At 34.6% G+C, this 72,089-nt stretch overlaps 1 long non-coding RNA gene across 1 annotated transcript; it reads left to right on the top strand.

The window, feature by feature from the left end:
• The first annotated feature begins 34,421 nt into the window (after positions 1-34,421).
• LOC134475900 (uncharacterized) lies at positions 34,422-59,375 on the top strand. Its single transcript, XR_010047226.1, has 3 exons — positions 34,422-34,591; positions 55,991-56,083; positions 59,021-59,375. It is a non-coding gene; the product is annotated as an uncharacterized LOC134475900 (long non-coding RNA).
• Positions 59,376-72,089: the final 12,714 nt, after the last annotated feature.

Below are 72,089 nucleotides of genomic sequence, written 5' to 3'. Positions count from 1 at the left end.
TGATAATCAAGACTAATGACAGTTTTTCCAATTCTTCACTTGAAATTGAAGTTTTGTGTTAGCATAACAGTTCTGTGATAAAATTATTTAAATGTCTAAAACACATGCAGAATAACTTCATCATCTTTAAAAATCAAATTCATGTGATCCCTGGTATCAAAAAAAAAAGATAGAAAAATCAAATTCATGAAAGTTACAGATTTTTAAATGCATTTCTACTACATAAAACATTTTATTCTTAGAAAATACTTTCAGGAAGCAATTATGCATTCCATATAGTTTAGACCAATAATAAATATCAATTTTCATGTTATTATTTCTATGATTTTGGGGGTAACTAGTGTTATTCCATCAATATCTGGTTCCAATGTTCAATAGTGTATGTACCACAACTGTAATGCCTGAGCTATTATAAGCTAATATATGGGTTAAACTAAATAACCTCATTATCTCATATTTTATGTAACCCAAACCTAATGCATCTGTTCACAATTATTTCCTACACATAAATCCCAGTAAAGCCTTTTCTTTGTGGAAGTCAAAAATTTAGAATCCCTTTTCCTTTTTGTTTTGCCTTTGGCTTCACTCTGGAATGCCTTACTTTCTCTTCTTTGTCATGCAAATCCTATGCACCTACCTCTGAAAAGTCTATCTTACTAAACTAAGAGGCTTAATATGTCTAGCATGTATTAGAAGCTAATTTTGCCTATTAGTAATAAATGACTACCAGTTACATTCTTACCAGTTACAAGAACCTGAAACAAATCTTGTTGCCTAATCATCAAAAGTACATAACTACTATTCCAGCATTCCTAACTACTATCCAGCATTGCTCCATGTAAATATGAAAAACTCACATCCAGAATATTGTTTCAGTCAAGCAACCATTAAGGAGCAAAGCCAAGATTCAATTCCAGATATCTATGTCTTACAAAATACGTACATATAATCAACCACGTTGAATTGCATAGGGACCTGCTAATTATCAATGTTTTTACTATTTTAGTGTACAAAACTACTTATAATTACTTGTGCTTTTTTACAGACAGCTGAGTTATATAGAAATATTTGAGGAAGCCAGATAGGGCTAGGCTCTCAAGGGAGCCAGTGCGGAAGGATCTTGTAACCTTGGAGGAGACAGACACCTCCTGTTGCGGGCCAGACCTCAAGACAAAAGACAAGACACATGCAACTACACCCTAAATATAAGTATCAGGAGTTGATATTCTAAATAGGTATGGATCACCTTGTGGAAGCCAGGAGTCCCATCCCAACCACCTACAGAAGGAGTTACAGCTCTTTAAGCATGCCTGCTTGCTACCTGACTCTCCTCCCCATTTATCCCCAATTTAATCAATTTTACCCGAGTAATTCATCTTGTTGTTTGACCACAGTTCTGTCCCAACTCATGTCTGCCTGCCTTGCCAGTTTCCATGCTTTCCCTATCTTGGGCCCACCTTACCTTGTGGTTTTGTTTTATAAAAGCCCTGGGAAAAGGCAGTCTTTGGCAACACACTCGGGTCCCCTTCTCAGGTAGAAGCTTTCGCAGGCAGAAGCTTTCTTTCCCTCAATAAATATATTTTGCTCTTAAGCTCTGTTGTTCCTAAAATTTGTTCTTCAGTTTTAGAGAATATGAACTCATACCAGGGAATTTCATCCCCCTGTATCATTTTCATTGGAATTAAGTTCATTAAAGTTACATACTTAAAAGAGGTACCTAATTTTTCTTATGCCTTAAAACAAATCACTAAGTCTCTTACTCTGTTTATGAATCTCAAAATTTGGTGTTTAAATTTTAAAATCTACTTTTATCTTAATAAATGCCCAATTATTTAATTAGACATTAAATTTCAATAGATATTAGAAACATTTATAATTAAGATTAATTTAATTACCTTAGCTCTTTCCATGATGATCCTAGATTAATTTGCTTTTCACAATGCCTTTTGATAATTGGCAAGATATGTAAATCTATATATTACATCTTTGTAAGCATGAAAACAAATGTAACGGACTTTGAAATTCAGTAAATTATATTCCTCTGATTATATCCAACAAGTTTAAAAGAATAAAACATTCTTAAAATAAAACATTGCTACATAAACTTAACTTCCACCAAATATTCATTATACTTCTTACTCAGTTTTTAGCATTATTAATTTTCACATTTATGAAGGTAGCAATATTATTTAGGTCTAATGTATTAACAAATTGAGAATAGAAAGAAGAAATTACTATCTTGGTATGACTCAGAGCACTTGTTCAGAAATACAGGACAATGAAAATTTCTTTGTCCTTTGTAAATTAGGACACAGATATGGTGGAATCTTTCAGGAATATTTCATTTGAGCTAGCATTTTATTGAGCAAAGCATCTTTTAAAAAAGAATTTCCAATCTTCCTCCATGTTTTGCCATTGTGTTTACTATCATGAATCTAACCAATTCTTTTAAGCAACATATTATTCACATATTTTGATTTTATAATTTGAGCTGAAGAGCCTCCTTATCACCAAATTACACTGCAATACTCTTCATCAATTTAGATGAGATTTTATCTTAATGAATTTTCAATACAGGTATTTTTTCCACACGCTTAGAAAGTCATTTTTGCCTAATCTTTAGCGTATTTCTTAGTATTTGCCATTGCAAAAATCAGTCTTCAAATTTTCACATCTTGGCTAATGAAGATCCCTTTAAAGTTCATATTTGTTTTATGGAAGCAAAATGTCTTTGAAACTATTTTGATTTTTTATTGCATAAAATTAATTTTTCTCCAAAGAGCTCTCATTCTTCTTATTGAAAATGAGCATTAAAGACCAATATTTGGACATTACAGGTGAATTCCAAGTGAAGTCTGATGTTAGATCGGGGACAGATTTTACTACTAACAGCTAAAAAGAATAAATATTTTACTATTTATATGTTCATATCAACTTTCCCAAACTATTCAAATCATGTTCTATATCAGAAGAACATTTTTCTTGTTTAGGAACTAGAATCTTACCTATTTGCTTCTTAATGAACTTCAGTATGCTACTTAAACGTCACGTGAGACCATGTGTTTGGTTAAGTATTGTCTAGCTCCTGTTTGACCAGTTAGATGATAGGCATCCTACCATCCCTGAAATTACTTATTCTGTCTCTTTTATAATTCTTATTTGTCTTTCACACCATTTTTAGGCACTTTACTAACATTATAATTCAAACAAAGAGTTTGTAAGTCAGTTTTTTGTGGTTTATAACCTATTTCCCAGAGACACAATTTATAAGTGATTATTAGGTTTCTAGATAATCTATAAAAGTCTATTTCACCTGCATTGCCATTTAGTTGTCACAGTGCAGCCAAGGGACTGAATTCTTAGCCATTGGGAGAAGAGGAGAAAAGGGAGAGAATTCCTGTATTTTCAGGAAGTGCAATGGTCTTGAACATGCAATCCAATAATCATTTAGGCATTATTAAATCTTCAATTATTTATTTATTCATTTAGAAGATATTGCTTATAAGGAAATGCTACAAATTCCTGGGGACACAAAATGGAGAAGTGTTCTTCATCTACAAACACCCTGAACTGTTTGAGTAATAGATTTCTGGTCAGCCAATATTCACACATAGGTGAGGTGGGTACACATTGGCCTTAGACAGAAGCACGGTGCATCATCTAGAATAATAATTAGGGGGGGGTGCATGCAGAATTCTAGATGTTAATAGATGCTGCAGTAAGTAGTTCTTTTTCAATTGCCTTAGTTACCTGAATAACTGAAGAGACACAGTATTTTTCTATTTTTTAAATAACATCATGCAGTTATCTTCAAACTGAACTATGTCCATTTTGTTTTCTTTTTCTTAAGACAAGGACTAATTTGCCCATGCTGGAATAGAACTTGCAATATTTCTGTCTCAGCCTCCCAGATCGGATACATTTTAGAATTAATATATCAGGAATACATTTTTATCTTCATTATTAAGTATTTGCAACATTATTTTAAGTAGCTACATAGCATTCTGTGATTGGAAATTATCATTATTGGCTTAGTCAATGAAGTTGCTGTTTAAACCTTTTCCACATTTGTTAAGAATGAAATGGTAAGTATTCTCTATCTATTTTGTACAACTGTGTAATTGCTCCCATAAGATAAACTACTTTGACATTAAAGGATTATAACGAAACCTTACATAGAGGTAGCTTAATGGATAGACTTCATCACTTACTAGCTAAATAACTTTGGATAAGATTTTAATCTCTTATACTTTATTTCTCTAATCTCTAAAAGGGAATAGTAATGCTTCACCAAAATATTTCTATGACTGCATTAGCTCACAATTTTGATTCAGACAATAATAATGATAATACACCCTTTAGGGTTATGTTTTGATGATTAGTCTAGCTCATTTAATGTGCTAAAAACAATGCTTTTAAGGGTTTATTTTGGTATCTAGTATTTTATAATAGAAAATTATATATGCTTATGTACACATGAATTTGTATTAGCCCACCAACTTTCTAAATTTTGATTTTGTTCAAATGAAATCTTTCAGTGTAGGTAAAACAAATTCTTTCTCATTTTGGACTTAATGCTTACTTACATGAACAGTGTTAAAATTGGGCATTATTTTTTAGGCTTTTTGTAAAATATCTTTTTCCATTTTTGTTAAATATTTTTTTCCATGCTGGAGGTTGAACCCAGATCCTTCCAAATGAACTACATCTGTAGCTTTTTTTTTTTTTTTTTTAAATTACATTTGGACAAAGTCTTTGTAAATTGTGCAAACTGGGCTTGTACTTGTGATCTTTGGCAGTAATCTCCCAGAGTACTATGTGCCACTATGACCTCCAATATTTCATCTCTTAAGCCTATTTTTCTGCCGGGTAGTTTATATTTTTAAAAAATATATATATAATCTCTTTATACTAATCTTTTAAACGTATTTATATGTTGCAAATATTTTCTCCTATACTTTAGCTTACCTGTTCACTTTTTCTCATCAGTTTGATTAACAAACTCAGATTTTAAAGACATCAAAATAGAAAAGTTTTATATTGTTTAGTGGTTAGTAGCTGATTATCTATATTTTTGTTGTTGTTTTGTTTTGTAGAAGCAAAATTCTGCATCCTGAGATTATTAAACATCCTCCCTTTTTTTTCTGTGCCACAAAGATTTGCTTTTCATCTACCTTCTTTATCCTCCTGAAACTAATATTTTTACATATGATTACAAATAGAAATTTTTATTTAGTTTTTCTATTTTGAGAGCTGTGATAGAAAAACAATATAAAGGAGGAAAGTTTTGTTTTGTCTGCTATTTTAGAGGTCAGAGTCCTATGTTGGCAGTTGATTAGAACAAACAGTGAATTATCCTAGAAAGAGTGAGGTTTCTCAGGCAGGCATTGTAATGGGGGAAGCGGTGTCATCTCAGGGACAAGGCATTGTGATACAAGCTGTGCTGGAGTTTAATCCTCCCTTAGTACAGGACTGCATCATTTGTGTGCTGAAAGTTCTGCACTTTAAAATCTTTGTACTGACTCCTTGCACCCCATTTTTCTTTTGGGGTAATGCTGTGAAGTCATAGATCTGCCTCTATGTAAATTTGCTGGGCTTTTAGGAGAGGAACTACAACTAGGAATCTTCCTGCTAATAATAGGAGCTGCTACAGAGGCTGTTGTTCAGCTGAGAGAAAGGAACTAAATCTTCCTAGGAACGGAAGAAGGTCTGCCTTTTTACAAGGAAAACACATGGCTTTAGGAGAGAAATCTCTGTCTCTCTATAATGCCTCACTATCCTTAATAGTTGAACTATATCTTCTGTTCACTTAATCTTTTATCAGGTTGCCAATTACATTTGCTCACAAAGCCCTAACCACGCAGATGTATGAAAATATTTGTTCTTTTCCAGCAGAAGAACACATCCTCTTTTTGTGTCTGTTGCGTAGTCTGAAATCAGAACAGGATGTAACCACAGATCCAAGTTGCTGGTTATGTCCCTGCCTCTTACTGTTGGTTGATGTTGGGTGGTGATACTATGTTGGAATCTCAGCTGCAATTAGTCTGAAGGGCTAGAGTTCACCTCTCTGGTCCCCAACTACCTCACAGCGTTGCATTCGTTCAGTCTCTATGTTCCTGATAGTAATGGAGGTAGAAGTAAGGGATGTCATCTTGATGTTTTGAAACTGTAAGTCCACCCTTTCCCTAACTACTTCCACTCATCTGAAAAACTGTTTCAAAACTTCAGGTTGTAACAGAACTTTGAAAAGCACAAAGTTCAGTGATTCAAGATTAACTCACTTTATGCAAAGCTAAAAGGAAAAGAACTGCATAAACATTTGAATTGATGAAGCCATATTTTATATTAGCATTTTTATGATGTCTTTTTAATGTATTTTTTCTCTGTGGACAATAATATAATAAACATGAGCTCCATAGAAACTGAACTTAAATGCATAAACTTAAGCAATAAGCACAGAAATATTCACAATGATTAATTATCAAAACAAGGCAACTACAACTCAGTGAATAAAAACGAAATGAATGCAATAATAAGCAACCAACTATAATTTTATTATGTTAAGTCAAAAATGGTACTTCTTTCCAAATCTACATTCATGGTAATAACAATAAAGAGGCAAAAATAATCTAATTTTATGGTATTTCAAGCTACATAGGTATTACTCTAAGCAGCCTTCGAAACTGCGATTTTTAATTACATTCGTATATGTTTTTAAAATAATTAATATTTTACTTTTTTCTATTGTGTATTCACAGGATAAATTTTTAAAATATAGAAACATACTCAAGGTTTTTAGTTTTTTTTTTAAGGGAATCAAAAATGTCCAGGTATGCCTTTAAAAACAGCAACAGATTTCCTCCTAATATGTTGGGAACTATGAATCTGCGTATGTTTTATCTGTTTTTGGTTTTGAAAGTTCTGATTGATAGCTAACAACATAAAAACAGTCAGTTCACTACATATAGGCCAGCTATGTCCAGTGTTTTTTGTTTGAGTTATATCTCTAGACATGATTCTAGATGTGTGTACAATGCACAGATGCTTTCTCAATCATTATAGAACTATAACATTTTTCTCTAAAATTAATAATAATATTTGTAAAAGTTCTTTTTATACATATTAAATTAAATTTAACCTAGGCTCAATAGAGCTAATTAGGTAAATACACATAATAAAACAGAAGCACTAGGCAATAGCTCCTCTTGTCTACATTACTTGATTATGACATTGAGGGAATTTTATAATACCTTAGGTTAGTATTTTATGAAAATTAGTTCTGTAAAATCTGATGTCTAATGAGTTTCTTGTTATCTTTGCCAGCCAATACAGAATATTTTAGATTTCTCTTTTTCCTTTGGCTTTTCAATTATGTTAGGTTAAAAAAATTATCACTGTGGGATATACCTAAAAGGTGGGTTAGAGACTCAAAGGCAGGGGAATGGATGCTACTGCATCCCATTTTTCTTTGCTCAATAATAATATTTTATTAATACAGTACACAGCCATGCCCTCCATGTATATTTAGGATATATATAAATAATTAAGCTATTAAATATTTCAGAGAGTTAATCTACATTAAGCAATGATCCTCAAGCTGTAACCTGCATGATAATCATCCAAAGGTTCGTGTAGATCTGGTGTCCCTGCAGGACACACTTGGACTACATTCGAGGTTATAGAAGAAAAGGTATTTACTGGAAAATATGCACGTATAATACATTAAAATCATCTACGTAAAATTGTGAAAAACTAGATGCTAATTAAAACCTAACACTACACATGCTATGAATCAACATTATTACTTTGTTAGGTTTGCCAGTAGTTTACAAAAATTCAGATAGCTACCTTGTTTTTCCACTGGCGTGTGTGTTTTTATTTATGAAGCATGCACTGTCATTGTTGCTAAACCCTGGTGAGTTTGAGAAATATTTTTCTTTCATTTGATTTTCATAGATTTGGTATCTGTAAGAACATGTAAGAGTGATGGATGTTGATTGTGATGTGATAAACTCTTGCTGTCTCAGTGAACTATTTCCTGATTGATTTCATGGTCTCCACAACCCTTTGCCATGTACTAGTCTGGGGAAGAGAGGCATTTTTTGCATGTATGTGAAAGTAACTTGATTTTTTTTCCCATCTTGTCCTTCTGAGTTTAAAGTATAACACATTAAATATATTGGTGAGTTTATAAAATACCTAAGAAGACAATTTTAAATCATATCAGTATCAACTGTCATTTTATCATTTTAAAGTTAGCTTGATGAAAATATTCCATCTATCACTTGCTCTACATCAGATACAACATTGTGGAAAGAACTGAGCAAAAATAATAAAATGAAAGACTGCAAAATAATGAAGATGCCAAATAAGTAATTTTGCATTGATATGCAAATTTCATCTACATTCTCTTTATACTTCAGTTTGAAGTGACTGTAGTAACCTATGAACAGACCTGTGCCTGGAGAAAGCAATTGAAAAACCAATTAATTAGCAGCGATGTCAACCTGGGAACACTAATCTAAGTGGGAAAATTGTACCTGTCTTTTTATCAGATAACCTGATTCCTCAGAAACAAGATGAGTAGAAGTTATAAGAAATAAAAATAGATAAAAAGAAAACATTTCTTGGAAAGAGGTTTGTTAAACCTTGTTCTAGTAAAACTGTGAAAAATAATGCATCTGGTATTATGAAAAATCAGCAAATTTCCGTCAAAGATACATATGTAATCTTAATCGCCTTGGAAGCAAATGTCAGGGTTTCCCAATTTATGTGCTTTAGCAGACTTAAGCACCTGAATGGTCACTGATATGCCAAGATGTTGATGTCTTCAGTGAAAGCAGGTTTTATAGACCTGGCGAGGCAGGAGATTAGGGCACAGAAAAGCATCTGAACAAGTGAGCACGACCGTCAACTACTGAGATCTAGTTTATGTACATAACAGTTTCTGAGCCCTGCCCCTGGCACCAACCAGAGAATGGTAGCTCAATTCCTCCTGGCAGTAGATCAAGCGGTTTCTGATAGCACAGCCTGGATTTGAGATCAGAATGGGGCTAACTGTTAACATTGAGGCTGCTATGATTCTTTTTGGCAGCCCTCTGCACTCTGCAGTGTATTTCTTTTTCTACTTTAATTGGCCCACAATTTTTTTTTTCCTTCTTGTCTTACCTTTAATAAATACAACATCTTGCTACTTTCTTTTCTGTCCAATTCTTTGTTCAGAACAATAAGATCCTGGAAAGGACCCTAAGAAAGGACCTAGGAATGCACACTCCAGGATAGTACTAACTCTAGGATATCTGAATTCAAAAGACATTTCCTTTAATGTTGAACAGACCCTGATATTTATCTTAAAATAAATAAAAATTATCATTTTTAATTTCATACATTTGAAAAGTAGACGAGATAAATTTTTGAAGTCCCTTTTATTGCTAGTCTATTGTTGCCTTTCACCTTGCCAGCTTCCATTTGTTCAGATTCCATATCTAGAATACTTTTTTTCCAGCACTGTTCAGAGCATTTTATAAGCATGTTTTGTTTCATAATGAGAAAGACTGAAGCACTTTTATTACTTACAACTTCTGTTTAGTGGGAGACAAGATGAACAGCCTGAAAGGTAAGCCTTATGATGGAATATAACCAGAAGATTTTTTAAAAAAAATCTATCTGCTCATTCAGCATATAAATAGATTACTAAATGTTCTAGCTAGGCGTGGTGGCACCACTTGTAATTAGAGTACTCAGGAAGCTGAGGCAGGAGGATCGTTGTGAGTTTAAGGACAACCAGGGCTACATAAGTGAGTTCAAGGCCACCCTGCACCACATAGCAAGACCCTGTCACACAATATAGTAAATGCTCTGTGGCAGTGGTGGTGAACTTTTTAGTTTTCAGTGATGACAAAACAGCCAACTGTGGCATGCATGCCATAGGTTCTCCATCATGCTGTATAGTATTTAAAATGAACGATATATATCCAAGTATACAAGGTAAACATCAAAGTAATGAAAAATGGGACAAAGACAAAAAATATGTGTACTCTGTGATACTATTTATGCAGTTTTGAAACTCTCACAATGTATATTTAGGACTACAAAATATATGCAGGTAAACAATAGTATACATGGGAACACATACCAGTTTTGTGATAGTGTAGAAGGGTAGGAAGGAAGAGACAAGCATTAGCCACAACTGTAACAAGTTTCATTTCTTAAAAAGAAATCTAATGAGAATATGGCAGAAAATTATTATCTATTTGATCTTCTTGATAGGCATAGTATTGATACATTGTATTCTACAATACTGAAGTTTTTCCATAATATTAAAACTTTGTGTAAACATTTTAAATGGATGAAAGGAGTCTAAAACCATCAATAAATATAATCTTAGTTGATTTATATGTCTGCACCACTTTATAATATCCTATATGTAATTAGTATCTGTTAGTTTCAACATTAAATTATACATCTTTTAAAGTATGAATTACTTCCATTTTTTTCTGTCCTCTTTAATGACAAGAGGAGTACTAAGCATTTAGCACACATATATGCAATAAATAATTTTTGATTGATTACATATAATGTGTTTTTTATATTGGAAATCCTCATAGTTTAGATTAGTTACATAGCATTTCAAACCCGCCACTTCTTAAAGGAGAAAATTTATTGATATACAGCAAAGTTTAGTTTTAATTATCCCCCTTAGCCTATTTTTCTTCATTCTCCACCTCCCTGAGCAACTTTCTTTAATTCGAGATAGCATACTTCAAGATCTTTCAAAATCAAGAAAAACAGGGTTTCCTTTCAGATAGTGTTGTTATTTCAGCTGTAAATTTCTGTGTTCTGTTCTGCAGCTTAAGTTAAAGCCCTTGGATTGAAAATAGAGAAAACTCCTAAAAACTTGGTTTTGGTTCCGAGGTATGTTATATCTTGACCATAAGATTTTGCTCAATCTACAGAATGACTATGAAAAATGTCCCACAGTATGTGTCTTATGGTCCACGTATAGAAACTCTATTCCAGGGGCTATCTAAGTACATTTTAAATGACTAAGGATAGTTAAAGGTACCTAGACAAATTAACATCTTGTTAATAGACTTTCAAAATTATCTAATTATAATGCATCAATGTTCTGATAAATTTTATTTTTTTAACTTAATTTTTCTTAAGTAGGATATGATGTCACACACTTGTAACTCCAGCTATCAGGAGGATTGCCAGGGTTCAAGGTCAGCCAGGGTTACGTAGTGAGTTCAAGGCTAGGCTGAACTATATAGCAAGACTCTGATTCAAACAACAACGAAAATTAATTTTTCTTTGTAGTACTTGATTTTATTTTAGTTTTGTTCATTTATACCTTATTATTATTTTAAATGGTTGATTTTTTTTTCAGCTAAAACCAGCCTGAAACTTCTAGGAGACCAAGAATCAGTTTGAAAATCCTATGGTATCTCTGGGTACTATTTTCAGAAAAAATATGTAGGGATGCAAATACATAAGTATTCCTTAATTTGAGGAAGTCCAGAGACTTGCGAAAACTAATCTGTGAATTCTTCATAATTCCATAAATTCTAACTTTACATTCTAAATAACTCCAATTTTTCCATAAATAGTTCTATTGAGTGAATAATAACCTAACAACAACCTAAAAGTATAATGTTATTGCTAGATTAGAACTTATTTATGACATTTAAATTAATTTATATTACAAAGATTAAATGCTACTATTGGTCCTTTCAGATTGGCCAGTAGTTTTAAGCCATACACAAAATACTACAAACTTTAAATGGAGCAGAAGAAACATAGACCCCATTCTACATCTGAGCTTTAAAACTTCATTTGTTTTTACCATCAGAGTAATTTTGCCAAAATAGAAACACAGGCATTGAATTGTTTAGGCTCATTGCCTACTTTTACTTTGATCTGGATACTTGATAATTAACATATTGAAACTTAATGGAGTTGATGTAAAGAAAAGTAACTTCTTAAAATCATAATTCTAGTGTTTCCTTGGCGGAGGTCCCTAATTAATCCAACTATATTATCTACCTTCCTACTGGCAACAAACAGCTCTTCATGGATCAGGCTTAAGTGCTATCAGTTTTCCATCCCTGCTCATCATCTCCTGAAGCACATCTTTTTTACCTTCTGGCTCCTCCCAGCCCCTGATCCCCTAAACTTTTTCCCTAAAGAGAGAGTTCCCCTAAACTTTTTCATTTTCTACTTGCCTTTCAGTTTCTCTTTCACTTGAAGACACATATTTGGCTTCCGAATCTCTTACTCAATTTAGTCAAAGAATCAATTCTCCTAATTTTTTCCTTTTAATCATCTTCAGATCCTTTGACCAGTGAGTGGCTAGGGCAGATACATAATCTTGGATTTGTACACATAATACAGTACCCTTAAATGCCAAATCTTTTTATGCTGTTATAATACATAAAGTAAAAGATAATCAAGAATGTAACACAGGGAGAAATACTGACAATGTGTTTATTGCCAGTAAGTAACTTAGATACACAACATAGAAATCATGGTCAAAGAGAAAAGGAAACCAGCTGTTGTTATAAGTATAAATGTAAACACCTAGCTAACACTTTCTTTTAGTTTCTGAAAATGATTAACATATACTAACCTTGATCTTTCTTAGAAATTGCTCAGTATGCTCGAGGAAGCTGATAATGATGAATAACATTTATTGAGTACTTACATACTAAGTACTTTGTAAGCACATTGTCTTCACCTTTACAATGATTTTGTAAGAACTATGAACATCCCACTTTTACCTATATTTGAGTCGATATATCAATTTGTGCTGAAATTCTGACTTGAATTCATTATAAATATACAATTCATGTTAATGATTAAGATGTATTTTATCCTCCATGGGGATTTGAATTGTATAATTCTGTTTTTCTTTTATATTCCCCATGTTGCCCGAGTTCTAAAGTGATCTCAACCACTTGGAAGGATTTGAATTCTACCTATCCTTTGAAAAATTTATGTTCATGTTGTTCATCCTGTATCTCACCAATGAGCTCCGGGTTTCTATCGAAAACTTGAACTGACTTTCTAACAATCATTTCAAATTGATCATATATAAAACTGAACATCTTGTTTGTTTCTTTAAATCCTCTTCTGCATGTTTGCCTGCCTGATGAAATGGCAAATCTATCTTCTAGTAGTTCAAGCTAAAAATACTACTTATGTCAAATATTTCTCATATACCCTTTCCTTAGTCCCTCAGTGCAATCTAGACTTTGATAACTTTCCCATGTGCATTGCTACCCCATATGTTCTAGCACTATGGGCCCTTGGCTAACTCCAATAGCCTTCTAATCCATCTCTCTGCTATCAGGGTTTTTTTTTTTTTTTTTTTTTTTTTTTTGGTCTTTTTCCTTTTTACCGGTACCAGGGATCGAACTCACGACTGCCTGCTTGCAAGGCAGGTGCTTATGCCGCTGAGCTAAATCCCCAGCCCCTCTGCTATCAGTTTTGCTCAGCTAGTACAGAAGCCAGGGTGTCTTTAAAAAAAAGCCATGTTGGACTTCCTTAAAAATCCCTTTAAAATGAAGGAATCTCCCATTTCACTCAGGCGTGGACCTTAACACTGGCTTCTCTGTCTCCCCTCACTGCATGCAGGTACATCATGTTTCCTGTACTGCAGGGTTATTCCTTCCATATTGATCATTGTTTCCTTAATATCTGCATGTCTCTCTTCTTTCACAATTCTTGTTCTAATGGCAGGTTTTGCCTAACACACTAACATAAGAAAACTCCTTTCCAAACTCTGATACTCTTTACCACTGTCAATCTGCTGCATTTTTATTCATAGCATAAAATACCATCTAATTTACTATATGTCCTTATATGCTTTTATCCAAAATATAAGTTCTGCAAATGCAGGGGTTCGGTTCCATTCACTTCCATATTTTCATGTACAACTATGATTTGCATGTATATGTTGAATGCATTAATTAATTTATACTTTTAATTTATACTTTTGTATACAAGTGTCCATTTCACCAACTCATCCTCATATTATATTACTTTTCTTAACATGAAAACTAATACACTATAAAAACCAATTCTCTATATAAAAGCATTATAGTTAGATAAATATTTCAAATGACTTTTTTGCTATTTTATTTGACCAAACAACTAACAAAGCATCCACATAGAACTCTCATAATCACTTGAAATGTGGAGAAATTAAAGCAGACAGTACTTTTTCAAAATCCAGCAGCATTCTTCTTAATCACTGACAATCTCATTTGCTTCTATTTACACTTCTCTTTTCTGGGATGCAGAGGTTCATATCCTGCTGCCATTGCAACAGTGATACAGATGTTTCAAGCTTGATATGACTTGCAAAGGGGCCGCTTGCTATTTCAGTTTCTCTTAGAGTCTTCCTTTTTGTATAATAAAACAAGATCCTTCATCAGATCATTAAAGGGAGAGAGAAAGCCAAGTACAAATGACACATGGTCCTCCTGCTCAGAAATAGTTCTGCATATCACCAACTCTTTGGTTTGGGAAGACCAGAATAATTTTTCCTGTTTTCCTTTTAAAGCACCCAATCTTCACAATCATGAAACAGGGATCAAGTTTGCAAATCAAAAGTAGATAAATTTAATGTCTGAAAATTAGGCTTTATTAGTAATAATAACTGTAAAATAATGACACCATTGTGATAATATTCATTTTAGAAAGTTCTATTGTCTAATTAATTAAAAATCATGACTCTCTTTTAGGTGTGACACCGTGTATTAAGCAGTTAAACTACACGCAAATCATTCCTTATGAACCTAATAATCTAGCAGGAAAGATAAAGTGAACCAAACATGTATGCTAATTACTAATTCAAATTAAGATAAATCACATTGTGACACAAAGCTTCACCAATAAATTCAATTTTGAAATGATGTATGATGCCAAGTTCTGAAGTAAAGGAGCTTGGATTATGCAATCTGGAACTCATGTTTACGAATTGATAAAGAGCTTCAAGCAGTATGCAAATAAAGTGTAAGTAAATCATTCTACAGGTCTGTAGCAAACTTACAAAACATTAGCACAAGGAGAACACTATACACATTATAGTACTAGAAAACTAAAGCATATTTAGATACATTGGTTTCACAGAGAAATATTTTTTATGTGTCTCTTCCATATTCTTTTTCACAATACTCTGTTTCATTCACACTAAAGACAAATATGTGTATATATATGTATATTTATGTATGTTTTATATATATATGTTACATATATAATGATATATATGTAATATATATAATATATATATTTATATATATATAAAATAAATATATAATGATGTATGTAACATATACAAGAAGATATACATTATGTGTGTGTAAATGTAAAATGTGTCATTTACTGATCATTTTCTTGGTTTATTTGTTGATTTTTCTGTCCCTGTGTTAGAGATTAGAATAAAACTTACAGGCAAAAACAATAAATATTTTATTTTCCTTGTGTCTCCAGCATGAAAAACAGATTTTGGCACGAAGCTGAGGTTAAGAAACATTTTTAATAGGTAAATTCTAATAAAATGTTAACAGAGCTGCTTATTTCAGTTTCTATAGTGTTTATATTTTATTAAATATGTGTGAGACATCATATATGAAAAGAATTCAGAAGCAAAAATAAATTCTTGTCTCCTCTAATGGTACAGATCAATCAGTGCCTCTATAGAAGCTATTGGTAAAAGTAATTCTTTGTTTTTTAAGTAACATAGTAAGAAAAATGAATTTGAAAAACTGTCATTCCCAGATTTTATAAACAGAATTTGTATTTATCAAAATTGTTTCATTGCAAATTATCTTGAAAACAGTAGGCTATATCACCATGCCCCATATAAGAGAAGATACCAAAGTGGGAGAGAGCTTTGAGTCATAACTCTGAGTTACTGCTTTTTATACAGTACATACATACTGGTTGTGAAACACACAATTGGAAAAAGTGATACATATAAAATAATCCATTTGAAATGATTCTCAGGGATATTGGACCTTTTCTCTGGGAGAACAGATTAAACAAGGTCCAGGGCACTCACGACCTTGCATGCTGGTGTAAATGACAGACTCAGGAGGATGAAGCCTCACAGGTGCATTCTTGATAAAGCATTTTCAAGCTGCATGTAGACCCATTCAGCTGATGGACAGCTCAGCATCCAAAATAAATATCAAATGTACATGACTAGGAGAACTGTGACATTGCCTCACAAGGTTCAATAAGGTACAGAGGTACAGAAGTGCAATTATCCTACAAGAAAATACTGATTTTTCTTTTAGTACTTCTGAAATGGCTTCAAATATAGCTTATAAACTCAACTTGGATTATTTATAAAGAATTCTCTTTTTTCAGAAATATTATCTAAATATTTTCTTTCACAAAATTTTCTACTTAAAAAAAAGGATGATTTTAAAATAAGATAGCATTCATGTCAGTTTTCCATTATGTAAAATTTGTTGTAAAAGTAAAATATAGCTGAACTATTTTCAATATTACAGAGCAAGTTACATCCCAAAGCATTTGCTCTAATTTTGCCATTTTCTGAAAGCTTTATATATTAAAAGAGAATGTACTATATGAGTACAGAACTCTTTAAGTAGTGTATTCATGAAATTCAAGAAAACCTCATCTGAAATTGGCCCAAATATTCATCATCTATAGAGTAGATAAATTAAGATATATTTGTATACTGTGATTTGATACTCTACAACAGTAACAATTTGTGAAGCATTACTTATACAAAAATTTTGAAGAGAAAAAATCACAGGACATGATATATTTAAAAACCAGAAACAAAAAACTACCCTATTTCTTAAGGTTAATAATAGGCACAATGGTGTTATTCCATTATCATTTATTGTACAGCATTTCTACGTAACAGTCTAGAAATGAATACTAAACAGTATCTATTTCTTCAAGAGCAAGTATTTTGACTCTGCTGAGTAATTATTTTACATTGTAAATGAAGCACATTTGCTGAATATTAGATTTCTTGTCAGCCTTTTATGTGAACTTTAACATATTTTTAGTTCTTTTTTATGATTTTGAAAACCTTTCTTCGTATTGCTGTTGCCTACTAAAAGGATACTTTATGGGAAAAAATAAAGCCCTGAAAATGAACTTTGAAATTATGGGACAGCTTTTCACGGCATATCTAACATGGAAATTTATATGTGTTATATTCTCAATGAATATTGATGTAGTGAAATGTAGTATATTTGAAATCTACACCTAAAAATGTTTTCTTTTGGAATATACCAGAAAATTTTCAGAAAAGCCTACAGAGCTTGAGGCTGGTTTTGTGCAACAGTTTCTACTGATTTATTTTTTAAATTCAGAGACTATTACAAAAATTTAAAATGAGACTACCACTAATCATATCAGTCACTTTGTCATCCCTGGGATATAATACCTTGGATCTGGAACTTAAAGGTGGACAGGTTCATTTTAGCTTATGGTTTTCAGAGGAATCTTTCATGGTTGGTTGGGTCCAAGGCAGAAACAGAATGGCAGAGAGATATAACAGAGAACTGCTCAACCCACAGCGGGTAGAAAGCAGAGAGAGAAGAGAGGAGCTGGCGACAGGAAAATGCACTTTCAGGTCACTCCTTCAGTGACTCATCTCTAAGCAGGTGCCACCTCCTCACAGCCACTCAGCTTGTGAACTCATTAATGGAAAAGGCCACTGGTGAGTACAGTGTCCTATCATCTAACCATGTTTGAAACACTTAGACTTCTGGGTGGCCTTTCGGATCTAGGCTATCACTAATATCAAAACATATAGAAGTAACACATGTGAAAAATTAAATTTAAGAAAGTATTTAAAATTTTTGAACATTTCCAAGAGATTCTGAAGTTGAAAGGATGTAGATTTTAGTCTGAGCTCTTTGGTTTTCTTGATCTTTCATTTGGAGTAAGATATCATTTTTACTTTCATCAGATAGGGCCAAGAATAAGGAGAGCTGATTTCAAAGTAACTCTGAAGCTACATTAGACTAATTGTATTGTTTTACTTACATTCTTATTGCCGAGACAAAATACCCAATGCTCACAAGCTAAAGGAGGAGAGATTGATTTTTAGCTAACAGTTTGTAGAGGTTTCAGTCTACAGTTGGTTTGACTTGCTCTTCCTTTTCTAGGAGCTTGAGATGTAGCATTAGTTTATTTATTTGTGCTCCTTCCATTTGCTTGATGTGACTATTTATTGCTATATATTTTCCGCTTAGGACTACTTTCATTGTGTCCCATATGTTACAGTATGTTGTGTCTGTATTTTTATTAAATTGTAGGTATTGTTTTATTTCTTCTTTAATTTCATCTGTAACCCACTGGTTGTTTAGAGGGTTTTTATTTAATTTTCATGTATTTATGCAGGTTTTGCAGGTTTTTTTGCCATTGATTTCCAAGTTTAGTGCTCTATGCTCAGATACTATGCATGGGATAATTTCACTCCCTTTGCATTTACTTAAGAGTGTATTATGAGTTAATATATGGTCTATTTTGGAGGATGTTGTATGTGCATCTGAGAAGAATGTATATTCTGATGCAGTTGGGTGGGACACTCTGTAAACAACTACTAGGTCCATTGGTTCACAGGTATGATTCAGTTCTGTTATTTCTTTGCTGACTTCTTGTCTAGTTGATCTATCTCTTTGTGACAGTGGGGTGTTAAGGTCTCCTATTATAATTGTGTTCTTGTGTATTTGACCTTGCATGTCCATTAGTATTTGTCTTATATAGTTGGGTGCTCCTGTATTTGGCGCATATATATTTATAATTGTTAGTTCTTCCTCTTGCAATTTTCCACTTACAAGTATGTAGTGGCCTTCTTTATCTCTTTTAATCATTTTTTGGTTTGAAGTTCACTTTGTCTGCCTACAGAGTAGCTAACTCTGATTTTTTTCTTGGTTCCTGTTGCATGGAATACTGTTTTCCATCCTTCGACTTTTAGTCTATGAGTTTCTTTTTTGAGTCAGATGTGTTTCTTGTATACAGCATATTGTGGTGTCCTGTTTCTTGATCCATTCTGTCAACTTGCTTCTTTTGACAGGTAAGTTGATCCCACTCACATTTATGGATGTCACTGATACATACTGGCTAGACTTTGCCATATTATGTTCCTGTTGTTTGTTTCCCACTTTCTTTCTTTGTTTAATTTCTTGTCCAGCCTGGTGGTTTCTTTATGTTATTGTTCTGGAGACTGTGACCATTTTTGTCTCTTTCTAGTATGTTTTTCAATACTCTTTCTAGGGTTGGTTTGGTAGACATGAATTTCTTCAGTTGTTCTTTGTCATGAGTATATCTTGTTTCTCCGTTAAATTTGAAAGACAGTTTTTCTTGGTATATCAGTTTGGGTTGAAAGTGTTTTCTTTAGGGCTTGAAATATTTCACACCAAGCTCTCTTAACCTGAAGGTTTGTGCTTAGAAGTCTGCTGTGATTCTAATAGGCTTTGCTTGATAGGTGACTTGTGTCTTTTCTCTAACAGCTTTTAGTATTCTGTTTTATGCTGTATGTCTAGGATCTTAATTATTATATGTCTGGGTGTAGATTTATGTTGGTTATAACTGTAGTTATTCTATTGTTGTTATGTTGGTTATTCTATTTGTGTGTCAGTTTTTTTCCCCATGTTTAGGAAATTTTCTGCTATCACTTCTAGCTACTATGTCCTTTGCATTGTCTCCTGCATCCTCACTGATGCCTATTATTAGTCTTACATTGTTTCTCTTGCCGTCATCTTGAAGCTGCTGGATTGTCATTTCATGCTGCTTTGTGTTTATAAGTTCTATCTGTTCATGGACACTATCTTCAATCCTGTCTTCAAGGCTTAACTTCTGTCCTCAGTTTCATTTAGACGGTTTTGCCAGCTTTCACTAGAATTTTTTTGTTTCTTGGATATCTCTTTGAATTTGTTTCATGGAATCTGCTTGTTTTTTCACATTGCTCATTCAAAGTTTCAATCAATTTCCCATGGTCTTGTACTTTTTTTTTTTTATCTATTTCTTCCCTATGTTGCACAAATCCTTTACTAAGGTTGTTATTTCTGTCTTTATATAAGACGTTACTTCTAATTTGATTTCCTCTATAGCCTCATGGATTTGTCACTTTACTTCATTTGCTATCTTTTCAGAGATTTCTGGTGTATGACTTTTAAAGTCCTCCATTTCACTGTCACCTGTTCTTGCACCTGACGGACTAGATGTTTGAGATTGTATTTTGGTTTTTCGTTTTGTCATTTTCACCTTCTGGGCCAATATCTGGTTATTTAATCCCAGTAGTCACAATTGTCAGCAGTGTATGTCCTAGGCTCCTACTGTGTGGTTGATGTATATCTGATTGTTAGGTACATAGTGACCAGAACCTGCTGGGGTCTTCTGTCTGGGCGAGGGGCCACCAAGTCTCCCATCAAACCAGCACTGCCAGTCCACTGCAGTTCAAGATTCTGGGAGGGAGAGTGGGAGTCAAATGTTCACAGCAGTGTTTGGTCTAAGAGATGGGGAGGGTAACCCAGGCAGCGAGTGGAGCCAGGGTGAGTGTGGCAGTCCTCTGGGTCAGCCCATGAGAGGAGCATGTTGGGTCACAGGAACAGCTCAGCAGCCTGAACGTGGGAGTCCTCTTCTGTGAGCTGGATGTGGGAGGCTGCTGACCCTCAGCTGCCTGAGCTGGGGTGGAGCTCTGTGGTCTTCCTACCAATGGCAGTGGTAGGGAGTTACCAAGGTGCACAGGCACACCTAGCAGCCCCAGCGGGGGTGGAGCTCGGCAGCTTCCTCTGTGAGTGGGCAGCAGGGGGTGGCACCGAGACACACAGCCACACACAGTGGCCTAGCCTGAAGTCCAGCTCCGTGTTCTTCCTCCTTGGGAGGGGGTCACTGAGGCACGCAGGCACTATCCAGAATTTTCGATTCTACTCTAAGTTGGCATTATAGCTTATTTGCTCACAATCAAAGAAGCTTTTGTTCTAAAATTAGAAAATGCTATATATTGATAAGAATTTAAACAAGTAGGCACACAATTCAAAATATGTATTAAAATTCCTCAATCATAAATTTTTTATTTTCTCAAGTGAATAAAATATTTCAGCCTGGTACAAATCAAAGATTTATAGAGAATTGCTTAATTTAAGATTAATTTTGCCTTAACTCTTGTGATAATTAATTTTATTTGTCAGTTTGACCAAGCCATGGTGTGTCCAGCTGCTGGCTAACCATCCTTTCTTGGTGTGTCTGTAAATATGCTTCTGGATGAGATTAGCATCCAAATTGGAGTATTTGGTGAGGCAGATTGCCTTCTCTCCTATGAGTAGATCTCACCAATCAATTGCAAACCAATAAAACAAAAAAGGCAGAGTACAAGGGAATATTATTCGCCTATTTGAGCTGGGATGTCAGTCTTTCCTTGACCTAAGATTGGGACTTATATCCTAAATTCCCCTGGTTCTCAGTTCTTCAGACTGAATTGAATGATACCACCAATTTCTCTGGCTTCCAGGCATTATATCATGAGATTGTTCAGGCTTCATGATCTTCTTAGCTAACTCCTTTAATAAATCATGCATATATAATATACGATAACATATATGTATGTATACATATGTCTATATATATAAAGAGAGGGAGAAAGAGAGGAAGAGAGAGAGAGAGAGAGAGAGAGAGAGAGAGAGAGAGAGAGAGAGAGAGGGAAACAGTATATATCATATTTTTATACAGAAACCTGCCCAATACAACTTCCATCCCTCAAACTGTGGGATGTAAGCCTATAAAAACTGCATGCTGTATGATCCTAAAAAGAATGCCTACAATCTGTCTGTTACTTTTATACAGCAATTTAAAAAACACAACCCACACTATGGCACATGTGTTCCATCATTTAAACCATTACGTTTTCCTTTATTTCTCACAAAGCCACATCAACCCATCATACCTCACCTCCTATACATCACCCTCACACTTCTGTTTATTTTCAGCTTAAACATATGTACATCCTTTAACAACATCAAGGGCACTGTCATCGCTGTGGCAGAGAGAATGAACAGGTACACACAACTTTAAAGTGAGCAGCTTGTTAGGAGTCTGTAGTGTAGTTTCAGCCTGCTTCTCAGTTTCCATTTTCTACCACTGACTTGTGTTCTTCAGGCATCCTGGACTCCTTTTTTATTATCCTTAAACAGATGGCGTCTTTTTTACTTTCTGGGCCTTTGAACTCTGTGTTTCTCCTGCCTGGTGGTCTCTATCTCTCTGTCTCTGTCTCATCTCTCTCTGTCTCTTTGTCTCTGTCTCTGTTTGTCTGTGTGTCTCTCTCTTTTTCTCTCATTTATATGTTAGTCAGTGTTCTTTCAATAAATACAACTATGTTTGATCACATTCATAGAACGATATTTATTATAAAAAGATTGACTCGTGCAATGGCAGACACTGAAAACTCCCAAAAGCTGAAGTAGGCAAGCTGGAGTCCTACAAGAGTTATTGGGATAGTTCTAGTTCAGTCGGAAGACCTCAGAATCAGATAAACCAAAAATGCAAAATCCAGAGAGGAGGAAAATCCCCAGCAGACTACAGATCCCCCAAAGAACCAGTGCTCAGTTTGAATCTGAGGCAGGTATATTCCAATTCAAGCCATCAGACAAGCTGTCCTTCCTTGTCCTCTGCTTTCTGCCCTATTAATGCCTTCATTTCCAACCCCTCCCTTCACACACACACAGCAAGGAAGCCTACCTGCTTTACTCAGCCTGCTGATTCTCACTGTTCATGGCATCAGAAGCACCCTGATGGGCACTCGCAGAATCTTGACCCAACATCTACACAGCCCATGGCTACTGAACTGATGCAGAGCTAAGCCTCACAACTTCACAGTTCAAATGTTCTGCTGGGAAGCCTTCCCTGCCCCACTGATCTAATTTGTTCCATTTCTTCCCTATTTCACTTAAGATCACAGCTCTTACCATTATCCAGAGTTATTCTGTTTTAAAACCAATTTTATTGTTGTACAAAAATGCAATTGGCACTGCTAAATATGAGATGAAAATGCAAAGTGATATATGAACTATCCAATTATAGTAAGTCTCTATACACAGCAAGAAAAGCTGAAAGGAAATGTATCAAAATGAGTATTTCATCTTTCTGGTGATCATTTTGGCAATTTTACATTTTACATTACTTTTTATATTTTCCATTCATGCTACTATAAACTATTATTGTTAAGAGAAAAAAGTAAATTATTTTCAAGTCATAGTTGGTTTATGTTTCTTTGTATCTCTAAAATAACCTTTCTCATATGTATTTTTATACAGAGCAGTATTTAGTAAGCTCTATGAGGTTTTTCCTTTAATAAAAAAAGGAAGTATCAGAAACAGAGGTCTCGTTCAAATCACTTTTTCCCTAAAACAAGTGGTTTAAAAGGGATAATTATAGTACTGTATTAAATATTTGTTGAGAAATTTTAAGTATAATACCAAGAATAAACTGTATTTACATGAGTCATTGAAACATGCAAAGATACATTTTATCTAACAGTTCATTTGCTTTCTTTGGTACTAGATATGCAAAGGATGACAAAAAGATATGGTGACTGTTTAAACAAATAGTTTATTACAGTAAAAAACATTCACTTTTCATAATTATTTTGCTTTGGGGAAAAAGCTAGATCATGCCAGATCCAGTGAATAAGGTGGATGAGGTACATTCTAGTATTTTTAATGTGACAACAATCACTGTTTTTAATCAGTTCAGAACACTGAGGCAGTCCTGAAAGCATAAATTATAGACACAAAAGAGGACTGCCAAACATGCTTCAGAAAGTGGCAAGAATTAAGGGATAAGTGTGTTTGAACAAGGGACAGTATTTTGAGGGAGATAAACGTCAAAGTGACTTTTATTATAATAAAATTTTAAAATTTAAACATTGATTATATTTTATCACAGCTTATATAGCTGTCTATAATTTTAAAAGAAGAGAATTATATCTGTACTTTGAAGTGTTAATCAACTAGCATAGTAATCATGGTTTACCAATAGTTGAGTGAATGAAAAATAAATTTAGAAAGATTAATAGAAAGATGTGAATTCAAAAATAACAAAATCTATAAATAGGACTGACAAATAAGCAAGAGTTAAGAACTCAAAATTGGATTTTTTAAAATAATGATCCCTCCACATATTAAAATTTTAAAATATTTTCAGCCTCAGACTACTTTATTTTGAGACAAAGTCTCACAAAGTTCTCCAGGCTGGCTTTTGACTTGTGATCCTCATGCCACACATGGTGTATTTATCCCCTAAGGATGTTTCTTTTAGCTCAGTGTGGTGCACACCTATAACATCAGTACTCTTAGAAGGTTGAGGCTGTAGAGTTCAAGAGCAGCCTAAGTTACCTATGGATTTGGTGAGTCCCTGTGTCAAAATAAAAGAAAAAATTAAAAGGCTGGTGATTTAGCTCCATATGAAGACCCTAAGCTCCCTATGAAAGCCCTAAATTCAACCCTGAGCACTACACACACACACACACACACACACACACACACACACACACACACACACACACGTATGTGTGTGTTGCTTTGGTTTTTAAGATAATTCTTCATGAGTACTAGAAAATATTTAGAGCAAGATGATCCGTTTTAGACCTATTAGAATTTCCAGTTTAATATTAGGTTACACTGATTTCCTTTCATTTGCATCTGTGCTTTTGGACTTTCGACCAATGATAAATATAGGGGAGGAAACAGGTATTAATGTATGAGTCTCTAAACTTTCTCTCAGCCTCTGATCTTGAAGCCTGAGGTAGCCATACTGCTTTCCTGGCCTCTTGCTTGCCTGACCTCCTGTTGTGGGCAGTTAGGAGAAACCAAAGACACCTACAAATCCACCATCCACTTCTGAAGAAGCCCAGAGTATCTCTGGATGGTTGGATGTCTGGAGAGATAGATGATAGATAGATTAGATAACAGGAAGATAGATAGATAGATAGATAGATAGATAGATAGATAGATAGATAGATAGATAGATAGATAGGGATTGAAGGGAAGGAAGAGAGAGATGAACTGGAGGAGAGTTGAGGAGAGAGGCTGCAGAGCAGTTGTTGAGTTACATCAAAACAGAAAAAAGAGTTAGTGACATGGTAAATTAAAAGTGCTGATTGTATAAAATGAATCCTTGGGGCTGGGGAGTTAGCTCAGCGGCATAAGCGCCTGCCTTGCAAGTGTGTGGTCATGAGTTCGATCTCCGGTACCAATAAAAAGAAAAACACCAAAAAAAATCTTAATAATAAAATGAATCCTCATGCATTTCTTTCTAACAGAATTCAGTAGAAGTTTGAATTTCTGACAGCGTATTTTAAGACTAGTTCTTCAAATGTGGTACCATGTAGGAGATAGACCGGGCAGTCAACTGCCCTTGTTTATCTATTCGTATTTGTTTGCTTGCTTCGGTCCTGGTGATTAAGCCCAGGGAATACTGCGCTACATCTCTACTTTTGTTTATTTTAAGACAGAGTTTCACAGTGTTGTCCAGCCTGGTTTTGGATTTGTTAATCCTCCTGCCTCAGCCTCCTGAGTAACTGGAGTATATAGTTGTATACCACCACAACCCATGACTGCCATTATAGGTGCGTGAGAACTATCTTGGCAACTTCATAAAACTCTTGTTAGATGTTGTATAACTTTAAGTGCTAAAGTGATATTGTGGTGTCCAATACCATGATCAATCTTGTACTCTCAACTTTTAAACATAGATCAAATCTGATCACTTTTCCACCTCTTTCTCTTCTAACCAGTGCAATGCTTTGGATTTTCTTTCTTTATCCTCTTCATCATTTTCTGTCCTTCCCCTGCACTACAATTCCCTTATCCCTTTACACTGAATTCCAGAGCCTCACACATTAGGCAAGTACTCTAACCAATAAAGTCCTGTCTTCCTAAGGCTCTACTACAGTAGCCAAAGTGATTGTGTCAACTGTAGGTCAAAATTATATCATTTCTGTGACATCAGTTCTCCAATGGCGTCTCATAGAACTCAGAATAAAAACATCGAAGATGCTCCTGACCTGCATCCCTTTGAATGCTGCTCACATGTTCCTCTTGCTTCTTCACACCAACTTTGTCTAAAACAGGTCCTTGGCCCATCACTGTCTTTATCCACATTCTATTATTTTCTTGTAACAGTCATCAGTACCAGAAATTGCATCTTTGTTTCTTATTTACTTATAACCTATGTTATAGTAATGATATATTATGTTTCTAAGCTTCTTGCTGGTGTTTTTCTGTATGTAGAAGCTTGAGAAGAACAAAAACTATTCCATGGCCAGATGGGGCCCATTGCCAGATTAATGCCATTCACTCAGAGACCAAATGGATGACTCCGTGATTCATGCATAGACAAGGAGATTATTTTTTGTTCACAGAAATGCACAGGCCTTCCATGTGGTAGATACTGTGATGAGTGCCATGCCACAGATATAAAAATTAATATGGTAGAACCTACCTTCAAGGAGATCTGTCTGCAAAAAAGCCAGAGAAAAAAGCCATCAAATAATCAATGATAAATAGTCAATTTCATGGATAATTGCTCTTTTGCTTAGGGTTTGCAAGAGCAACACAATACATGACACTTAATTTAATATTATTTATAATGGTAACACAAGGACTCAAATGCAAAGTGAAGGAAAATTGCCCACACATTAAAGACCTAGACAGTCCAGGGAAGGGTCTGGATCCCACAGGAGTATCCTGCATGAGTCCAACTGAAGATCTAGAGCCCACGACAGTATCTCCTATGAGTCCAGCTGCCTAGAGCCCACAAAAATGACTCGTGCAAGTTTGATTTATGAATCTGTTCTAGAAAGGCCTAAAGGTCAGCAATGGAAGCAAGAAAGTCTGTGCTAGCAAGGTGAAAGATCTGTGCTCGTAGATTGATGACAACAGCTGAGTTTATACCAGTATACCAGTGTGACAAATTTCTCTTGGAGATTGAACAATGTGTATCTTTCCTTCCAGAGCCAGGAAATGATATTAAAGCTCCCCAAATTAAACTACAGCCACTCTCAGTGACAAGGTCCTGAGCTCCTCTGATGATAACAGCCAAGTTCAGATCAGGGAAGCCAGTGTGACAAACTCCTCCAGGAGAACCAACAGCTCCAAAAGAACCCATAGCTCCGAACAACAACTCTTGCTCTCCAGGTCTCCTCTTTATGCTGGCAGCAGTCCTCAGGTGGTCATCCACACCCTGTACCATGCTGGTTCAGTTCACCTTGTATTACAAATTGATCACCACTTATCAGTCTAACACAATTGCCAGTAAGTATCCAAGAAAAATAAGCCATTAAGTTAAAACTAAAGTAAGCCTTTATTTTAAATTCCAAAAGTGTAACTAAACAAAGTAATTTGATTTTTTAAAAATCGTATTTGTTCTTTTTTAGTGTATTTTTTTTCTTAAAAAGGAAAATAATACACGAGGAGAGATGATATTACAGAGAACACTAGAATCATACAGTGTGAAGAAAAAATGAAATGAGAGACTAAAAGAAAAGGAGGCAGAGGATCAGGATCATTGTGTGGCAGGTGGTCTTCAATTCACCACTTTCCACATTCTCCATACGAAGCACAGTTCATGGGCCATAATTTATGAAGTTCCCCACTGTGAGCCCCAAATGATCATGGTCTTGTGTGTGCTAATGACACCAATGTAGTAATTTAATAACATGTCACTGTTGATTATTTATGAAGTGTTTTGGAAGATTTAACATAATCATGATGAAGACAAAAAGTTCTCAAGTATTTTTCAAAACAACAAAAATATTACAAGAAAACATTTAAGTATATTTATGAAACTACTGTTGCTATTCATTATTCCAGTTCTGAACATCTTGCTCTCTCCTCAACCTATTTTCAATGAAATACATTTTCCCTACTTTGCTTATTACTAGGAGGTCTATAAAAATATACTTTCTTATAATTCTCAACAGAAATCTTTAAAAAGAAAGATATATATGTGCTTAAAAATAGTCGTTTAATTTTACAATGTGAACCAATTTTATAAAGTACTATAACTAATTTGATTTTTAAGGTGCAATAATTATTAGTAATTTTTAAACAGATTTTTGCAAAATATACAAACTGTAACAAAATTTTCAGTATGTAAGAAACTGAAAAGTGTAATATTAAAAATTCAGAAATAAGCTGGAAATGTCCACTGCTATAGATGCTATTAAATATTTACTGGAAGTTCTGGTCAACAAAATAAAATAAGAAAAGGAAATAATAGGTTAAGGACTGAAAAGAAAGGAAAAAGCAATTGCTATTAGATTATATGAATGTCAACATAATAAAACCGTGAATAACAGCATTTACTGTGGCTACTAAATCATATGTAAAATAATTCCTTTAACCTTGGAAATCCTAAGAAGAGAGGTCTCATACCACATTGACTAGAAACCAGAAGCTGACAGCAAAAAATACTTAAGAATACTGTAACTTCCTTGTCACTTTCTTTTTTCCCATTAACTTTTTCATATTAGGGAAACTATATAGTGTTCAAGTTGTGTGTCTGGTTTACTTCACTTATATTGTGGTATCATGGTGTATCCATTTTTTCTACAAATCATTCAAGTTTATCTTTCTGAATGGCAGAATAGTAGTTCATCATGTATAAATACCATGTTTGCATTACCCATTAATCTGCTGATGAACAAACATAGACTGTTTCCAAGATTTAGCGAGTATGAATTGTAGTGCTATAAACATAGATATACTTATATCGCTGTGATAATGATTTTTAAATTTTTTTTTATTATTTTGATGGTAGTAAAATACAAAGAACAAGCAGAACAAAGGCAATTGAGAGTACAGTGAAATTGTTACAGAATGTCACAGCAGGTTACTGGGATAACAGTAATAGGTACCATAGTATATCTTGTTATCCTCATAATAGTTTTTCTTTCAATTAGGTATAGAAAAAACCAAATGAAATACAGAACATTATAGAATGTATCAAAACAGAATGCTGAAGAGAGCAACTCAATTAATCAGAATAAAGCAAAACAGTGATAACATTATTGCCTTCAAAGAGATGGTAGAAGGAAATCCCCCTATTTGCTATATTGCATATGGTCAACCTTCCAAGAGATGCTCAGATCTCTGGCTCCCATTTGTTAATGGAGATGGGGGTTGATGGGATGTTTGATTCTCAGCCCGCATGCCAGTAAGCTCATGGCCACTTACCAGGGAGGTGAGCATGTTGCTTGGTTTCCCAATGCCTTAATTTCCAACATGGCATGGATCTCAGGAGATGCTGGATGGTTCTCTCTCTGGGCAGCCGCAGCTTGCCTGAGCCAAAGCTGCTTACCAGAGAGGCAAGTGGGTTGCTTGGTCTCCCAGTGCCCTAAGTTCCAACATGACCTGGATCTGGGGAAAAGTTGGGTGGTTCTTTCTCTGGGGAGGCCGCAGCTTGCTTGAGCTATGGCTGCTTACCAGGGAAGCAAGCTGGTTGCTTCTGATTTTAACACTTTGGGGAATATACTCAAAAGGGAATAGCTGTGTGAAATGAATTTCTATTTTTATTTTTTTGAGGAATCTCTATATTGATTTCCATAGTAGCTATATCAGTTTACACTGTCAGCAAACAATGAAGCTGGGTTCTTTTCTCTCCATAACCTCACTAGCAGGTATTATTGGTTTATTTCCTGATGATATCCATTGTTTCTGGTGTAAGAGTGTAAGGTGGAATCTTAATATTGTTCTAATTTGCATTTTTCAAATGAAAAGTTGTGTTGGACATTTTTTTCTTGTATTTGTTGGCCATTTGTGTTTGGTCATTTAAGTAGTGTCTACTCATTTCAGATGCCCATTTTTTGACTGGATCCTTAAACTTGATAAGTCTAATTTTTTTTTGATCTTTATATAGTCTGGATGTTAGTCTTAACATCCAGAGGAGTTAATGGAAATTTTTTTTCCAATTTTGTGGATTGTCTCTTTACTTTATTGATCATTACCTTTGCTGTGCAAGATATCATGTGATGATTTTTAATAGTTTCTTAGGCAACCAGGGTTTTATTCAGAAAATTTTCACCTGTACCTATGTATTCAAGAGTTTTACCTATTTTGGGCTTTACCTATTTAGTACATTACGTATTTGTATTTTAATGTTGAGATCTTTGATTCATTTTGATTTTAGTTTAGTGTATGGTGTAAGATACAGATCTAAGTTCAACATTTGGTGTGTGGTTTTTCCAGCATCAATTGTTAAAGAGGCACTCTTTCCTCCAGCACAGGGATGGGCCCCTTTGTCAAAAATTGCATAATTAAGTGAACCTAGAGCTGCTTCTGTATCTCCTGTTTTGTTCTATTGATCCGTAAGTCTGTTTTATTTGTTTGCTTATATTGGCTAATACTATGCTGTTTTTATCACTGTATCTTTGTAGTATTATTTGAGTCCAGGGTTGTCATGGCTTTCACCTTGTCTTGATGCCCAGAATTGCTTTTGCTACTATTGGTCTGTTCTGGTTCCCTATAAATATTACAACTACTTTCTCCAGTTCTATAAAATATCTTAGTGGTATTTTGACTGGGATTGCATTAAATCTATATAACAGTTTTGGCAATGTGGCTATTTTCACTACTTTGCTCCTGCCTATTGAGGAGCAGGGAATATCTCTCCAGTTTCTGATGTCCTCTTTATTATTTAATTTAATTTTGGTAACTAATGCCAAGTGAGTTCCAATAACTACATGTTTTCTGGACATGTGTCTGGGTTCTACTTTTGATCTCTGGTTCTGTAAAAGGATAGGAACTTTTAGAAACTTACTTTTATCCACTGCCTTCTGGTCTATTACTAGTGCTTTGCTACCTTCTCTGCAAAATCCTCTAAATTTACTGTCCCTCGCTCATGTCTCTTGCTCTGGTAACTTTGTTACCAATGTATCTCCCTACGCTTTTCATATGTCGGTTATTCTCTGGCAGGCTGAAAGCCTCCTGTAACCATTGTAACCCTTCACACCTCCTGTTATGGTCAGCTCTCAACATCTGTCCTTCTCACTTGGGCTCCCTGCACTGCTGCTCCTTCCCATCACTGCTATGTGCTTGGTGATGCCTGCTTTCCAGCTCTCCAAGGGTATCACTAGTCAAAAAGATCTCAGTTTTCATTCACTATCACCAAAACTTTGTGATTTTTTTGGATATAGTTTCTTCCCAGAGTGACGTCAAGAAAAGCATTTCTCATGTGTTACCATGAATTTATAATGTGCTTGGCTCTATGGCTTCTCAATCAATATAGTCCTCTAAAAGTACCATAATCAGCACTTACAAACAATTTGTTTTCCTATAGTCTCAGCTAGAACAAGCAAAACCAAAATTACACTAAATATCTGGGCTAACTAATTTCAGAAACCATCTAAAGAATTTAACACCTCAATTTTTTTTTAATTTTGCGCCTAGTTGTTTTTCGATGTTTAAAAATTTCAGATACAGTTCCTGAGCTATCCGAGGCTTTCAGATAAACTTATGATCCACAAATAAAATAAATATTTGCAACTATTCTCTATTTCACATTATTCTACTTATTTAAACAAGTTCTCATTAGTTTAAAATAGCACATATTTTAAAAAACTAATTACAGGACTAGATTTGACTTATTAAAGCAAATGAGTAATAAAATGTAATAATTGTCTACAAAATGTTAAACATCTGGACAGCCTGGTTTTGGTATGCTAATTATCCATTATATTTATTAAGCAAAAAATATAACAGAGCTAGTCAAGCACATAGAAGAAGACTATTTTAGGTATACTGTGATTCTCACATTGGATTATGAAAAAGACAATGTTTGAAAATTTTCTTCTCTTAATGCTTTAATACTAATATAAGTAAGAGAATGGGAACAAAAAAACCAAGTTATATCACATACAAATACAAATACCCTATATTGAATGTGATCATTATGTATACCAAAATGTACCAATAAACTTAATTAATAAAAAACAAAGTATTAGCCTTAATCAATCATAATTATTTTCACTGTAGTAAAGATTAAAATTATAATAAAAACAACCAGGTGAAACATCACGTAATCCAAAAATGTTTTGATACAGTAACCACTATTTTTCCAGTACTTTTAATTGCTTTTCTTCTCTCAAGAAATAAGCAATAAGAATATCTAGCACTTACTTTCCATTAGGAAGAAATAAAATGGGAGAAATTCTGAGGGATAAAGGAAATTCTTGACTTTTGAAATTAAAAGCCAAGGACCATATATAAGAGAAGATGACTTAGAAAATACATGCTCCAAACAAGCCTTTTCTGCTAATTCTGAGACTAAGTAAGACTTGCTAAATGAGGGAAGAAGAGAGTCAGAGTGAAGATAAGAGAGCTAGACCTTGGTGAGAGACCATCCTATTCTTATCCTCCATCTCTGAGCAGACAGGATTGGTAAAACAGAGGTGATAGTATCTTTAGGTTATACCCTTTATATCTTTTGTCTCACATTTCAAATACATCTCAAAGTGAGAGCAAGACTTATTATCACCTCATTTCAAGCACACCAAAGAAAAGAAGCAAAATAGAAATGCCTGTGGAGTGTCCAACCAGCTTGAGAAGCCTTGTTCATTGCTTGCAACCTGGTACGACAGGAAAAGCAGCCAAATGTTTTCCCAAGTCTTCAGGAGTAGCTCAAAAATGGTTCTGGCCACCAGTAAGGATAAGAAGAATATATGTGGCCAAGGTTTACCAGCTTTGAGTTATTACAGAGGAAGGGTCAAGTTTGCATAGATTGTTTGGTAGAAAGAGTCTAATCACTGATAAAATCCCTGGTGCTGTATATTTTTTCTGGGATTTTTTAAATGAAGAAATCAAACCAAATTCTTCTTTGTTTTCCTGTTACCAATTGATTGTTTGTAACCAATACCACCCTTTCCAATATCCCAGAATCTCTAATTCTAATGAGATAAACCAAAGGACACCAAAGATTGAACCAAACCCTACGGGTACAGTGGGTTTCAGGAAATATGCATAAATGTTTCAAAATACACAGGAAACTTACACAGTTTTTCCCTTTGGTATAGTACTGTTACTACCAACACACTGAAAAACTAAAACTCCATTAAATGAAAAAACAGTTTTTACATTATAAATCACAGCATGTCGATACCCAGCACACCCTAACCAAGCGGATTATTTATACTGAATGAGGAGTAGTTAGGTGACAAATGTTAGCATGAATATCTTCATCTGAGTATAAGAAAGAATCTCTATATGCTGATAAATTATATGAGTATGATACTGTGAGGAAACTGATTTCATTTTATTTATATTTGCTATAGAAATAATTTTTATCTCTTTTAATTTCATCAAAAGAGCTGGTACTGTTATTAAGACACTATTTTGATTGCATTAAAATATCAGTGTATAGTAACTTAGAAATGTGTTATAAATCAAAGATGTTTGATCTATCCAACAGCAAAGCAAAACCCGGGAACAATTACAAGTCCTGCGGGGCTATTTGATACTCATAGTGTTTTATGCCAAGTATGTGGACAAGTGAACAAGCAAGTAATTTGAGTAACTGAGATAAAAATTTTATAGAACTGATGAGCACCTTAATTACACTAAGAAATATGAAATTTAAATTCATCCCAATGTATAATAGAGGTATAATTTATCAATGTAGCTACAAACAGTGATAACTTCCTTGTGTGGAACTCAGGAGTCACAAGGACAGTAAAAATAAAAATCAGTGAAAAGTCGCAAAATGTGTAATAAGTATTATATTCAAGTTTAGAGGAGGTAAAGTATATGTATAATATGGTTAGATTTGCATATTCAGAAATTCACTCCATGGTTGAAGTTATTGAATTCCAACAGACGACTGTTTGACAGAAAAACAAGTGTCTTTCATATTGTTTTAATGAAAAACTTTGGCAGTGGAGTTTGAGAGAAGTTGGATAAGAGAAAGACCAGGAAGTAATAATTCAGCTTGTCACTTGAAATAGAGGAGAAATCCAAGAAAAAAACAGTATTGGAATTTGGATAGTGCTTGGAGTGGAGGAAGATGATGATATCCTTTTTGGAGATACTGAGTGGAAGAATGTGGAGTCCATCCGGGGGAGCTATCCAAGAAAATGTCATAAACATGCATCTGCAATTGAGTGCATCTTCTGGCCAAGGGATAGAAATCCGAGGCATGTTGCAGTTCAGAATGGAAATGTGAATTTTAACAATTGTATTATATAGCCTAAATTTAAAACAAGTGTGCCCCATTAAGTAAGAGCTTGAGCATCAGGTCCAGAGCATTTGGATGCTAAACCCAATTCCAAAATTGACTGGCTATGTGTGTGTATTGATTCATATTGATTGTCATCTTTATTGGGTTGAGAATCATCTAGAAAATTAATCGTACACACTTCTGTATGTATCTGTAAGGATGTTTCCAGAGAACACCAGCATGTGATACAGCAAGCAGAGCAAAGACCTGCCCGGATGTGGGTAGCACTTTCTGATGGGAGAAGGCCTAAATGGACCAAAAACAGAAGGAGGAGGAAACCCACCAGCACATGCTCTCTTCCCTCTGCTTGCTTCTTGGCTGCCATTAGGTAAGTAGACTCTTCCACTGCGTGCTTTCTCCACTGTGGTATTTATTTGGCCTCATCTTAGGCCCAAAGCAATGAAGCCAGCCTTCCATGGACTGGAACCTCTGGAACTGTGTGCTATGACAAGGCTTTCCTAATTTAAGTTTTTTCCTCGCTAAGCTACTTTGGCACAGTCATAGAAATCTAACACATAATGTGACCCAAGGAGCATTTTAGAACTTCTCATTGGCTCATTTTTGTCATCTGTGAAATGGAGACAAATACTACAATATTGTATCCTGCAAACTACTACAATCCACTGAATATCTGTGAGAATTAAGTAACTGAATATATATTAAATACTCAGTGCTTAAAGAATATAATTGAGCTTACTACTGGATCAAGGAAGATGACATTGCCATTTTAAAAGTCAAAAACAATAGACTATTAGCAATTACACATTATTTCATCTCGTATCTGTCAATGCATGAGTCTAGAGGCATTTTCCTGTCTCCAAAATTTAGTCTCACCCATTGTAAATTCATCTATTCCACCTTGCCTGTATAAACAGATACACAGGTTATCTGGAGCATGCACTGAATTGATGACATAATTACTGGAATAAAGTTCCAAATTTATGTCTTTTCATGATGACAGTAGAATGATCTTACTCATTTCTAGTATGAAATACCAACAAAAATACCCTGAAATACCCCTAAATTCCTGAAATATGTTCTTTACTCACACTCTTACACAATTTCTTTACTTACTATATTGTAAAGATAATAATTTGTATAAACACTTTTGGAAGGAGTTCAAATATCCTATGTCTTTGGGGGTAGGTAGTTACTGACTAATCTCTGTGGTTTAGACAGCTAAATAATTAGAGAATTACAAATGGAGTCTTTATTTACCCACCTACCATCTGCTTCTTTAAAGCTGTTTTCTAGGAATCAAGCAATGAAAACCATGAATGCAACCAAGAGAGTTCAGTGAAACAGTACGCACTGCAATGTTATTACATTCAAAAGCAAAAGTAAATTTATATATTGAAGTTATCTTGTAAACCTGAATATTTGGATAGGATCATTACTGAAACTCCTTTGTATAATAGCATACTGAGGTATAAGTTTTTATTACAAGTATAAGTCATATAAATTTAAAAATCTAAATTTGGTAAATCATTGAAATTCAGTCTGGATTATCACACGAATGTTTCAGTTAGAGTTCTAAGACATATGGCTAACAACATGAGTTGTAAATTTCAAATATTACAGTAAATACTTGTATGGGCAGGGACTTTGTTGGTTTTTAAGAGAGTGATTGCAACATTTGCACACAACATGAAAAATAAATGTTCTGCTACATATCTAACACTCGAATGATACTCAGATTATACAAAGGAATCAAAGAGACCTCTTACTTGGTAGCAAATATAACAAGAGAAAGTTTAGAAAATTCTAAGTATTTTTATTGATCCTTCTGAGGATTTGGTATTCTAATATCTATTATTCTTCCTTCCTTCTGAACAGTCTTTAAGGAATGTTCCTTTTTCTTTTAAAATAAAGGCAGCATCTTCTTTAATGGTATCACAATTTTTTTTCATTAATTGCTCAGTTTTCCAGGTTTCATTTTTAAAGTACAAATTTCATTATTAAAAACTGAATATTCATTCTAAAAAGCAACACCTTGTTCAGACCGCTTAACAGTCACAGGTGCACTCTTTCCTTGATGCTCCACCAATTCTGGATGTGGCTTTCTAGCCAAGGCAAAGTTCCAACCATTGTGTTGCATTCTGGACCAAAGGAAAGAAAAAGTGAGATAAAAAAAAAGAGTTCTCCTTTTCCGATTTAAAGAGGCTTTCCTGAAATACCAGGCAATCAGAAAAGATTCCTAGTGAAGTAGTTAAAGTCTAAAGTACATGCACATAGGTTTAAATCTGCACTTTTACATGCTTGTGTGACCATAGGCAAGTTATCTTCTCTCTAATCAGAGTTCTCCTATTAATAAAGTGGAATAATGGCCAAGAACTCAGTGGAAACTGTACAATGCAGGCAAAACGCTTAGCGCTCTTGCTTACTGTCCAGAGAATCTGAACACATGGTGGGTAATCTGGTTGCTCCCTGCGATGTGCATTTAAAATCACTATGGTGCCTGGGAAATCTCTAGATTTTGTCCTCACTCAAAAAGCTTTTCATGGGGCTCTTCTATCCAGATTTCAAAATACTTTGAGCAAAGTCACCAAGTGTACAATTAATTGAATATAGAAACCAGGAAAATAAAAAATAACTAAAAACCCTAATTTAATAACAGGTAATTACATGGCATAGTTCCTTCCCTGGAAATGCAGTTTAGAAGGAATTGAGCCACTTTATTTGAGTTAAGAGAAGACAGAGAAATTTGTCCCAACAACTGAAGCTGATAAAGTCCCTGTCCTCACTTACTCTAAAAGTGGGCTTAGAATTGTAGCATGTGAATTAGGGGGAGAAACACAGTTCAGTGTATAACAAATATACTACAAATTCAGTGCACCTGGGACTTTTTCTGGTTTTGTACTCCATAATTTCTTTGGTATCTTGTGTGTCATAGTTAAGCACCATCTCCTCCACTGGCCCCATTCTAAAACTGAATAAACTCAGGCCAAGGGAACTACTGAATTGTTTAAGTTCATATGCTATTTTGGAGAATCAAATCCATGTGTGCCTGTTCGTAGCATCACAAAATAAATAATTCAAGGAATGGGATTTAGCTTCATTCCCAGTCACAAATCTTCCATTTCTAATAAGGCCACATGCTGCAGTCCAAAAAACAAAAATCAACAGCAACAAAAAAAATCAATTTAAAACTGACCCTAACATATACTACGCTAAAGAAGGCTGAAAGCAAGATTAGCTCAGTACCATTTCATGAGGGTTAAAATTTGAAAAATTTGTCAAAAAAAAAAGGAATTTTAAAGTGGTATGGCTGAGTATGAAAAGCTAGAGATCATTCAGAGAAACATCGTGTATAGGAAAGTTCTTTCTAAAGATATTCACAAAGAAGCAGGTTGAAATTGCAAACACAAAGTTGCCTGGGGGGGGGGGCTCAATAGGCGGAGAATGAAGGTTGGATCAATGTTTTGCCTTGCAGAGTAAACACTGATTTCTCTTGGATGAAAGCTCAGGGGTAGAAAGAAGGCAACCCAACATCAAGGGAAATACAGTAAAAGCAGTTTGGATCCTTACTCGCTTCTGCAGAACACAGGCATGCAGTTGAACCTGCAGCTCTTTTCTTTTCCTGCCAGAGAGACTCTGAGATGTTCTGGAGGCCTCTTTAAATCCAACAGGCAAAAATAAGCCTCATAAGATTCAGAATCCCACCTATGGCAAGATCCACTGCATCTGTATTTGTTTCCCTAAAACCTGGTCTTATGCCAGGAATCTAGTACGTGTTCAGCAAATAACTAAATAAATGAACAGGCTCATAATGCAAATTATCAATCCATCTTCCACACTTAAAAGACTGTTTATTGTTCCATATAATCACGGATCTAATCCTTGAAATAGGTCTGTCTATTTCTCTAAAAGTTATTCTTAACCCCTTAATCTTTTCCCACCCAAGAGACAATGTCTTGTGTCTGTTAAGCATTGTCAAATCTTTCCTTTCCTATGATTCTCATACACTATAGCTTTCTATATAGAATTAACCCTGAACTTAATTGTAATATGGTCCTATGTGATTTTCCAGTCTCTGTTCTTTCCATACTCATTCATCCCTCACATTGACAAGTGGAATTTTAATAAAAATATCCAGCGATACCCAGTATCTCCTGGATCAAGTTCTTCCTAGCATGGCTGTGCTCAGGCACATTTCCATTCTTGCAGTCTGGTCTTCCATTAAACACATCTTTACATATGCACTTCTTGCTTCTCCAATCAGCAAACTCCATCTCGTCTTTGAAGCTCACAAGTTGATCCTGCTGTGGAGCCTTCTGATCCTCCTGATACAACACTTTCTTGTCCTCACAATCTTGGTGTTCACTTCTACTTCAGTGGTGATCACTTTGTAAATGGGCTCATTGCTAATAGTTAATCACTGTGAGAAAGAGGCGGAAATTGAAGATTGTTAGGAGTTGCCTATTTCCTCTTTAATCAAATATAGAATGAATGTGAATACTAATTTAATCAACAGTATATGGTAGAGGAAATTTTGTGCTACTTAGGGCCTAGCATTTTAGGGAATAGCAACTTTTACTTTTGTTCCTGAGGGTCCTAAAATATACTACATTTGACTTCTCTGAGAGCATCATGTCCAAACTAGCACATAGTGAGACAGAGAAGAACCAAAGCTCTAGATGTGTGATCCAGTAATTCTAATCATTTGTGCCACCCTAGCTGAGGACTCAGACATAACAAACCATTCTTTGCACTGGATGAATGCTGGCTCAGAATGATAAATATAGAGAATGGTTGCTGTTTCATGGCACTAAACCTTTGTATTGTTATGAAGAACTAATTAGAACACTCTTTAATCTACATGGATATTTTCTTAGCTTTCCTTCTTCTATGTTGACTGCTATGATCTCGGATCACTTTCCTATTTTCTAAACATTGAGGATTCTTGTATTTCCAAACCTTATTTATCTTTATTCAGTCCATTGGGAAAATTTTCTTCTACATTAAGATTTTAAATCCCATTTATAGGGAGCTAAAGGCACAGCTTAGAAATAGAGCATTTACCTAACATGTGCTAAGCACTGCATTTTTCCCCCACCGGTGAAAGAAATACATACATGTACATCAAATAAATAATAGCCCTCAACTTATATGGGTCCTCAGTTTTTGTATGCAGTTCTCGCAGGAAATTCAGACCATATTATCCAAAGGCTCCTAATCACCTCCATTTTAATATCTAATCAGTTTCTCAAACATGGAGCAATGATACTGAATCTCTGATTTCCTCAGCAAAGTCCCAAATCTTGTTTTTTCATCATAGTAAAGGGCACCCAGAATCACAAGTTGCTCAGAAAAGAAGCACCATAGCTAGCGACCTTGATTCCTACTTTTATTCCTAGCTTTCAGCATCAATTCCACCTTCAAATATATTTCCAGTTGAATAGCCTTATAAAATGTACGATGTCGTCAAGCTGCATGCTCAGCCTGCCAATGACCTTTCATCGTATCTACATCAAAATCTAAAACCCTTATCAGGCTGCTACACAATCTGACTCCTTGTGACTTGGATTCATGGACTTCCCATTCTTTTCTGTGCAGTCTGTTCTACTTACACTGGCCTTCTTTGTGAACTCCGGCTTCCTCAGCAGATCTCTGTCTCAGAGCAGCAACTCTTTTCTGCCCTTTTTCATGAATTATTCATAAAAGTCATTCAGACCTTAGTGAAAATGTCATGACCTCAGCAAGGTTCAACCCATCAGCCGCATCTATAGCATGATTTCCCCAAGAATCCTGTCTCAATTCCCCTATAGTAGTCTATTTCTCATCACTGTGTTTTTAATCATATGAAATTACATGTTAGCAGTATATGTTTATTTATTCAAATACTTGTTTATTATCAGCCCCCTTGTGATCTAAACTCCTCAAAACTAGGTGCTTTATCTTGGTCACCACTGTTCCCCCAGAGCCCCAGCGGTGCCTGAGGAAAATCTGTATTGGTTAATTCCTTAAGACCATTGAGTTCATTCATCTTTGAATTCCTTCACCCACAACTTTGAATTTTCTTTTGGTGTAAATCAGATTGTCAAACAATATTTGTAAATATGTTGTAATCAGATCTGGAAATCATAACAATTTCTGACAATGTCTTCTTTTGATTAAAGTTTTGATCAGGCAGTTTGCGAAAACAAATTTCCATCATTTCTGGATACTAAAGATTTCTCATTTCTTCTTCAGGGCCCAGCAGTTCTGAATGTTCAAGGTTCTTGTTGCTGACAGAGTTTCTTGAGTAAGATGTGTGAAAATGATATCATATTTGACTATCTTGGTTACAGCTTTTGCTAAGTCATTTGGTAAGATACTCAAGCATAAACATATACAGAATGAACCAGTTTTTACATTTTAGAAGCAAACTTTAGTGATGATAGGAAAATGGACAAAAATATGTTTTTTTGTGACACATTTTTTGAGATATTATTTAATGGATAATACAGATATGTTCCTATGCTTAAACATTGTGAAAGTATATACTTTAAAAATCAAAGACTCAAAATTCTCAAATGTTAGCAGGAAATTTATATGCCTCATTTGTGCCATGTGTCTATTTTTAACTGGATTTCTAGACAAAGAAACCTTCTTTGTAGGGATTTCTTAATATTCACTGGACCTGAGGAAGCTCATGACAGTCCCGCACTACCAAAAGCACATCAGTATGTCTGGACCATTATTCTCTGCTAATACACTGTTCCATCTTAACCAACACTACATCTTCTTTTGTATTTCAATTTTACAATAACATTAAACACTCCAGAAACGACAATGCTAATTTTTCACATGCTTCCATAATGTGCTCCTTCTATTTTGCCAAATAAATTATTCACTATATTTTGCATATGGTTCATTAATCTTTAATTGTGTGGCTTTATTTTTTTCTTTTGATAAGTTAAAATGCAATGTGCTTCATTTCTAAATAATTCTCTTTTTTAGATGTTCAGGGTGCCTTTTCTGTGAGGTGTATAATTGGATTCTTCAGTCATATGTCTCAAAATATGCACCACCAACTGAGTTGGAAAAATGTAGCATTACTAAGTTTAAATGTAACAATTCTATGCATTCAGATAAAATATTACACTGAGAAGATATATTATCTTAATTTGCCAGAAACTCACTTCAGTTTTTCAGACAACAAATTGCTATGATACATTTTCTGATCGAACGTATTTCAGAAATGAATAAAAATAAAAGGTACAATTTTGACTGTTATCACTAACAATTTGCTTCTTTTTATAGCACATTTTAACTTTCCTTAATGTGTGTGATTTAATGTCACAAAGAAAGTACATTTTATCTTAGTGCCTGTGTAGCTTACCTATCATGTTCCAGCAGTTATGAAAATGAACAAATGCCAAGCATAAACCCTCACATTTTAGAACCCGTGAATTATGTGTGTTGTGATTTATAGTTCTTGAAGGCAGTATTGCACAGTGTTAAGAGCAGATTCCTTGCAATTAGACTGTTTAGACACTTAACTCTGCCACTGACCAGGCTTAAGTATGTGCTACAATCTTCCTGGTCCAGTTTCCTCACCAAAAATGTGGAGGTGATAACAGCACTAAACCTATAGGAACGTGTTGAGTGTCATGTAAGAAATATTTGCAAAATAGTGAGACTCTACACTAGATAAGAAATAACTAGTTTTGTTTCTAATATCTTGTTTCATATATAAAAATAATACTCACTGAATGCATATCATGCATCTGCTCTTTAACAGAATACCCAGGGATATAATTGTGATCAAATTTTGCATATTACAGAAGTGGAATTAAAATTAAAAACCGTTTAGAAGGTGTAAGTTATAAGTTATATGTGTCCTGATCATTTGTCTCTACCATGACTGCTGTCTTCAGGTTCTGTCATCTTTTTGTCTCCGAACTGGTCTCTCATCCCACCTGCTTAGTCTCTTCATTCTACTTTCAATATAACAACCAAATAATCATTTAAAAACATAAACGAGTTATGTCCAATCCCAACTCAAAACACTGCAACCATGCTCAATGAACTCAGAGTAAATTACTGATGTCCAAAACCTGATAACTGGCACACAAAGTCATCATGACCAGCCCTCTCTCCTCTATTTCTGTTTCCCTATATACCTCACTTGATTCCGGCTACCCTGATCCTGCCGTGCCTCAACTGCACCAGTCTTGTTCCTAACTTAGGGTCATTGTCCTAGCTATTGTTTTTTTCTGAGACATTCTCCAGATATTGACATCACTAATTTTCCTACTTCCTTCAAGTTTTTGAAAAAGTATTAACTTGTTACTGAGGCCAACACTAAGTACTCTATTTTCTGTTACAATTTGCTCTGTTATCTAGTACTAACCTGCTACATTATTTTTCTTTCTCCATAGCATTTACTATCTTCCAATAGAATAACTGCTTATTTTTTTGTCTCCCAAACTCAAAATGTAAAGTCCTCAGGGGTAGAAATTTGTTTTGTTTTATCCTAAGAACTAAAAATATGTCTGAACTCTAGAAGATACTTAATGAATATTTTTGGAAATAAACATTTTCAACAATTAAGCTATATCAGAGTGTTTAAGTTCAACAACACAGCCTTTCCAAAAAAAAATAGGGACACAGAAATCTGAGGAAAAAAGTAAGATTTCTACACTTATCACAAACTGTACTGTAACTCAAAATAATATTACAGTCTGTTCATGTAGATACACTTTTTATGTGTGTGGATATTCTCTTCATATCTTTAGAGTCACTGAGTACTAACTCGTTAGAATGTGCCTTTCTTTTGAACTAACCAAAAGTGATTTGATAAGTGAACTAGTTGGTTAAAGTAATATTTTCTTTCAAAAAATAATGTAGAAATAACACCAAATGACTTTAGCCAGTAGCAGAAGGACAACTGAAAAACTCTAGGTGAAGAAAATCCTCAGCATGCTCCCCAGATAAATCATTTTGAAAAGTATCATCCATTATGGGACGTAAGACTCAGTAAATTTTTGAAATTTCAACAAACTTTAATAAATTTTGGATTGGAGTCCAAGAAGATACAGTGCAATGCAGCCTAAAAGTCACATGCATGAAGCTGTACAGTCCGGATGTCAGGTCCCACCTCAACCACCTTGTACTGTGTGATGTTCAACAGTACTGTAATTGCATGAGAATTACCCATGGGACACTGAGATTTGACAAACAAGTGAGGCTTATTTTACTTAAGCTGCAGCAGTCAGTCAGTTTAGGCCACTGGAACTGCTGGCTGGCTGGCCTCACTTCCTTTGTTCTTTCCCTGTATGAGTTCACAAGGGGGTTACCATTCCATACCACCTCCATGGTCACAATTCCATACCACCTTTTTGCCGCACTATCATTGCTTTGGAATGTTACAAGACCTTACCCATCAGGTTAACTGAAGTACAGTCTGTGGAACCAGGCAGTTTGGATGCCTTGAGATTAACCCACTTGTTCCCCTTTTCAAAACCTTTATGACCAATTAAGGGAGAGAGAGAGAGAGGAGATGATCTCTGGGGATTTGGTGAGTGTTCATTCACTGTTTAAAGTCAAATTGCTAGCTAAGCATCTGTGCTATAATCTATAGGCCGTAAAATGAGTGAAATTTTCAAAACTGAGGATTCAAAGGGACAAAGGGCAGAGAAAAGAAAGCAAATAGTTGGGATTATGAGCACCCTCACAAAGCTCTAAGTTCTCTGAGTCTCAGTTTTTTCCACTTGTAAAATAAGGATAAAAATTCTCTTTCCATGATGCCACTCCTGGATGCATATATCACTTGTAGAATTAAAAGCATATATAATAACAAACATCTTGGTTATTAAAGGAAACTCATAAGAAAGTAATTAATGCTAAATTCATAGACATTGTATTATCATATTTAATTTTTATAATAAGCTCAAAAATACGCAGCAGTTTTTTTTTTCTTGCAGATAAACAATTTAGAGTTTAAGGATTTTAAAAACAAAAATGCTCATTTACTTCTATAGTTCTCAAAATTTTTGTAATATTCATTAGATCCTCATAGCCTCAACAGTATTAAGAATGGATCAGCAGTATGAGTACAATATTCCTAGAACTCTGGGAGCTTGAGGCAGGAGGACTAAAAATTTGACCTAGCCTGCATAGTGGAATAACTTGGTTAGACTTTGTCTTAAAAAAAATAATAAAGTTAGATATGTAATATAGTGCAAAGGCCCTGGGTTCAATCCCAAGTTCTGAAAAAAATATTATTTTCTTCAACAAAAATAAAAATTAAATTAAAGAAAGTTGTTAAATGAATTTAATAGAAATATCCACAAAATGTTCCATTTTGTTTTAACTTAGGTTAATATGCATTTCATGTTTACAGTATGTGTTAAATTATCCTTTCAATTTATGCTTTCAACTTACACAAGTAGGTTATTTCAGAGGTTTTCCCCTCTACCTTTGCAAGTTTGAAAATAACTTTACTTAAAACATCTTGTGGACAGAAATCAAATGGAAAGCTCACTAAATGATTTTAGTAGAGGTATAATAATGTGGAGGGTTTTTTCATTCTGGAAAAGATTCAGATCAAAAGAAACACAACATGAAATAAAGAATAGGGTGTTTGAAAATCTGTGTGTTTAAGGAAAAGTCTAATTCAATTGTTAATCTAATAGTGCAATACAGTACTATTTTTTCTTCCTGTTGGTCATACAGTAGTAGTATAAACTAAGTAGATTTTCTTATTGGATAAGCAACAAGAGAAAAATTATGAGCAGCAATGCCTAATACTTGAAATGCCTAAAAGTAAAAGAAAAAGAAAGCACAAATTTTACTAAACTCTTCCACCTCTTGACTCTCATAAGCACATATAATACATTCAAGTGAAGAAGACACAGAACATGGTATTTCAGAATTTCTCTGGAAGTGAATTTCTCAGAATGCTGCATGGGAAGAAGAGTGAGGTAACTCAAAAAGTTTAACTCTCTGCCAAATAGAACCAAAAGCCTTACTTCATCCTTTATTCTGTGAATCCCCGAGGAAAGAGACTGTGTCTGGTCCAATCTCCCCTCCTCATGGCACCTAGCAGTTAATTATGAGTAAAAGAATGGGCAGTCACTTGTCTCCAATATATAAGTGGCCAGTCTTGGAAGCTGTCCCAACAAATGACATGTCACAGCTGTTGACAAGCAGGGTGCTTTCCAGTTTCAACCATTACACCATTTGTGTTTTTGGCCTTTTCTGTAGAAAAAGTCCCGTCCTGGAGCTCAACATTGGAATGTTTCCAGGCTGGTTTCTTTTGACACCCATCAATTTCCCTCTGAGAAAGTAGAAAAAAATTCACTCAGCTGCCAATTTCAATCATTTCTCTCTATACTCTATGACAAGATATTCCAAAGTATTAAACACCAACTTTAAAATAAAAAGTTGTGGGTGGGTATGAAGATAACTATTTTCTAAGTGTCTTTTACAGATGATTCATTTAAAAATAAATGTGTTCAATGTGATGATGTGAGTCAGAACACCTAGTCCTCAGAATCAGGCCCCAGAGGAACTCTAAATCTCATTGTAAGTAACCATCCTGGATTCAGAGTTATTCCTTCTTTAAAGTATTTGATATGCATGATATAATGCACATACACTTAAAGAAGTTTCTATTTTATAAAGTACTTTACAGTAAGTACTTGCTTTTCTTGAACAATGTTAGTGTCAAGTCTTTCTTCTAAATTGAGTGCTGTCTTAATAAAATAAAAACTGTTTAAAAACTCATTGCTTATTGCTTGGTTTTTAAAAAATGAAACATATACACACAAGTTAAGTATACTTAGTAAGAAAAATGTTGTATGAATGTTGCTGTTAAAATAGTCAGACACAAATGACCTCATAATTTAGGGAATTACAAACAAAACTGGAAAATGGTTCCTTGGGGGAAACATAAGAGCAACAGAGAGGAAAATTTTGGGTGTATATGATCATGAGGTTCAGCTGAGATTGTTAAAGATTTAAAAAGGGAAACAGACAGTGACATTTTTGCTGTGAGAAGATAATCAAGGATAAGCCTATATATTTCAGAATGAAATCATATTTTTGAACAATGAATTTTTTAGTCAAGTATATATATATATCAATAACTGAGACAAGCAGATGCTGTGAGGAGTATTAGTACAGGGTTTTTAAAAACATGTGTTAGCTATCCTGAGATTGAAAGGAATATACTCAGTGAAAAGCAATCATCATACAATTTTGCTGTTGACATTCTTCTAATATGGTTAATGTTGCTCATTACTTCAGATCTTGTTCTGAAAACTGCTCTTTGCATTTCCAGGGGACTTAAGGTAATTTGGGGAACTTTCGTAACTGTAGAATGTAATAAAATCTGCCCTAACTAATAGCTTTTATTCCATGAATTTAAATTTCACCCTCAAGGAAAATGAGAACAAGAGAAATAACACATTTGAGTTTTGAACTATTCAGTGGGAAATTACATTAGAATTAATTCCAAACTCTTATTGTTAAGCAGCAATCATAACATACACAAAAAATTCATTAACAGCAGGACAGTGTCATTATCATTAATGCTGAGTAAAATTCTACAGATTTTTCAAAGTAAATTTTTTTTCTCACTATACAAGGAAAACTTAGTCAATAGGAAGCAGAAGAAAAGTCATAAATTGGTGTTATCAGAGTTGTGAGAAAAGAAAATAATTGTTGTAAGGTGCCTTGATTTCAACTGGAAAATGTTTTACAATGTATTCATCACTTTCTCATTATAGAGGACTGGCTGCAGCAGAAATAGATTCCTAAACAACTGAGCATTAACATTTTTAAATGTTTTCGAATTACCAGATATAAATTCTGGAGGAAGTCTTAAAAAACAAACAAAACAAACCTGAGATCTGACTTTGGCTTTTTCCAAAATATTGTGATTACCTAATTGGCAATTCACAGAAAATGAAAGTGGTTGTTTTATCTATTCATTGACAGAAGCTACAGGTAGCTATTCTCAGCAGCCTGAAACTACAGGTGAAGTTAATAATTTAAAACTTATAACAAAATACAAAAAGTTCTGTTTCAAGCCAAAAGTCACCTAAAGGACAGAATGCTGTGACACTGAGTAAGTAGCACAGCGTGCACAAAAGGGAGAAGATTTTGGCCATGCAATTTTGTAAAAGTCAGTCCTGCTCTTTGGTGCACTAGCAGATGTATGGAGGCCCTTTTCCCACTGTTGTTGTGGTCTGGACAATTTGTATTTATAATCCCATGGAAAAGCTATTGGAATTTTAGTGAATTAATTGCAATCTACCACTTCCAGTACAACCCATGGCAAGAATAAAGACATTAAGACATATTTATATTTATGAGGAGCTAAGAGGTCCTGAGTCCAGCCCAGATGAACCTTCAATGGAACAAAGGCCTCTGGGCTTACTCCAGATTTTATTAATTCATGAAGAAGGGAATGGCTTGAGGATGAGTGACTATGAGAATAGTAGGAGTTACTATGAGCTGGACTCTGTAGGAGGCCTGAAAACACCTCTGCAATACGCAGAGAGAAGGGTATGCCGAATGAGCAATCTGCATAACACAATTGAGGTAGCATTTAACATTTAGCTAGGCATTGCTTCAGCTCTTGAACTCAGCTGACAGCCCTGGAGCCATGGCTCTTTCTTCCTGTCCCAGTGCAACCATGTTCCCAGATGGGAGTCACAGGCTAGGGAAACAGTGACTGTCAACTGTTGTCTAGCTTCACAGATTACACATCAACACCTCAGCTAGTCCTGTTTACATTGCTTAAAGACCGTTGAAGGGAAATAGCTGAGCCAGCTCTGTATATATCGGTACACGGAGATAGGGCCAGGTTTACCCAAAATGGACATGCTTGTTCTTTGTTCAAGGAGAGTTATCTAGGTGATCTTCCACATAGTAGTATAAGAAATGTGATTGCTTTGTGATGGGTAAATGCCTTAGAACTTCACCTATTATATACTTCATAGAAGATATGTATGGTATAAAGATATGCAAATATAAGTGGCTAAGGTGGAGGTAAAACTTGGACCGTTTTACACTATGAATGCCAGGAGGAAATGAGAGCACTTAAGGTGAAAATGAACATGGGTGAACAATACATGTAGATGCAACTTCTTTTAATTTCCTCCAGTAGTAGACAGAAATAAGGCTCCAGTTTGGAATCAAACTCAATTTGAAGTAAAAATTTAAGTGACCTGATGTGTGTGATAGGTGCACCAATGAAAGGCAGCAAAGCTTAGAGTCAAAATGATGGCAACCATGGCACTGAAAAACAATCATAAAATAAGGTTATAGATTCTTTTTTCCTGGTTTTTAAGCTGCTTCTGTGAAACTGTCAAAGTGCTTCTGGATCTGGTAGAGGATAGGACTTGCTGACAGCATTGTGTTCCTGAGCCTCAAAATCTATTGGATTCTGATTCCCTGTGTCAATTTTTTAAAAACTTATAAAAGATACCTGCCAGAAATACCTCCTTTTAAGATAGTTTCTGGGGTTTATTCCCAGTTTGTATGCATATCTCCTAACTGATTCTCTGTCTCTGTCCTCTCTCTCTCTCTCTCTCTCTCTCTCTCTCTCTCTCTCTCTCACACACACACACACACACACACACACATGCACACACACATTTTAATCACTCTGATCATTTAATGCTAAGCTGGTAATCTTCTTTGATGATTAGTTTCATATGTTTGATACACATGATTCTGATCTTCCTAGTTTAAAATTTTAATTTAAAATGCTGTCTCAAATTTCAAAGATCTAAATGCATTTCACAAAAAATTTGACTAGTATATCAAATGTCCAATCATACTTTCAAGTAGATGAGAGTTAAATCCTGTAGTGGTCAGTGTAGCCACTCATCATCAGATGTGGAGCCACCCAGAGAGACTGGGATGAGCCCACATTTCTATTAGATGGACAATGTGTGGGTATGCATTTCTATTTTCAAAACTAAACACTGTATTTAAATACATACTTTATAATCTGTCCACAATTCAATGATAAAATCAATTACTATACAGAATTGCTTAAAAATAGAACCAAACAAGTGAAGTATATATCAGTAGTAAAAAAAAATATTCTTTCAACAGGTACTTAACTGAGGATCCTCAATGGGTCAGGCATTGTTCTAAGTGCAAAAAACACAATGGTAAAATTTGACCTTGTTGAGATAATATCTTATAGTGGGGGAATTTAAACAATCCATAAATAAATTTAGGCTAGATGGTGATGACTGTTATGAAGTTACTAAGAAGAACAAAGCAGGGTCATCGAATAGAGCATAGAGGAAGTTGCTCTAGAAAAATACAAGATCTGTGTATAGAAAGGATAGAGAGAGAGAGAGAGAATGGAATGAATCTCTAATCAAGACACTTGTATATGAAAATCCCACTATGTTTCAAATGTTATGCAGAACCTATTTTACTGCCTGTATTTGCTCCTCCATCCCCTGTGTATCTTTCACTTTGTTATTTGTCTGACTTTTTTAAAAATAAATTCCGCACTCTGTTAAGTGCACTGCAAGACTGAATTACTTGAAATCTCTAGGGCTTTGGTATTTAGCTCAGCGGCATAAGTGCCTGCCTTGCAAGCAGGTGGTCATGAGTTCGATCCCTGATACCAATAAAAAGTCAAAAAAGTCAAAAAAAAAAAAAAAAAAAAAAGAAATCTCCCCATTGATGAATCTTCTGCTAAAAGCAGAGTTTTCAGAGAGTTTCATTTCTATTCTTTTTTGCTCACAGGCATGTTTTTTTCAAAATTCTTTTCCTGCTTATATGCATTTTTTCCATTTAAAAATATTTGCTTGCATAATTTCAATTTTATAAAGACATAAACTGTGTCATTGACATATGACCTTATTTATCTGTTCTCTGCCTAATAACAGCATGTGCTTCTAACTTAGTAGTTAACAAAGATTCTATTTCTTCTATATCTGGTAGAAGACAAATCTGGTTTTATGTATGAACTAATTTTTGAAATAGTAAATTCAAAAAATATGTGTTTATCATGAACAAAGAAACATATTAATTTGGATTTTTCTGTTAATCTCACCAAATACTTCGTTGAACTGATCAGTATATAACAATTGTGTATGTTTAAAGAATACACTCTTAAATAGTAGAAACACTTAAATTACAAAACAGATTTCTGTTAGCTATGGAAAAGGAAAAATGGTTTCATACAAATTTTTTTAATACATGAAACTAAAATCTCCCCTTTCCAGACAATAATTTTAATTCTAGTAACACTGAATGCATTTTTTATTTATTAAACATTCAGAAAAGATGAAGGGACATAGAAATGAAGTGGAAACCTTTGTATCAGGATGATTGGGCTTTTTATACTATCTTAAGGTAGCAACTACGAATGTTTTACCTAGAGTAAAGTTAAGGATATCAATTTGGTTATGAACTTTTAAAGTTTGACTTAAAAGGTTTTTGTTGTTAGCTATTTCTAAGCTTATTATTAGTGACATCTAAACATTTAACAATTACAATTTCATTCTTCTATTTGCCACAAAAATGTCTTTAGAAGTTTAATACAACAAACTATATTTATTAATAGCAATATTTATGTCATGATGTAAGTTATGTATCTGAGGACTATTTATTCTCATTCTGATAAAATCTCTGGTCTCAAATTAATTGACTAAATTTGGGAGCAAGTAGTAGACTGAAATATGAAGACAATCATTAGGTTAAAAGCCAATAAAAAAGGCAACATACTGGGATTAGGAGAGTTCAGAAAAAAAAATACAAATAAGGGCTTCTGATAAGACTCAGCATTGTCATTTAGGTAGCTCATGTCAGTCCAGGCAGCTTCCTGAAGCGCTCTGAGCGCAAACCCTGAAGGAGATCAGCTCAGAATGACAGCCACAAATGTCCCAGACCCAGAAGATGTCAAGTGGTGAGGTTCAGTGAAGTTGGTAGCAATACTAGTCAACAGGAGATTAAATATCCTTCCTGAAGGCATTGTGAAATGTGGTAATAATGGGAGTTCTCCTTCAAGCCTTCCTTCTCTGCTTTTGAGTCCTCAAAAACAGACTGACGTAATTATTTGGTGCCATTTAAGACTTGAGAAGGACAACCTGATACACGAGAATGACTTCTGCCTTTGATACATACAGAGTTAAAGAAACAAAACAGGATAGGCAACAAGTTCTAGTACTTCAAGTAGCTCAGCGAAGCCATGCTAACCAAATTAAAAGACCTTGCTCATTCTAAAAAAGCAACACAGAATTCCGTCACCAAATGCAGCACTGGGAAGTGGCAGTAACCTCTAGCAGGAAGGACTGAGCAAAGATCTCACTAGAGAGGTGAAGTTCCAGTCCCATATACAACCTAGATTGTAACAGAAAAGGATCACAGTTATCGAATTTAACTTCTAGGGAACAGATTATAAACAGTATTACATACTCTGGATTGTGCTGTTGTTTTTGTTGTTTTGTTTGTTTCTTAGTATTAGTTGAAGATTCATGCTGGGAAAATTAGTAGTAATATTGGCACTTAGATTCTTCAAAGTGTTTTTGATACATTCTAATATTAGACTATTTGGTCATGGTGTAGAAATTTCAGTGATGGAGCTAGAAACTTTCAAGTAGATTTTCTTTGAGTAAATATTTTCATTTGATTGCAACAAAATAAATTTATCAGCATTATATTTGCATTTTTATCCCTCTAAGCATGTGTTTCCCCACACTGGCATCTTTAGTTATAATTTTTCTTTAGCAAAACATCTTTCACCACTGTCCTAAATGAAAGGAAATTCAAGATGATGAAAAAAAAAAAAAAGATAGATCCTGATGGATGGCATAGTAACAATTAATCACAGTATCATGATTATAATTTTATAAGCATTTTATCCATTTCAAGCATTTATTGTTCTTAAAACTTCATGGGATAGGGGGCTGGGGATTTAGCTCAGCGGCATAAGCGCCTGCCTTGCAAGCAGGCAGTCGTGAGTTCAATCCCCGGTACCAATAAAAAGGAAAAAGACAAAAAAAAAAAAAAAAAAAAAAACTTCATGGGATAGGTTTTAATAACTTTCATTGTAAATAAACAAAATTTAAAGACTTTATTTTACCATCTATTAAAAGCTTTATTTTACCTTCTATTAAGTATGATTACAATGATTATGGCAAACAGTGATGTTATTGGACACCTGAATTCCCAGGGGTCCCTTCCACCCTCTTCTTGTTATGTTAAAAGAATTGGAAAAGACAAATGAACACTTATTAATGGTAAAAAAGTAAGGAGAAAAGAAAGAAGTGCAAGAAAGAAGTGCTCTAAAAAGAAAGTACTCCAGGAGCAGGCATCATTGAAGTAGGAGAAGCATGCCCTGCGGGCTGTGCTGGTGAAAAGGCACACATCAGTCTGAGCTTAATGACCACTGTCTTTTATAAACTCACTCTGATGTCAGATCTAGGCTGTCCTGTCAAAAACTTGTTTGATCTTCTGCCAGAAGAATTAAAGATAACCTTCCCTGATTGGTATCAGGTGCAGGGCTCAGAAATTTTTCTGCATGTGTGTCCTAGCCATGATTGACATGCCTGTTTGCACAACTGGTTTGCCATACCCTAATCACCAGCCTCAGGAGGGCAGCTCCAGATGACAGTACAATTTGACTTGAGAGAAAGAATGTCCATAATTTTCTTGTGATTCATTAGTTCATTATTCTTTTAGTAACTATACGTTAAACACTCATGATGCTCAGTAAAATCTAGACTGGAACAGAAGAGCATCACCAGCACAGAATTTACTTCTGGAAGACACACTATAAACAAGGTTGTATAGTTTGGATTGTGTTTCTGTTATTGGGTTTTTGTTTTGTTTGTTATTTTTTGTTAGACACTGTTCCAAGTTAAAAACAGTAGCAAACAAGATAGGTGCTTTCCACCTTTTAATGAAGATTTGCCCATAGGTTACAGTTATGGGACCCAAACCTTCTGATGATTTCCAATTTATGTTCTTTCCAGAATCCTTACTCTAAATCCACATGCATGTGGTTGAATACTTTCAGTGGTAACTCAGGAATCCACTTTGACCTAGAGCAAATGAAAAAAAATTCTAAAGTGAAATCTCCAAAACATGCTTTTAATATAAGTAAAGTCATCAAGATGCTCATGACAAGAAAAATGCTCAGGATAAGTCCAATTGCCAAGAATGGGTTCTATTTTGTTTCCATACTTTTATAACCAAAGAAGTATGTGCTCAGTTGCATTTTGTTCTGCCTGGCTCTTATTATGGTCTCTCTTTAATATGGAAAGGTAGAGTACAAGAAAAAAAAAGTACTGTGACTCAAGCAATGTAAATAATGAAAAACTTTCATATATATATATATACACATAGATCAGAATAATAATTCTGGATATGTTCTCATACTAATTTCACTATAGCAATGTAATATGAGATAAATACGAGTGTAGATAGGAAGGAGAATAAAAGGAATCAAGGTGTGCTATTTACATATATCTACATATTTGTTTTGCAAATATGTACTGAGAAAATTTTAAAAATGACAATATCATCTTAAATACAGCTAAGGTTCACTTATGGGACTATTTCTGCTAAATAAGCATATAGAAAAAATATACTTTATTACCCTAATTACTCTGGGAATATCACACCTGGAGACAGATGCTTAGTTCAAGAACTTGGGTACATTAGCATAGCAGTTAGGTATTAATCATGAGCATCGAGTCCTTTCTGCTAATTAACCTTAATTGAGCTCTCTGTTACAGAAACACCGTTTCCAATGAAGCAACTTACTGATGATACCAAAATAACAGAGCGTGGTAAAACCCAGTATTAACATTACTTTCTACTCTTGAATATCAATGCCTAATAAACTTTGTCATCATAGAAAACGTTATATCATCTACCAAAGTTTAAAAATTATGTACAGCAAAAACTGATAAGCTATATATAAAACTTGCATAATAAAATTATTTAGGAAAGCATTTTTGATACAACATATGTGTCATTTCATATTTATTTAAAAAGCAAGTCAAATATATCATTTACAATATAAATATGATAAACTTTTAAAGATTCAAAAATTAAAACTTTATATTATCCACTAGTTAACATGCCTCTGAACGTAGTCAGGCTTGAAACCAAATCTCTTTCATTTATGTTCAGTATTATTTCTAACAGTATCACAGAATGTCCCCTAACACTGAATTCTGCTGAAATAGGTAGCTTCATTAATTTGCCTTGAGAAATGTAGTACAGTTAATTTTAAATTTGATAACCAGAAAGCACTTTACATATTCAATGGGTTATTTATTAAAAGACAAATCAAGAAGAAATAAGCTTTACTGCCTATGAACAGAATACTTGGGTTTTAAAATGGCCAGAAGGCTACCAGTATTAATAAGCTTTGTCAAATTCATTTTCAGACATGCATGGCAAAGTTGTACTGTTTTCCTATTCATGTCACAGTTTCTGTCAAGAGGAAGGCTCAGCTACCTTGGGGAAAGCTTCCTGAAGTGCTAGTTTGTGAAAATAAAGAGGCAAGGACAGATAGTTAGCATACTCACTAGGGACAGGAACTCCCTGAAGAATCTTGAGATAAGTTAAAACAGTGAAAACACTAGAGAAGTATTTAACCATCTATATAAACTTCAGAAAAAGTACAAAATGCAAACACTGGCGGCAGAAGTATTAGAAGCTCAGATTTAAGCCGGTATACATAAGGACTTACATAGTCTGAATGAGACAACCCAGGGCATGTGATAATGTACTCATTAAACCATTAATTGATGCTACATTTACAGAGCCAGAATGTAAAACCAAACCATGGATTACATTGCATTAGGTAGAAATACCTTCTCAAAACACACTTCTCTGTAGGGACTTAATGGAGTATGATATGAAGAACATTTCCCTTTGTCATCTAAATACAAAACTGAGTAATAGTTCTGCCTCTAAACAGCTGTGTGAACTGGGCAAGTCACTGAAGACTCCCTCACTCTTAGGTGGTTGTGGAATGCTGGACAGAAAGTTAGCCACTCTACACTGTGAGGATGGAACACTTGATATCTGGGTAGTGCAACTGAGAAATGGAATTTTTAATTCAAATTTTAGTTTAAACAGCAATATTGTGGGGAGTGAGTAGGGAGGAAGAATGTGGAAATGTTGACCAATGGGCACTAAGTTATAGTAGATAAGATAAAGGGGTTCTGGGGTGTTATTGCTCAACAAAAATAACTTGCTGTATATTTTTAAAACCAGATAAATGGATTTTAAAAGTTTAGATATTTTCATTATAAAGAAATGATAAATATTTAAAGACAGGTATGCTTAGCTGATTTAAGCATTTCACAAGAGATAATACATCAAAACATTACATGGTGCCCTATAATATCAACAATTTTATATTCATGCATCCAGTAAAAATATATTTAAAAAGTAAAAATAAACTTAAAATAAGAATACTTTGTTAATAGTATCATATATTGCCCAATGCAGGGCAGTCCCAGTCCATTTTTCTCTTTTGTATTTCAGTTGCAAGGGAAAAATAATCCCATTCAAAGTAGAAACAATAAAGGGAATGTATCAGACCATTCTGACACAAAAGCTCAGATGTTGCAAGTTATCAGTTCTAGTTCACAGTTCTCTATTTTTTTCCAGTATTTTTACTTCTTGTATTCTTTGCAACTCTTCATTGATTTTGTAATCATAAAGACATGCTTTCATCTGATTTTTCTCAATATATTTACTTTTGAAGGAACTATTCTATTGTTTCTCTCCATAGGAATTCAAAACAAAACTATACATCAGCAAAAGATTTTCAAAAACTGCTGCATAAATGAAGAAAGAAATACTTTCACGTACTTTGCATGGGAATGTAAGTGTTCAAGTCTTTTCATTAGGAAACCTGATTATGTGTCAAATATCCGTATCCTCAACCTCAGCAACTCCACTTCTAAGTATCTAAAGGAAGTACAGGGGGAAAAAGATATTTGTGCAGTGATGATTCCCTAGCATGTCACACTGAAAAAAAAATATATATATATATAAGTCATACAAACACATATCACTTGATGCTTGAAACTTGCACAGCAGGGGTGTTTCTGTGCACTGTAAAAGTTTGTAGTTAATACGTAACTAATACAGGAAACAAATTCTATTTCGTTGCCAGGAGTATGACAAATCAGTAGGCAGCAACCCCTACCTTTGTCTGTTTACTGTATAATGCGTACCTAATCTGTAGTAAAGCATTGAAAATCTTTGGTTTTGAAACTAATAGGAATTGGGTAATCCTTAATGACTAAGAAGTCAGAATAGGAAATATAACATCCAGTCCTCCTGCTGCAGGAAGACAATTACACTCTGAAACCATCCTTCAACTATGTGTATGAGGCACCCTGTAACTCTCAAAGGATTTGTTACAATAGCCTTATTACAGTTCAACTTTCCTGCTACTGAGACCAATACTGACACCTGCTACTTAAAGTGTAGGTTTATTTTGGCTCACAGTTTCAGAGATTTCAGTCCATGGCAGCTGACTCAAAGGCAGAAACATCCTAGCAGGTGGCAGATGGAGGAAAGCTGCTCAAGTCATGTTATCTGCAAAGCAGAGAGCAGGGGAAGAGCCAAAAAGAGCTAGGACACTCTCACATTCTACATCCAGTCCAACAACCCAGTTGCTCACACAGGTATGAACTCATCAATGGGCTGACTCAGCAGTCACAGCACTTTGGATCCCAGGCTCTGGCTTCATTGCAGACAATATTTCTATGGACTAGTGTGGTAGGTTGATTCAAGTGCTTTACATTTATCGTGCACTTTATTATTATTACACTGTAAAATACAGTGAAAGTGTCATATAATTTACCATAATGCAGAGTCAGTGGGACCCCTGAGCTTGTTTTCCTGCAACTAAATGCCCTCATCTGGGCGTCATGGGCGAGAGTGACATCTTGTGTATTGCTTATGTTATGTTCAGCTACTTCATTGTCTCATTTTGGTTGCTGTCATTGGAGAAAACCCTGCTTCACAAAGAAAAGATACTGTAAATGGAAGCAGGTTTTCCATGCTTTTGTTGTCAATCTCAGGACTTTGATCCAGAACTAATGGAAACTTGAAGCTGTCTTACACCTACTTTTAAAGTCACTGTCATTTGCAGTCTTAAACAGTTGATGTTCTTCTAGCATAAACAAAATTATTTCACCTGACTTTTTCACAAATGTTCATGGATCCATTCCTTTCCAGTTAGGGATCTTTTTTCATTTTCCAAAGTTCTTTTGAGAGCTGGCATAGGTGATCATGCATGGACTGGGAGAAATACGGTTATTAAGGCATATCTCTAGATACCCCCAGAGCCTCATGTGTTCGTGAATTGGGTTTTTGGGAGTTACGTGGGTGTATGGTAATGTATTATGGGTATGTAATACTGGATTATCCCATGATTGGTTTAATGCAGTTCTGGGTGTAAATGATGAACTTACTGAAGAAGAGTGTCCCACTCTGAGTGAGTGTGGCACCAACTAATAGGTTTATAGCTGGCATGGAATAAAAAGAAAAAAAAAAAAAAGGAAGTCTCCCTACTTCTTGCCATAAACTGTTTCACCTCTGCTCCTCTCCAATGATTCCCTGCATTGGAACCAGCCAATTACAGGCTGAACCCTCTTCAAATTTTGAGTTAAAATAAATTGTTTTTTAAACTTGTGGGTGTTAGGTATTGTATCCTAGAAATTAAAAGACCCTGGCTCAGTGTCTTTCAAAATTTGTCCTAATTTTTGAAACATAAAAAATTCCAGTGTTCGCTTATCACTTATTAATGAAAGTTTGCTTTGAATACAATCACTTTATCTGCTATGTTGAACACAGTTGTTATTTTGCTCTAAAATGATAATCTGAGTTCACTGAGCAGGTTCAATATGTCACACAAATAAGCCAGTTTTATGATCTATTTTGTGTCTCTCAGTGTACTTCCAGACGTGACTATTTTTCTAAAAGAAAGTCTAGACTGACTCTCAGAATTGGTAACTGTGGCTAACAATGTATATTTAGAAAGCCATCCCACTTCTGTGTATAAGACAATACATGTGCTTTGCATCCATCTCCTGACAGAGATCTCTGAAAAGATGTAAGCTAAGGGGTTATACTTTAATGGGGTGATAATTTTATTCACAATTTACCAAACATTGTTAAATTCAGGTAACATTTTGGCTAGCCAGAATTTCTCTATCAATAAAACGAAGCACAGACTCAAATTCAGAAGTGACCTCTTTGGTCAGAGTAATGAAACCAGAAAGCCATCTAGTCGTGGAAGGACTTGTTCGATACATAGACTGACACAAAATGACCAATTAACATTTTCTGACATGTAATTGCTCAAAGGTTTGAGTAGCTCTGCAGCTGTGGTGTTGGTTGTCAACAAAAGGATATATAACATACCCTCCTGTACATAAAAATATATCACACAAAAACAAGCATTGTTGTCTCATGTCAACATCAACACTTCAATCTAGATTGAGTACAACGATGACTCATTAACACTAACAATTGTGCTTTAATGTCCTCTGTGTCATCAATTCCTCAAGCCAAATGAGAAACACATGCCACCTTTTGAACTGTAGCCTCTCCTAAAAGTAGCAACACATGTCCTTAGAAGCAGGCCAGGGCAACCCTTCACCAGTGGTCAATGGTTTCTTGGGTTTAGCTGTGCAGCTAGTGACTTGGAAAGATGTTATCAATGGAGACATATCTCATAAGGGCTGGTTTTCAATAACTGCTTTCGTTCTCTTTGTTCACTTTTTTCCTTTTAAATCTCCCAAAGCTTGTCTTTCAATGCAGAGTACTTAGTCTCCACATGGCAATGCATTTTGGAAGATTTCCTGGCCATACTGGATGGCTGGTCACCACCTATACTATACGTTTGGAGAACATTAATCACCCAGTGCAATGATTCATTATGTAGGTAAGACTCTTGGTGGGTTTTTTTCCAAATTTTTTCTTTGACAATACCAGAGTCTCTTGCTATTTCATTATTCAGCCTTCCATGAGTTCTAAAACTCTTCAGTGATTTTCTAAAATTAATTTTGGTTATGGTTAGTTATGGTTTTGCCAAAACTGTGACTGTGACCTATGTACAGTGTGGAAACAGGGAGCTGATGAAGGTGGTAAACAAAATAATGGTGATTCCATCTTTCTTCCTGTTGAGTCAACCTTTTAAGTAATAATGACCTCTTCAGTCAACATCTTAGTTCAGTTTAAACTGGACCTTACTTTCAGTAACAAGTTGATGAATAAATGCATATTTATATGAATCTTGATATATATTCAAAAAATAAGGAAAGTTACTGTATGTTGACATCAACTTCTAAAAAATAGAAAACAAAACAGTCAAAAAATAAGGATTCATTATGAGTTGAATGTATATATAAGTATATATGCTTAAATAAATGAAAATGTTTTAGAACTATACACTTAAAGGTGTTAACAATCATATTTTTTCTGAAGAACAGTAGAAATAAGGGAAACAGTAAGAGGGCATTGTTTTGTTTTATTCTAATTCAATTTTAACAAGGAGAATATAGTCATATTATTACTTTTTAAAACTAATTAAAAACTCTTCTGGAAGAATAAACATGTAGGGGCTGGGGATTTAGCTCAGCGGCATAAGCACCGGCCTTGCAAGCAGGCGGTCGTGAGTTCGATCCCTGGTACCGATAAAAATGAAAAAGACAAAAAAACAAAAAAAAAGAATAAACATGTAAAAATATCCTGACAAATTCTGAAAATAAATATCAATGCAGCAGACAGGAATTTTCCTATTAGACACTAAAGTAATATATTTGACAAAGATGAAATAAATGGACCAATGTGTTCATAAACTTCAAGTATACATGTCAATTTAGTAAATCAATAAAGGTTTAGTTTCATTTTAGTAACACTTTAATAAACACTATACAAAGGCAAAATTACTTTGAGACAAAATTGACCACTACCTCTCCCATAGACTAATATAAATTTTAGATTTATGAAATATTTAATAATAAAACCATAAAATAAGTAGAAGGAAATACACTTCATTACTTTAATTATTTGGGTTGTGGAATCATTTCTCAGCATGAAATTCAAGCCAAAAACCAAAACAACACTAAAAGTTACATGGTGTGACTACATAAAAATTAAAATGTTCTGGATGGAAAATAAGTGATTGCCATATGTACGTTTTAAGACAGAAAACAAACTCATTAAACATATTTACAACATGAATAATAAAGAATTAATCCAAAATATAAAGAATTCTTATAAATTATTGGGCAAAATAATGGGCTAAAAGGCAGCAAATGGTATGTGTCTGCGTTAAGCTCTCTCCAATTATCTTTCAAACTTCAAGATTTTGAAATCAGTAATCGCAGACCTCTTGACACACAAACTATGAATGATGTTGCCAAAAATTCAACCTACAAGTGTGAGTAAAGTTAAATTCTACTAAACTTTCAAGAGGAAGTTTAACCGTTGAAGTCTTTTGCTTAACACACAAGCATTTATCATTGTTCTTTATACAAAGTCACATTGAAAACAGAAGTTTTCCAAGAGAAAATAAAAGTCAAACCTGGCACTAACTTAAAGAAGCATTGCCAAATCCTATTTTCATATTTCCTCTTGTCACTCTGTATGTTTCATATTGGAAAACTGATAGCAAACATCTTCTCTTTAACGATGTCTTCTTGAGTTTGGCTAACAGAGATGTTGCTCTGGGGTCCTGGAGATTGACACAAAAATTCACTTTACACATTCCCATTGGGAGAGAGAGAAGGAACAAATTTACATCTGTTGAACACATTCATTTCTTTTCTGTTGCAAGACAGCTAATGAAATATGTTTTTGATAGTTTGGTTTTAATGAATTTGGTCAAATGTTTTTAGCAAGTCACAATGTAAATAAATTGTAGAATGCAAACCCCTATTTTGAGGTGTTTGCTTGGGAAGTAGATAGTAGTTACCACTCACTGTTTATTTTATTGAGAAATATATTAATTAGTACATGAGGCAAGCATTGGCAGAAAATAGAATTATGATTCAAAAAATATTGATTTCAGAGCACATGACAAGCACTGTTCCAAGGAGTGAGGAAACAGTGCAACACAAAGCAACTATCGGCAGTTTTTGAGCATTACCATTGTGGGGAGACACTGACTGTAAAGAAGGAGATGAGCAAAGAGAATGTAGGCTATGAGTGCTACAGAATTGCACTGATGCCCTGGAGAAATATATCATTTCAGTCTGTGGCATGTATTGTACTAGTTTATTTTTCATTATAATATGCAAATACCGTATTTGTAAGACCATGAGATGTCATGGCCAGGCCTTTTATATAACTCTCAATTACTGCTCACAAAGGTCCAATGAAGAATTGGATCCATTTTCCAAATAAAAATGTAAGGCAGAGGAGACAGTCAACTTAGAATTCAACATAATACAGAGGGGAGCCCCAAACAGAGGGAGATGAATTCTCTCGTCCCAAGAAGAAATTAAGGTGACTTTATGACCATCAGAGGTCCCTCCATGACTGGCCAATTCCGTGACTTGCTGGAGTCCTGCAGCGCCTTGCCAGGGTCCCATCATGCCTTGCCGGGGTCCCACTGTGACTGGCTGGGGTCCCGCCATGACTTGCTGAGCCATCTGAGGTCCTGCCGCTTTGACTTACTGGTGACGCAGTTACATTGAGTTCGAGGGTCAGCGAGCCAAATGGAGAGCTGAGTTGGCAGGGAACTTACATCGAACTGTGTTGAATGATGGGAGTGGAGCCATTCCATAAATAGGGGGGCTCTGGCGGACGACATTCTGGGACTGGACAGGACTGGCAAGTATAAGGGGCAGAGACTTCAGTCAATTGTTTCCTTCCAGAACAGGATTGGTGGAGTGAGCTAGGCCTGGGTCACGTGACCCAGCTGAGACCAAATAGGCTATCTGAAGTCAAGTCCCTGCAGTGGTGGTGCACACTAACCACACAGGCCCAGTGGGGCCTCGGAGGTTTGGCTGGCCCAGAGGGGAGAAAGAGCAAACTAATACAGTAGTGCAGGCCACAGCAGTTTGACTAATCTGGAGGGAAGAAGCCAGCATACGCTGTCCCTGTCTGCAACTCACTAGCACACTGCAGTGTGAAGGATCATCTAGCCAGCGCACTTCAGAAGAATTGTAACCAACAAAGAAAGAAACTGGGGCCTCTTGGAAGAAGCAAAAAGGATGGGAAGAGGAAGCAAGAACAAAAGGTTCTCAGGCCCCAAACTGAGAACATTGACCCAGGACAGTAAATACAAAGGAGATTGAGAACAGCAAACATGCAATATCAGTGGACATAAAGAGATATATTCGGGACCTCATAGATGAGTTCAAAAGTGAAATACTTAGCCAAATAAAGCAAGATATAAAAGATTAATAAAAGAGATACTAAGCAACTCTCAAGCAAACACGAAAGAAGGGAGGAACTCAAATACAATAAAGAACCATTTGTTAAGAATATAAAAAAATATAGACTACATAAAACAGATTAAAAGAGATCACCCGGAAATTAAAAACTCTATGGAAAGATGGCAAATCAGCTTGAAAGAAACTAAGGACAGATTATCCAAACTGGAGGACAATTTTGCAATGTGGGAGTATGAAAGGGAAAACTTTTAAAAAATAACAAGGAAAGAAGCAGTAACAATACAAAGGCTAGAAGATGACAAAAGGATCTATAACTTGAGAATAAGAAATGTGAATGAAGAAGCTGGGATACAAACAAAGGAACTATAAAGGTTATTCATAGAAATAATTAAGGAAAACTTCCCAAACATAGGAAAAGGAAATGACATTCTGATATATGAAGCCTACAGAAATCCAGCTGCCTACAACCAAAACAGAGCTACACGCAGGCATATAATAATCAAGATCTCAGAAATTCAATATAAAAACAGATTATTAAAAGCTGTTAGAGACAATAAACAGATAACCTACAGAGGAAGGCCCATCAGAATAACAGCAGACTTCTCCACTTAAACCATCAAGTCAAGAAGTGCCTGGAGCAAAATATTCCAAGCCCTGAAAGAAAATAACCTCCATCCCAGATTGATATATCCTGCTAAACTGTCTCTTGAAATTAATGGAGAAACAAGATGCTTCCAAGACAAAGAGGAACTTGGGAAATTTGCAACCACCAATCCAATTCTACAGAGAATACTGCAGGACATTCTAGAGAGAGAGAGAAAAGTACTAGGATTCCAGGAACAGTGGCAAAGAGGCCTCAATGAATGGAGCAGAAAACAGAATGAAGAAGATAAGCAGACTGATGACAAAAAAAGTGCATAACAGAAAGGAGGGAGAGAAGAATGTATTCAAAACTCATATGATTGATAGTATCAAGTCTGAGAGTATAGGCAACTACACTGTAGATGACAAGACTCAACAATATGCATTCTGGTTTGTTAACTGCCTATTTTTGAAGTTCTATACTATACACAAAGTTGTGCTTTTATTAATACTGTTATGTACTGACATACTCAATTATACTATGTCTGATGACATAGCCAATTCTATTGGAGATAACACGAGACCACACAGGAACTATGGTAGAACGATTTGTACAACTGTCTTATATGTTTATTTCATTTCATGTATTTGTAGGAAAATGTTTTGTTTTTCCTTGCTTTGTTTTGTTTCTCCCTCTAATATAGAAAGGATAGAAATACATGTTAAGACTTATGCTTGTGTAGAATCTATAAACAAAAATATGAGAACTGATCATATGACACATGATGAAATGAACAAATACTGTGAAGAAAAAAAGACACTAAAATACCCAGTGCTGATCCTTTAGTGTCATAATGTGAAACCCAGCAATAGTATTATTCTTTGTTCAGAATGATTTTAACCTGCTTTAGTTTGTTTAATCCAAACATAAATGAAGATATGGATAACTGCACGTATGTTTAAGTCTTTAGGATTGATAACCATATTTGTAAGTTTTGTTGGATAGCTGAACAGAACTGGTTGCAGTCTCACTGTTTGAATCCCCACTTTATAAGCTCCACTTCAGAATCTTGAATAACTATTTGTAAGAAGACAATCTGTAATCATCAACTAGTGATTTCTTACAGTTTATTTTTTTCTTTGAAAGTATGTATTATTTCTACATTATTATTATTATTATTCTCTATTATTTCTATGTATTATTTTCTGTTTTGTTTAGTCTTTCTTTAAATTAAATTTTAAAAAAAGACATTACAGCACCCAGTGCTGATCATGGAGTGTCATGATGTGAAATCCAGCAATACTATTATTCTTTGTTCAGAATGATTTTAATCTTCTTTAGTTTGTTTAATCTAAACATAAATGAAGATATGGATAACTGCATGTATTTTTAAGTGTATAGGATTGACAACCATGTTACTAAGTTTCTGTTGGATAGTTGAACAGAAATGTTTGCAGTTTCGCTGTTTGAATTCCCACTTTACATGTTCCATTTTTGTATCTTGAACAACTATTTGTAAAACGACAATATGTAAACATCAACTGGTGATTTCTTATTGTTTATTTTTTTCTCTGAATGTATGTATTATTTCTATCTGTTTTCTGTTTTTTTTAGTCTTTCTTTAAATAAAACTTTAAAAAGTCTAAGGCACAGCACAATTACATAACTTACTCAAGTCCATAAAACTAAGCGACAAACTAGAATTTGAACTCTGGAAGTCTAGCTCAAAAGTCTACTAAGTTGTGTTCACAGACTGTATTGGAAAATGAAGAAACTGAATCTAAAAATAGAGCAAATAACTTTCCTTTACACTGTATGGGACTTTTATCTCTTATGCAAAAGCTTTTACCACATAAAACATTTTATGTAATAAAAGTTACAAATATTATTCAGATGATTCTCATAATTTCGGTTATTTTATGATTACTTATTTAAGTTATCTAATTCATTTTGGTGAGCGATGTGAGATCTGAAAATTACATTTTAAAAAAAGTGGTAGATAATTAATTTTTTGAAAAAAAAACTATTGAATTATCTAACTTTTTCTACCACTTTGAAATTCTGCTTATTATATACTAAAAATCTATTTATATATTGTTCCATTTCTACACTCTTTATCTTGCACTTTTAGTTTATTTGCTTATTTCTGCACTAGAAGTGAACTATTTTTATTTTTGTAGTTAACAGTACAATTTATAACTCTTCTCACTTAAGAGAAGACTCCTTATCATAATTATTTCTTTAAAATTTTCTGGCTGCCTTTATGAATTTTATTTAGGCATTTTCTTTTTTATTTCAATGTGGATTATAATGTTTAATCACAAATGTTATCACATTATGATTTTCAGAGGAATGTACTGACTATATAGATTAATTTAGAGAAACTATTATGTTACATCTTGATAAAAACATGATATAAACTTTTTCCTTTTAATCTATTATGTCCTCCAATAAAGTTTTATAAATTGCATTCATAGATTTTTACATCTTACTAGTTTTATTGCTAGTATCTATAATCTTATATGCTTATTGATTTATTTTCCTTGTCATAGTGAAATAATCATTTGCGCTGATATTATTTCAAACTAATTGTTGCTGGTATTAGAAAAACTATTTTTTATATTTTATTCCATCTTATTCCTACTAACCTTTTTGATTTTTATTCTCTTGATTTTTAAAAATAAATTATTTTCCTTTTCCTTTTAAAGCTTTAAATGCATTTTTTCTTTTTTGGGGGAATCTAATTTGGGACCTTATCATTGCCGTATAGGCACTATGCCACTGAGCCATGTCACAAGCCTTAAATGCATTTATTTCTTTACCTTAGTTTTCCTGTATTAATTAGAATCTCTGTCACCAAAGACTATTGTAATACTGAATGCCCTTGTCACATGCCTAATGCTGATAGAAACAGTTGTAAAATATCAATTTAATGTAAAAATTCTAATATACATACACATGATGTATTCTGTATCAAAATTCATTTTTTTCTTATATATTTCTTGACAATACCCACTATCAAGTATACACAATTACATAAATACGTATAACTAAAAAAGCTGATTTTTAAAAGATAAATGGATGGTAAAGTGTATTTTCATAAAATGCATTGTATTTGATTGTCACATATTTTCTGAAATCTAGTCAAGCAATAAGTTCTAACAGTATACTTGCTAGTGCTGATTTACCTTCATTTCTGAGATAAAACATTCTTTTTATGGTTCATTATTATACTTTGATTAAGGTATAATTTGACTGAGATTAAATTTTCTCAGTTTTGTTTAAAATGTTTTACACTTACATTTATAAATGAAATCTTAGTGCTGACATATATTTTCATATACTATGTTTATCCTATGAGTATCATTTTGAACTTTAATTAGATAAAATTTACATATTGTTCAACTTTTAGAAATGTATTTTCAAAGTCTTTGAACAGATATATTTTATTGATTCTAGTGTAATATATTTTCTTTTGTTTCCTTTCCCAGTCATATGTTTATTCCTTATTACTAATAGCATGAATAATGTACTGATTTTAAAATGAAAATGAATGTTAGTTTTCTCTAAGTCTTTTTACATCTCATTAAGTACTATATTATGAAAAAATATGAATAATGTAACTTTTTCACAGTTTACTGTTTTTGATAATCTGTTTATCCAATCTAGTTCATTCTATCAAGCTTTTCGTGGCATTACATTATTTGCAAATACTGTGTTTATTTTATTCTTTATGATGAGCAAAATTTCATATTCCAGTTCCATCCATTTGTATCATAAATAGTGCTCCAGAAAACATATTGAACAAAACACTTATTTAAGAGAGTTCCCATCATATGTAATCAAAAATTGATCTTTGTGTATACTACTCTTTGCAACAATTTACCTCAAAAGTAGTAACTTAAAGCATTAAGCTTTTATAATGTCACAGTTTCTGCCTCTGTGTATAACTGTGGTGGCACAGAGGATGAAAGGTTATTCAGAGTCAAGATTCTGTCAGACCAAGAATCCCATAGCGTTTAATTCACCAAATTCTATCAACATAATACACATACTTGAACATATATTTGAGCCTAAAGGTTTATCATCATAAATAATTTTAGCCAAGAAGTCACCAATTTGATGAGATGTTTTCTAGTATTGTATCTTGAAGATTTTACATTTCAGAAACATAAACATATTTAATATATAAAGTTAGCAATAATGATAGTCACAAATGAGGTCAGAAATGTCCACAGACCCAGATTGGCTTTATTTCTTGTATTGATCAGTCTAAGTGTTTTTGTCAGTCATGTAGAAAAGCTCATGTTTAATGAGCTATAGCCTTTGTCTGGAAGCATTGGTTAAACCAGAGAGGAGAGCTGACTGATGGAAGTCAGAGCCATGGCCCTCTAATCTTTGATCAACAAGGAGCTTTTAGAAAGAACTGTCTGAGGTTAACGAGTTTAACAGAAGCAAAACTAAGCATACATATTTCTTTTTTGTAAACTGTATCTTCTACAAATCTTCCTCAACATCCTTAAATCTTTTAAATTTTGCTGCTATTTCTCTTCTTTTGCTTTTCAGTGGCACAAGAACATGATCATACAGAATCCTCTCATATCAAAAATGTATTTCTATACTTACAGCTTTTGTTAATATATTCTTCTTTATTCTACTTGGTATAATCTTTACAAAGCAAATCTGGCAGCTGTCCCTTTGTTTTAAAGCATCACTTTCTTTCTTCTTTTGTTTCTTTGTTCTCAGTTGTTACATTTTAAATTTGGCTGGCTGCAAACAAATTTCCAAGTAGGCTTGAATAAATAACCTTATCTACACTGAAGCAGCAAAGAGCAAATTACCCTATAATTATAATCTAAGAATTCATAGTATACAAAAATGTTTTAATCGTATCAATAAACAAAAATAATAATTCAAATTTTCAGCCAAAAGTAAATTCATCAATCAGCTAAGATTTATAGCAATGGGTTATTATGAATTTAGGAAATTGTATTTATGTTCAGCAGAATTTATGGGGAAATATCCAGGAAGAATTTATTTTCACTATCTTTGTTTCCTTAGACATAGAATTTTAATTTTTTTAATTTATTATTTGTTTCCCAAGACTGCATTATTTTTTTAATAACTGAAATAAAAGAAAAAAGTAACAAGAAAAATAAAGTGCCCCCTCTCACTTAGCAGTTGGACATTTAAAAGACATCTGAGCTGAAAAAACTTACCCTTAGACCTCAACATAGATTTGGCAGGCTATTCCATGGCTGTCTATATCCTCCTTACCAGGATTAAGACGAAGAACTGGAGCCAGGTGTAGTGGTACATACCTGTAATCCCAGCATCAAGGGGGCTGAGCCAAGAGGATCACTGAGAGCTCAAGACTTAGTCTGGCTACATAATGAGCTCAAGGGCAGCCTGAACTACATAGTTAGATCCTCTTTATCTCAAAAATAAGTAAGTTATTAATTAATTAATTAATTAAAATGAGACATAAAGGAGCAGCATACATTAAGTACAGTGCTAAGAGAATTTATTATGGCTTGGCATGGTGGCACATGCCTTTAATCCTGACACTTGGGAGGCTGAGGCATGAGAATTGCCACAAGTTTGAGGCCCATCTAGGCTACATAGTGGGTTCAAAGTCAGCCTGAACTCCATAGAGAGACCCTGTCAAAAAAAAGAAAAGAAAAGGAAAACCCCAGTAATTGTATGTCCTTTTCCTTTTCTGGTTTTGGAAAGTCAGTCTTTTATACTGATTTATAACTGCAAGTTGCCTTGCAACTTCATACCTCAAAGTTTCTTTCTCACTGTTCTATTTGGCCTCATATGGTGAGTTTCAAAAAATGTCTCACATGGGTGACAGTGATGGTACAGAGGATGAAAGATTACTTGAAGTTAAGATTCAGTCAGACCATCAAGAAGCAGAGAGAGAGACAGAGAGAAAGAGAGAGAGAGAAAGAGAGAGAGAGAGAGAGAGAGAGAGAGAGAGAGAGAAAAGAAGAAGAAGAAGAAGAAGAAGAAGAAGAAGAAGAAGAAGAAGAAGAAGAAGAAGAAGAAGAAGAAGGAGAAGAAGAAGGAGAAGAAGAAGAAGAAGACCACGATAGGGCTGAACCTTAATCAGAAAAAAATAGAGAGAGGACGGGGTATGCATTGACAAGAAGGTTTATTTTTCTGTTCTAATGAATTCTCCTATATATCTTCCTAAATCCTTTTACCCCACACCTGTGGCAGTCATGCTACATTGTTTAATGTGCATTTTTTCATGTATCCCCATGTATGTGGATCTATCACAGTACAATGATCTGTGCTCTTAGGTTCTTAGTTGCTCTCCTCCTCCTGCACCAATTGTGCAAAGAAAATCCTCAGTGTGTCATTGAGACTCTGCCTCTGTTTCTTTTTATCCTCCCCCTTCTCTGTCTCTATCTATCTATCTATCTATCTATCTATCTATCTATCTATCTATCGTCTATCTCCCCCTCCATCCTTAAATATGTGTGGAGCAGGTGATTTTCCAAAAACAGAATTGCTGGACCATGAGTACGTGTGTATGTGCTGACTACTCCATCCCATATGGCTCTCCTGAATGACCAGGCAGCCTGAGCTTGCATCTAAAACATGAACAGTTCTTCATCTTTTCATTCTTGTCATCACTTGGCATTGGCAAGATTTTATCATTCTGACAGCTTTTAATAACATCTCATGCTGAATTAATTGCATTTCTATGATTATTGATGGTAAGACTCTTTTTATATGTTTATTAATTTTTGGGTATTTTAAATTTTTGAAGACAATGAGTACCACAAAACTCTTCCAAAATTGATTCAAGTAAAAGAAAGAATATGAAAATAAGCAAGAAAATTCTGAAAGTTTCCAGGGGGAAAAAGAAGTTGTTATTTGAAAGAATAAATGAAGGAAAAGAAGTCCGTTTCAGACTTCTTATCACCAATGCCAAATGCTAAAAGCAAATGCAGTAATGTAGCCAATAAAAATGAATCAAGATATTAATTCTTGTAAAACTGCTCACACAAGATGAGAATAGTGTTGTTTCACTCAGAAACTGACAGCTTGAAAAACAAATGAAAACATTTGCCTGCTTCTAATTGTATGACATACTGCCTATAAAACACAATCAATAAAACTTCATCATATTTTTATGATTTTTGTTGTAGAATTCAGTGGTGGCTGTCCTCACTGAGCCTGAGTCTGATCAAGAGTCTGAATCTTTGGACCTAGGCTACAAGACTGATCTGTGTTTGTGCTATGTTCTTCCTTCCTTCCTTCCTTCCTTTCTTTCTTTCTTTCTTTCTTTCTTTCTTTCTTTCTTTCTTTCTTTCTTTCTTTCTTTCTTTCTATTTTGTTTTGTTTTTGGGTACCAGGAATCCAACTCAGTAACCCACTTGGGACCCCTTCTCTCTCTCTCTCAGACAGAAACTTTCTTTCTCTCAGTAAATATATTCTCTTCTTAATTTCCATTGTTCCTAAAATTCATTCTTCAATTTGAGAGAACACAAAGTCATATGGAACATCTATTAGGCTGGAGGTCTTCCTATACCATTTGGAGGTCTTCCACCAAAATCACTGTATCTAGACGAGTGCATTGTTAAGCACTGGAAGATGCTCAACCCTTCCATGTCAAAAAATAGCCATTTGATGTTTCTCTGCATGTGTGCATGGCCTGCCCACCTTCTTAGAGCCAAAATAGAATGCAGAGACTTAAAGCTGTACAACTACCCAAGATGAAAATGCCTGGTATCTACTGGGGGCCATTAGTTAGAACCTCTGCAGAGTATCCCTGAGTTCTGATTAACAGTTTGAAGAATCCAGATCAGTCATGGCCCATTACTCCCTCATGCAGTTCAGGTTACTTCTTCAGAGAGGGGAATATTACAGGCAGCTAAGTTAATTAGAAATATTATCAGCAGTCAGATAGTGCAAGACAGAGCTGGTGCACAGGACCAGGTATCTTGTGACCTCGGAGGAGACAGGCTCATCCTTCTTGCTGTAGGCCGGATCTCAAAACAAAAACAAAGCAAATGCAATCACACCCTAAACATCAGAGACTGATATTCTAAATGAGTATGGGTTACCTTGAGGAAGCCAAGAACCACCACCCCAATCGCCTACATAAAAATGCCTGCTTATTATATGACTGGCTTCCCCTTTTCCCCTAATTTGGTCAATTTTACCTGAATAATTAATCTTACTGGTTGATCATCATTCTGTCCCACCTCATGCCTGCCTGTCTTGTGAGCTCGGAGTTTTCCCATCTTGGAACCATCTCAACTCACAGTTTTGTTCTATAAAAATTCCTTGAAAAGACAGAGGCTTTGGGAACCCACTTGGGACCCCTTCTGTTTCTCAAAAGTTTTCTGTCTCTAAATAAATATATGCTGCTCTAAAAAACAAACAAACAAACAAACCTCAGGCCCTTGCACTTGCCAGGTAGGCAGTGTATCACTGATCTACATCCCCAGCACTATGTTTTATTTTTTTGAAACTTTATATTTATTATTTTGACCAGACTCACACTTTGTTCTTTTTAAAGTTAATTTTATTGGTACATTTTAAATATACATAACGATCATATTCATTGTAAGGAATTTGTACCTGTGCATAATATATCTTGATTCTTTATTTCCCAATCCTTTTCCTTCAACCCCCGTTGCCCTCATTTACAAAAACTTCCTTTCCATACTCTTATTCTTGTCATGTCCTTCCAGTCTCTCTGCACCCTCTCTTGTTCCCATCTGAACATTTTTTTTTCTGGTTTCCTACTATCTACTGGTCCTTATTTACCCTTTCAATTTTTCACACCAGAAAACCTGTGTGATATTGAAACATGAGTGTCCGATTTACTTCACTTAACCTTGAGGCATAAGCCTTGGTCCAGC

This window comes from Cavia porcellus, unplaced genomic scaffold (genome assembly GCF_034190915.1).
Source record: "Cavia porcellus strain 051 isolate PalLab524CR breed Dunkin Hartley unplaced genomic scaffold, mCavPor4.1 scaffold_5, whole genome shotgun sequence".
NCBI classification, from domain to species: Eukaryota; Metazoa; Chordata; class Mammalia; order Rodentia; family Caviidae; genus Cavia; species Cavia porcellus.
This window is presented reverse-complemented; position numbering and strand designations above follow the sequence as displayed.